Genomic DNA, 68,463 nt, shown 5'->3' on the forward strand with positions numbered 1-68,463 from the left:
ATGTATATATAAATCCTATAAAGCTACATTATGATGGTTTTGGGTATACCTATTTGAGTATTTATCTATGTTAGTTCAGATTTTAATTTCCCCATAATTGAGTTATGAGTCATATATTACATTTTACAAAGAAATGACATGTCAGGTCGTGTCCCAGGAGGGGACATGACAGATTTTTGATTACAAATAGAGCTCGATTGAAGTAGTTCCAATAAGATTTTTATTCTTGAACCAAAATCCATTTTTTGATTTATTTCATGACCAGAACATGGACACAATTGTGACGACTTCGAGGGGGAAATAGGTTATTGGGGGGGGGGGGGGCAAGATTGGTTGGGCAGCCTTAGGCCATATAGGGGGTTGATACACAATAGACCACAATTTTATGGAAGAATGTGTGTCGATAACTCAACATTGATTCCCATTGTTCCTTCTTAGATATTAATTTTGAAGCCAATGAAGTTGGATCTCGTTTCCATCAACCAATAGGATACGAATGAAGGTCATCAATATATATGAATAACGACTCTTTTGATGGCGATCGATCATCTTGCCCACGTATCAATAAGAAAATTAATTAGCAAATGGAGTCCAAAACATCTTGATTTTGTTACGTGTGTGGCAGAAGCTGATTTTCGAGTGGGGGAGGAGATGCACGTGGGAATTGTTCATCCACTAGTTGTTAATCAGACGGCTGAGATTGAAGGGTAAGTCAACTGTGATGAGGAGAATCAGTCCAAATCAGCGATTTTAGAGAAAACCAATTCAAGTTTGAATTGGCAGATGGTAGCTCACATATAAAGAAAAAAGAAAAAAACTTTCTTCGGCTTACGTGGCAACTCTACTTGGAAAGAACCAAATCGGTTGTTGAGTTGGGTCCAAAAGAAAAAAAAAAAGCTAGAAACAGGATGAGAAAATAGTGAGAAGTTTTAGGTTGGAACATGGTTTTAAAACTCGTTCGGGACCTAGACGAATTGCCCGAGTTAACTCGGTATCAAAGCTGAACGAGATCAACTCACAAGTCAATTTTTTTTACTAAGATTTGATACCTCACGTTCAATTTTTTGAACGAGACGACTTAAACGTATTGAAAAACTCGTCCAAGACGACTTTGTATCGGGTCTGGACTAGACGAGACACAAAACCGAGTTTTAAAACCATGGGTTGGAAGGAAAAGTCCAAGATGTTATTTTTCTTTCCTCATTTTAAAATATAAAAAAATGAGGGATCATTGATAATAATAATAATAATAAACCAAGGTTTCACCAAAAGAATTTGAGGATTTTGTTTCTCATATCAAGAGAATAATTATATTGATAAGATAACACGTTCAATCCACATTAGATTCTAGATCTCGATTCAAATCTTAAGTATCATATTTGATTTCGAGATAATGATCCATTGGTATATTAAGTTATTAAGATGAAAGCTAATAGGTGAGAGAGATCATGATTTTATGGTTATGTAATTAGGTTTGTCATGTTTAAAAAAAATTAATGTTTAATTTATTAATATTAAATAATAGAATAATGACGAATGCATGTGATTTTGGTACACGTAACTACGTGCATTCATCACGATTCTAAACAATATGTCAAGAAGAAGAGGGTTTGTGTGCAGATTTGAATACAAAAGGCTTCGTCACGCAAGTAGAGTGTGACAACATCATTAGTTGTGACGTAGCACTATAGTCTTCTACACCGACGGATACAATTTCACCATCGCTAAATCCCATTGGTATAAATCAATTTTCCTGTAGTGAGCCTTTTCTTGGTCAAGGCCATAGACAGATCAGATGACTCCCGCTCAAAGATTGACAAGCGTGCTTTGATTCTGATTGGCTTGTGTGCTCAAGGATCGTGCTTTTTGACTTATCCCAAGAAGCCAGTCCCTTAGTCTCTTCCCATTCTTCTTACTTAGGAATGAGTATGTGATTCTGATCTTCTTTTTTGCTTAATCAACAATTGGCTACAACTTAACATTGATTCTTACTTTAACACTTTGTCAGCGTCGGCGATTTGTGACTGTTGCCTACCTGAATCTATTGTAGAGGGATCATAGCTATTGAGCGTGTGACTTCAACTCGTAGCGCAACCTTGTCAGTTGCATCCTAATCTTATAACAATACCTTCTCTCCTTTTTTATTTTTTGGTTTAAATCCTTATCAATTGCATCTTTATCTCTTTTGTCGTACCCATCTAGACAAATGAAAAAGAAAACACCCCCCCCCCCCTCCCCCCCTCCTCTATTCTCTTGACGTGGGATGTGCATAGAACCATAAATCTTTCCTTGAGAAATATAATTGCACATCCCCATAAATATATGTAGTTGTATTTGTGGAAAAAAATCTATGATTCTGTGCACACGTCATGTCATGAGAGAAGAGGGGGAATTAAAAAAAAAAAAATCAAAATTCATTCTAAGGTAGGAGTATAATTTTATTTATTTATTTATAATTTTTTAGTGCAATCAAATCAATGTCATGGAATATGAGAGTTTTTTTCTCTTTTTTAAGTAATGGAGTACAAATACCACTAAGTGATCTGCCGCTATTTAGGCCCATAATTGTTGTTCAACCTTATAATCTTTTCTATTATAACCGTTATCAAGTAACCCTAATAGGTATCACTAGAAAATTGTAATGTCCAACATTTCACATTGTGTGTCAAACATGAAATTAGAAGATATAAAATCCGACTGGATTTTTAAATATTCCTCTATCAAAACCAGATCATTTAAACTACTTTTCTTGTTTGTTTTTGTAGAGTCGTGATAGTATAAATCGCCAAGTGGCATATTCTAATGACTCCATGACGTAACAAGCTTGGATATAATATATACATATATACCTTAGGATACACACGATTGCACTTCCTCATAAAAAAGTGTATCCAGAGAGAATCATGTATCCCACGACGTATAGATCTATGGTTCCAAACTTGTCCAAATCATGGAGTCATTTGAATATGCCATTTGGTGAGTCATATTATCAGGACTCTTTATGTAATAAGGGTTCAAATATTCATGGAAATACTTTTCTTACCTGAAATCAAATTTGACTCTCCAGGATGTTAGGAAAAACACATAGATAAGTTCAAAATAATTACTTTAAGCAAATTCTATAGAAAACCCCTTTATCTTATCCTCAATCTTAGCCGTTGGTTTAATTGAAAGCCTCAAACATTGTGGGCTGATAGTGGGTGTCACATGGCACTTTTAAGTTATGGGTCATAGTCTTTTTTTCTAGAATAAAAATTTATTTGTTTTTCTAGAAAATCCCATTCTTTCTGACACGGTTGGTGGAGGGTTGGTGAGTAAGGTAGGCTTAATATGGTGTGCTATTTTTCTCTCTAAGTGATGATAATTTATTGTCGATTTGTTTTCTTTTTTTGCCTTTTTTTTTTTTTTTTTTTTTTTATACCTTCCAATAATGATAAATAGAGTGTTTGAAAGTCATTGTTGATCAAAGTCGTTCGTCTTTATAGGTTGCGCATCTTGTCCTCCCTATCTTTTCAAAGTTGGTAAGATAAGTTGGAATTTTTTTCCGGGTAAATTACACTTTCACCCGCTATTGTTTGGAATAATTCTAAGTTGACCCTCTAATGTTATCACAATTGCACTTACCTCCTTTATTGTTGTGGTAATCTGACACCTTCATCACATAACCATAGATCATTTGTTGAAGGATGCATAAGAAAAATTTTATGATTCTACATATCTTGAGACAAATGATATATGATTCTTTGATGCCGACGTATGTCAAGGGGGGGGGGGCATTATTCGTAATCTAATGAATTCAATCGATCCCTTTTCATCTACTTCCCATCAACCAAATAATTAAAATTTGATTTTTTTTTTTCCTTTTATAAAGATCGTTTTACCCTTTTTAAAATGTTATTTTTTTTCCTTTTTATAAACAAAAATACTCTTGTGAATAAATAAGTCTTCTTGTAAATACTTATTCAATGACATTTTTATAATTTTAAAATTTATTTATTATAAAGTAAGATAAAATGAGAGGGTAAACTAGTAAAATAATATATGAACTTTAACATCATCTGTAGAAGGGGAGGTAAGTGTAATTATCAAAATATTAGGGATTAACATGAAATTATGCCAAATTATAAGGGGAGAAAGTGTAATTAACCCCTTTTTTAGATGAAATTTTGTATCTATAGGTTTGACTCAACGAAAATCATAACCTTCGAAAGCGAAGGGGATCGCCTTTTCTTCTCTCTATCTTTCAAAGTAGGTGAGATAGGGACCTTTTTTATTTTTCTTTGGTGGGGAAGAGTTTGATCTTTAAGTAGAACCCACAAAACTTCTCAATTTTGTATACTTTGGAACATCTTCCCCTCATCTTATTTGGTAGTTTGGTCGTGTAATACAGCACATTAGGAGAAATCAACACTAGCTGCTATCTTTTGATTTCTAGTTAAAATTGGAGGAGCATGAGATCAGCATGTGAGGGTCATCCATGTGTTATGGAGCTCATCCATACTAATTAAGATTAGTATCTGACTTGGGAGATCTTTGGACTCATCATATAATATATATTTATTTTATATTAATGTAAGAAATTAAATCAACGAAGGAGATTTACATAATAAAATACAACGGTTGGACCCATTTGTGGGGGATAGACATCATATCCAATTACAATGACTCATTTTATTATTTTCCTCATCCCTATTTAATTATATTATTTTTACTCTTCTTACCCAATTTTTTTTAATAATACCCCTTTTACTTTACTATATTTCTTCTTTTAATCTTTCAATTTTGAAGATTTTTTAATAATATTCTTTTAATTTTATTATTTTCCTCTTTTAGTCACTTAAACCCTAAAGAGCCTGTCTGTACGACCTCTAGTAATGCGATATGATGTAAGGTGTGCATCAAATAGTTCAAAAGATTGAGGAAGATGATTATCTAATTCTCCGATTTTGACCTAAGAACACAAAGATCCTCCGTTGGTCAATTTGATAAATTGTATATTAGAGTTGGTAGCATATCATTTTGAAAATGACAAGTCAACTTTCATGAATTATCATTGCTTAAAGTATAATAGAAGAAACTTAACACAAATATCTTCAATTATATCGATTAATATTAAATAATAGGTTATTGTTTGTACAATGCTTCTTTTACAATATATTTTGCCTATCCCAAGGCTGAAATAAATAGATTAATTAGATGAGGTTGACAGTCCGTGAATAAATTAACTATATAATCATCTCTTAATATGAATCTTGAGTCTTTTTAGGCTTGAGCGAAATAAAAGATTGATATAAAAAAGACAACAAAGTTACTCTAGAAGAGAGTCTACCGACCCACTAATATTGACTCATGTTTGAGACATGCATTTGGGGGTGGGGGTTGTAGTACCTGATGAAAAAACCCATGATCCTGACAATGTAAACATGTAATCAATCCGGTTGTTGGATTTTGGGAGCGGATCCTCTATAGTGCAAATTTCCTATAACTCCCTATAGCGTTGTTTCGACGTTTTGAAAGAGCTGCATCAATAAAACGGTGAAGTCCCACTATTAAAAAATTGGGGGGGTTCAATGATAGTTCATTTTTAATGACTTGGATTAGGCCATTTAAAAAAGGAAAAATCAAATCTAAATCATGAGCTCAACAAGGTTGAGAAGTTATTATTTTATAATATGTCTCTCTTTCATATGTGGTGAGAGCACTACATGGACTTATTGTCAAGATAAATATTAACATTAATGTGTATTGTCAAGATACTTGTTATTCTCCATTATTGAATTTCGTGTTTAAATGATTGGGATTACGTACACTTTTTAGTGAGATCTTTTTACTAATTACCATATCCCAACCAATACTTTATACGAGAGAGAGAGAGAGAAAGTAAATGATACTCAAAGATAAAGTGCTTGAATCTAAAATCATTAAGAAAAAAAAAAAATTCTTGTAAGGAAATTAAAGTGAAACTCAAAATGTGAAAACCATGATGATGTAAGATGAATTAGTCAAATATAATAAAATAATATAGCAGAAGAGATAATCCTAAGGGATTGGCTTAATAGCAATTTTGGACCGATAAACGATTAATGCCTATAGGTTGTGAGTTCGATATCCAGTATGAGCATTAATTCCTCAAGGGCTACCCTGCGAGAGTGCACCCTTATTTATCTGATGTGTGTGATTTGTGGGCGTTGCACATGCCCTGAGAGTAATCTTTGGACAAGACCATGATCTATGGACTGACTGGACAAAGTCCAAATCCCTGTCTATAGGACATAAGAGAAAGAGTCGTGATTAATGTACATGATCTTGATACGTGATTTTAGTATGCGGCTGACATGGCAAGGGTAAGGAATCATAGATTGTTTCATTGGGATGCCTTTGCCATGTCAGCCACGTGTGTACCATTGGGTACCAAGACGGTGTGCATTCATCATTATTCTAAGAGAAATGATTTATTACATGTCATGGCAATTTAATAGAAATGAATAAACTCATAAAGATATATAATGTAAAAAATGAAGTAAATTAAGTGATGGATAAGTGAAGAAATATAAATTCCCGTCATCTTACAAAATTGAAATAATCTTTTTTTAATAAAATCTCTTTCCATTAATAAATGGAAGTATGGATCTCTATAATAAGAGTTGAGAAATTATAAACTGCAAAGGTCAGTGAAAGTCATAAACTGCACCCATTATTTACCCTTATTGTTATAATTTATATGCATGAAGGCCACCCACGTGCCCATTAAGAAAGTCCAACATAAAATTTGTTCAGTCAACACAATCAAGCTGATTTTAGACTCATAGATCATCAAAAAGAAAAAGGTCCAAAATTCACTTGTGGGTCCCAATGAGTTTGCCATGTGTTGAAAATTCTTGTGTATGGGTAACGTCATTAAAATGCCGTGAAGTAGGGGATCAACCCTCTATTCACAAATTTTTTTTTCAAAAATATTTAGATAAAAGCAAAAATTTATCTATTTACATAAATAAAGTACTTATGTAAATTGAATCGACATCAATGTAATTTTATCTTTATATATATCCTTAAAAGAAAAAGAAAAATATAATTTAAAAAAATATATTAATCTAGATAAAAATATCAAAATACCCTTTTCTAAAGGCTTGTGCGTAATTCATTCCTCGTCTCATTGTTCATTTATTTTAATAAAATAAAAAATTATAAAAATATTTTTAAAATTAGAAAATATTAATGTTCAAGACTTTATGAAGACGTTAGCATTATTTAATACTATTTTTTTCTTCAATAATACCTCTATTTCTTTTATTATTTAGTGAAAAAGATAAAGAGTATATTAATTTTTTATATATAATTAATATTTATTTATATAATTAATATTTATATTTTTTATAATAAATATTAAAAATATTTAAAAAAATATAATATTAGAAAATGTTAATGTCTTTATAAAGTCTTTAACGTTAATATTTTTCTTTAAAATTTAAAATTATTTTATTTGTACTCACCATTTATGTTCGCACCCACTGACCTCTGTACATCCCATTCCAATTCCCATGATGCTTTTAAAGTGGGTGCAGTGAGCACAAATGATGAGTGCAATCTATTTCATTAAATTATTAAAATTAAAATAAACAATTTTACCTTTTAGATAAATATATTAAAAGCTTAGTTCATAACATTTTATATATTTAAATAAGACTTTTATCCTGTTTAAATCAAATCGATTATAGCAGACACTTGAGATCCCAACCACCACACTTTGTTTCTAAGAAAGTGTGGTGGTGGGGGTCCACTTGGCTGGGTGGGTGAGCAAACCTCTTTATATACACATTATTCTAACCCACACCCACTACATTACTCCATCTCCAAACCTTCTCCTCCAAAATCTCTCTGAAAACACTTCCAACACACCAAAATCACCCATCAACAACATGGGTTCAACCCAAAACCAAACCAAAACCCTCACCCATGAAGAAGAAGAAGAAGCATGTAGTTACGCCATGCAATTAGCGAGTGCTTCAGTCCTTCCCATGGTCTTGAAATCAGCTGTTGAACTCGATATCCTCGAGATCATCGCTAAAGCGGGCCCGGGTGCGCACATCACCACTTCTGAAATAGTTTCTCATCTACACACCAATAACCCTGATGCGCCTGTTATGCTTGACCGTATCCTACGCCTCCTTGCTAGCTACAAAGTACTAACTTGCACTCTGCGCACGTTAGACGATGGCAAGGTTGAGAGACTATATGGTCTTGCACCAGTTTGTAAATTCTTGGTTAAGAATGAAGATGGTGTGTCTATAGCTCCTTTGGTGCTTATGAATCAAGACAAGGTGCTCATGGAAAGCTGGTAAGAATTTTAAATTAAGAAATTTGATTCTGTACTTCTCCATTCTTCTTTGATCTTTCCAGAAGCACGTGGTATGAACTCTTTCAGGTCCATTGGCTTAGATCAACTTGATTGGTGATTTCTAACCATTTAATTTGGTCAGTTTTCATTCACTACGGTTAGAGATCATTGATAAAGCCCATGGGGTTAGTGCACCTAACCAACTCCCTGGAGTACCTGATCAGCAACTTTACTCTCTCTTTCAAAAAGATAGTGCTTCTTATATATATATAAACAAACATTTAGTTTGAAAAGAAATGGTGTGTTGTAAGTAAAATTTGGTGTGCCAATAGAATCTGTATCCATAAATTTGTTTGAAAAGAGAGAACCTAGACAGGATAATTCCTGTAGTTTTGATATCCACCGTCAATTTTTAACATGATGAAAAGTAATTGTTGTGGGACCACACATTCTGTGATCACACAATATAGTCAATCAACCGCTTAGAGAGTCAAATAAATATCCTAAAATTCTGCCAAACTTCTGTGAGGTAAGGTTGGTAAAAGTCAAATTTAGTGGCTATGCTTCATTAATGGTTTGGGGACATAGCAAAGCTAGGCTATGATGAAGACGTCTTTATAAAAATATTTATAAAGATATCGTAGCGCTACGTGTCACAATCTCTCCTACCACCAAGTTCAAAATTATTTTAAGGTGCAGTGTTCATAAACACTGACTTTTTTCCCTTTTTTTTTTTTTTCCCACTCTATCCTTGTTTACTATATCATAATTTTTTTGTTTTTTAAGATTTAAAATTGATAATTTATAAAGATTTAAGGTAAATTTATATCAACTAATTAGACTCATACTCATATATGGTTTGGTAGCATTTTCTCATATTAATCATATTATCATTATTATTATTTATAATAATAAATATTTAACGTATATTTAAGAATTAAAATAGAATTTCTTCTACTTTGAAGATTGCTGATATATTTTGCAATTGTACCAACATTTTAGTTTATTTGATATTGCATTATTGTACTCTAATTGAAGTAAGCATCAATATCGCATTAAAAAAAAAACTTATTTAAGAAAGAAAAATAACTTAATATAAGTGATTTTCCAACATTTTGGGAGGGGATTCCATTATTTTGGGAGTAGAGATTGAAGAAAGATTGGGATTCGAACCCGATCTATTGACGGCCCTACGATCCAATTTCTTTGGTGGTTGATGTGTTTATGTTCACTTCAATGTAGGTACCACTTGAAAGATGCAATTCTTGAAGGTGGGGTTCCATTTAACAAAGCCTATGGAATGACCGCGTTCGAGTACCATGGAACTGATGCTCGATTCAATAAGGTTTTCAATAGGGGAATGTCTGGTCACTCTACCATAACCATGAAGAAGATTCTCGAGACATACAAAGGGTTCGAGGGCTTGAAATCAGTCGTCGATGTTGGTGGTGGAACTGGAGCCACGGTTAACATGATCATTTCTAAGTACCCTAACATTAAGGGCATTAATTTTGATTTGCCTCATGTGATCGAAGATGCAACATCCTATCCTGGTAAAGTCTAACCTCTAGTCCCAGTTTTCGGTTTCTTGGAACAATCAATTTTAGATTGCATGATCCATCGTGTTATTGGTTCAAATTTTTTTTTTTTAAAATACTTAATTGGTTTTGATGCAGGTGTCGAGCACGTTGGGGGAGACATGTTTGTGAGTGTTCCAAAAGGAGATGCAATTTTCATGAAGGTACATTTGATTTCTCTAAAACTATTATTAGGTTGGCAGTGCGATGAGAAGATATTTATAGGGATTCCCAAGAAATGAATCCCTAAGTAATCAGTATATATCTCTAGGAAACCTTTATTTATATCCTTGATCCCCAAACGTCACGGACCATTTCAATTGAGTGGTCACATGGATTCCAACAACAGGGATTGCGATGATATTGCCACCGCAATCCATTGTGAATTGTTGACACACACGTGTGTGTGTGTGTGTGTGTGTGTGTATATAATCTTGGTTTGTTGGATCCAAGGTTTTGGTACCCATGACGGGACCTATTGTTATTTGTGTTCTTCGTTGGTTAGTATACCAATCCAAAATGCATTAGCTTGGAATTTAATGATTCTGATCAATCAACTTGCAGTGGATTCTTCACGATTGGAGCGATGAACATAGTTTGAAATTTTTAAAGAATTGCTATGAAGCATTGCCAAGCAATGGAAAGGTGATCATAGCGGAATCAATTCTTCCTGAATTCCCCGAGACTAATGTTGCTGCCCATGGTGTCTTCCAACTCGACAACATCATGCTGGCTCATAACCCCGGTGGTAAAGAGAGGACCGAAAAAGACTTCGAGGGGTTGGCAAAGGGAGCTGGATTTGCTGGTTTTCGAGTTATTTGTTGTGCTTATGGCACTTGGATCATGGAGTTTTGTAAATAGATTTGAGTTCTGGTTTGGATTCTCAGTGGTTATGCTTGTGGTTTTGAAATCATTATGATTGTATCTTACTATCAAATAAAAGTTGTTGAGGGGTCACCTTATGTAAGATTTCTTTGAAACAAAGTTTTTCTTTAATATATATATATATGTATACGTCCTTCAATTTGAAAGACAGATCTGATGGAGTTTTCATAGACTTTCAAGGGTTCAATTTGTTGAGATTAGTGAACATAGGATGTGAATTAATTGGAATTGGTTCAAGCCCAAATGGGTTTGGATCAAGTATGATTTGGACCTTTAATGGGCTAAATCGTACTAATTGGGCTTCAAAATCTTTTCCAAACCCAGCACGTCTAATGGCCGGGTTTGGGAAGGGCCCATTAAAATACAAACTTATTTTATCACACCATTATATTATGAATAAACATGATAAGTGATTTTATTAAAAATGTTACGACTGGTGTTTTAAAAATCGGTTTGGACCGGCTGGTCCGATCAGGCTGGACTAAACCCATTTGTTTCTAGGGGTCGAGTTAACCAAAAAAATCCACTTTTGAAAAAATCAATTGACCCATCTGATTCAATCGAATAAATTGGTTTGACTAATGACCTGATCGGGTTTGTAAAAGGACTGGTCCAATTTTTGGTTGATTTTTCACATACCCCTCTACAATTTGTTGAATATTTGAGACACCTCACGTGTTTTAAAATTCATGACATGCCCCCCTTGACCTTAGGTATTCTCATACAAACTAATGGAAAATGATCAAATTTAGTAAGATTTTTATTGTTAGGTTCACATGCTTAGTAAGATAACCACTAAAATTCATGTCTAGACTAGATTTAAAATAAATAAAATTATTATTTTCAGGCCTTATCCATGCTTTGAAAATGAACATCTATATATTCTTAAATTTAAATTTCAGATCACATCCAAGTTCAAATCTACGGAAAAAATTTATTTATTTATTATCTTTTTTTTGTAAAAGTTCTTTTAATTTTTTTATTATAAAAGTTCTTAAAACCTTATAAACTACATCATGTGACAATGGATCATGTTTTTGAAGTAAAAGTTACCTAATTTTAGGAAGAAACTTAAATATTCATTGAATATTTCATATTTGGGTCCAACCAGTTAGACCCACTAATCGGACCGCTTTGGACCGACCCATTTAGTCATCCGGGTCAATGATTGGTTTGATTTTTAAAACATTGATTATGACTTTGTAATAAAATCATTTATGATGTTTATTCATAATAGAATAGTGTGATAGTATCACAAACCTTTATTAATCTTTCCTTAAAGAGTAATCTCTGATTATTTGGTTTTCAGTTGCCATAATTACACTACGTGAAAATTAGAAAATTCGACATAATATTTTGATGGGCCAAGGCCCACGAATTTTAGAAACTCAATTTTGACAGTCTAGGACTATCAAAATTCTTGATGCTCCTAGGTTTGACGGCTTAGAGCTGTCGAATTTCTCTCATCCTTCATTAATTTGACACTTTTGACTCATTGAAAAAAAAAAATTTGACACCAATTTGACGGTCTTTTGGTCCGTCGAATTTTATGAAATTTGACAGCCCAAAGCCATCAAATTTGAGCTTTTTTCACATTGTATTAAATTGATTTACAATAAGAATAATATAAAAAGGCAACTCTTACTAATTAATATCTTCACAACAGTGCCCACATTAACTAATTTTATTAAAGGGTTGGGATCTGGTTTCAATCCAATTGACGACTACTTGTTCTATAAGGTTAGAAGTTTTTTTTTTTTTTTAATTAAATTTTGTGTGTGTGTGTGTGTGTGTGTGTGTGCAAAGATGATAGCTATGGCGAGGAGATCATTCTCACAAAAAATCAACCCATTTTGAAACTTCTAATCCTATCAAAAGTGGTTTACAAGTTGAATAATCATTGATCATCAATTTTTATTATTAACTTATTTTTTATGAGGTTAAACTTTTTAGAATGTATTGATTTTTTTAAGAGGATGATCATAAAAAATCAGCCCATTCGAAAACTTCTAACCCATATAACACAAATGGCCGGATGTCAACTGGATTGTCAAACAAGAATTGTCACAAAATCCCACCCTTTATTAAATTTAATTTTTATATAAATTTTCTTTATATTTAAAAAAAAAATATTTGAGACAACTAATTAACAATGATACATTCAAAAGTGATGCAAGTATGCTCTCTGCTAATTTATTTTTAATGAACTTGCTTTTTTTATTTTTTGTTTTTGTTGTATAATCTTACTTTGTATTGGATTATACACCAATGATCCCCAAGGGCGTGCAATTTCATCTTTGTTTAGACTATAAATTCTTAGTTAAGATTTTCACGAACGGTTTTCAATTGTTTTTAAAGGAAGTAAAATTAAGAGCACCCTGGCTTTCAAGAAAATTGTGATCTTGCTCAAATACAAAAATTTTGCGCCATGTGTTCTTTCTACTTTGATTTGAAATTTATTTTTATTGTTATATATATATATATATATATATATATATATATATATTTTTTTTTTTTTTAATTGTAAATTTAGGGTTATAGAATGTTGCCCACTAGGGGTATGCCTAAGTAGTAAGACCAACAACTAGAGTTTGCTCCTCTAGGTTGTGAGTTTGAAACTAAGTATCATTTCTTGATTAAAATGCCACATGTGTTGTGTGGGTCGATGCAAGTGGTTATGGATTAATCTTGTCGGGTATGGCTGAGATACCTGGGTTGGGCCTGTATTATGGAATACCTGATGGACTAGGTCATGGTCCTCTACAAACAGAGTTATCATGTTTCTAAAAGAAAATGTTCAATAAAAATTGATGGTCAAGAAATATGGAGTTTGACCACTTCTATTAGCACCCATTTTACACGTAATGAGAGATTGAGGAAGATTTACATATAAATTTGAAATGGGGGTTGCTTCTAAAGTGCCAGGTAACAGTCAAATACTAATCAAATTGAAAAAAAATAAAACATTTAAGGTGATAGCAAGACTACCTTAGTTATTGATACGGATGCATGGAAATACTAGGAAAGGAAAAAAAAAAACATAGCAAGCATTTGAAAATGTAAGAGTAATTTAAATAGATGATAAATTAGGAGGAAGTTGATTAAGATGGTTTGGACATATTCAATATAGGTTGTTTACGATCTTAATTAAAATAAACATTCAAGTTAAAGATCTCAACAAAACAAGAGGAGAACTTATACTAATGTGGATGGAGATAGTAAGAGAAAATATGAATTCATGCCTTTCAATAACAAACTACTTGACTCTGTAGAATGGAATGGGGGAGCAAATTTTGTTTAACCAATCTTAAATCTTAGGGATAAGGCCTTATTGTTCTTGTACAAAAATCCATAATTTGGGAAGGATGGCTTGATCATGTCCATGCTCTTCTTCTTTCTGTTGATCATATTGTGATATTTAATGAAATGTGATAAAAAGAAATGATATTTTAACAGTTACTTCGACATAACTCTTTGGATTTTTCTAACCTCAAACAACTTCTGATGTTTGTCCCTCCATCATGTATAGAGCTGAAATGTAAGAAATTATATAAAATTCCTAGAGATTAGTGCAATTAATTTAGGGATTAGTAAATTTTTTAAAAGCTAGACCCATTATCTGAGGAAGAGTTAGTGTTGTCCTAGCATTTCCTTTATTATTATTCTGTACACCACACAGTACATGCAGGCATATAAATAATTTAATAAAACGAGGCATCTCGTGATATCAAGTTGTTGTCGATACAGCCTCTTATTACTCGATCCAAGTGATACATTATTAGTAAAACCAGGCACTTAATATTAGATATATTAGAGATACTCTTGTATTTTGAATTTTTGATAACAAGTCTCCCTCGAGCTTAGTTTTCTAATAGACTAATGCCCTTGTCTTGTCTTCAACTTCTAGTGAAAAATCCAAATACTCTTGTCTTCAACTTCTAGGGAAAAATACAAATGCCCTTGTCTTGTCTTCAACTTCTAGTGAAAAATCCTTGATTTTTCTTTCCAGAATCAATCATCTTTCCTGGATTTATTATCCAATAATTTAATAAAATGTAGTACAAGCCATGCTTAAAGATATAATAATTTAGTGGATGATACGATTTGACAAATATTAGAGACACTCTTGTATTTTGAAATTGATAAGAAATCTCCCTTGAGCTCAGTTTTCTTGATAGACTAATTGAAAAAGATCCAAATGCCCTTGTCTTCAACTTCTAGTAGAAATCCTTGATTTTTCTTCCCAGAATCAATCATCTTCAACATCCATAGCATATAATCTACGGATCCCGTTCAGCAACAAACATTTTGACAAAACATTTTTCAAAACATGGGTTAGAGGTTTTGGAATGGGCTGATTTTTGGTGAGGATGATCTCTACGGTGAGGAAATCATCTTCATCAAAAATCAGCCCATTCCAAAACTTCTAGCCCCAGTTTACAAGTTGAAAAATCGTGGACCATCCACTTTTTGTAAACCATTTTTGATGGGGTTAGAAGTTTTGGAATGGGCTGATTTTTGGTGATGATGATCTGCTCACCGTAGAGATCATCCTCACCAAAAATCAGCCCATTCCAAAACCTCTAACCCATGTTTTGAAAAATGTTTTGCCAAAATATATGTTTGTTGCTACATTTCCCATAATCTACTCAATCTTATCTTCAATCCAATTAATTGGTTCAAGCCCAAATGGGTTTGGATCAAGTATGATTTGGACCTTTAATGGGCTAAATCGTACTAATTGGGCTTCAAAATCTTTTTCCAAACCCAGCATGTCTAATGGCCGGGTTTGGGAAGGGCCAATTAAAATACAAACTTGTATTATCACACCATTATATTATGAATAAACACGATAAGTGATTTTATTAAAAATGTTACGACTGGTGTTTTAAAAATCAGTTTGGACCGGCTAGTCCGATTAGGCTGGACTAAATCCATTTGTTTCTAGGGGTTGAGTTAACCAAAAAAATCCACTTTTGAAAAAATCAATTGACCCATCCGATTCAATCGATTAAATCGATTTGAATAATGACCTGATCGGGTTTGTAAAAGGATTGGTCCAATTTTTGGTTGATTTTTCACATACCCCTCTACAATTTGTTGAATATTTGAGACACCTCACGTGTTTTAAAATTGATGACATGCCCCCTTGACCTTAGGTATTCTCTTGCAAACTAATGGAAAATGATCAAATTTAGTAAGATTTTAATTGTTAGGTTCACATGCTTAGTAAGATAACCCCTAAAATTCATGTCTAGACTAGATTTAAAATAAATAAAATTATTATTTTCAGGTTTTATCCATGCTTTGAAAATGAACATCTATATATTCTTAAATTTAAATTTCAGATCACATCCAAGTTCAAATCTACGGAAAAAATTTATTTATTTATTATCTTTTTTTTTTTGTAAAAGTTCTTTTAATTTTTTTTATTATAACATCATGTGACAATGGATCATGTTTTTGAAGTAAAAGTTACCTAATTTTAGGAAGAAACCTAAATATTCATTGAATATTTCATATTTGGGTTACCGGATCTCAAAGCTTGAATCACTTCTCGAATTCGAAGAAGATGTACTCGAGTAATTTTGATTGTAACTTGTTTCGCTCATCACTTGGAATAAGAACATATGCCTTGCATCCAAACACCCTCAATGTAGAGTAGTTCACTTCCTTTTCCGTCCATGGTGGTCGATTAACCAAATAACAAGCATGGTTAATCGATTCCGCGCAAAATGATTCGGGCAAGTCCGTATGTAGTCTCATACATTTCTTCCTCTCCATAAGAGTTCTATTCATCCTCTCGACTGTGCCATTTTGTTGAGGATTTTTTTCATGGTGAAATACCTTGTGATGCTTTCTTTTTTACAAAACTTCAAGAACTTATCATCTTTGTACTTACCCCCATTGTCGTTTCTCAAGTATTTGACTTTTTTTCTATTTGATTTTCTACCTTGGTCTATCATTCCACAAACTTAGCAAAGACATCAAATTTCTCCTTCATAAAGTAGATTTAGACATTTTTTTAAAATTCATCAATGAAAGTGACAAAGTAGCGAGTTCCACCTTTTGATTTAGTAAGTGTGCCCCCCCATACATTAGAATGAATATAATCTAGCATCCATTACTCTTGATTCATTTGTTTTCAACCTTGAAAGACATTTTACTTTGCTTTCCCATCACACAAAATTTGCAAAATTATAGCTTGTATGCTTTAACACCATTTAACAATTGTCGTTGGTGTAACTCTTGCATTGCTTTTTTACTCATATAACCAAGTCTTAAGTGCCAAAGTTGAGTTTCATCCTTGCTAGAATTTTCTTCCGTGGATATTGCAACTCCATATAGAATTGTGTTCCCTGAAAGCTTGTAGAAGTTATTTATAAGCTTCACACCTCTTATTATTACTATGACTCCTTAGACACCTTGAGTGTTCTATTATTTGTCAAGAATGAATACCCATTTGAGTAGAGTGTGCCCAAGGATATCAAATTCTTTTTGAGTGCCGACACGTGCCCCACACTATCCAAGATTCTAACAATCCCATAAAATATTTTTATTTTTACAGTACCCATTCTAATAACTTTGCATGTTGCATTATTACCCAATAGAATATTTCCACCATCATGAGGTTCATAGGAGTCAAAATAATCATAATTGGAACACATATGAAAAGTACACCCAAAATCTAAAATTCAAGAGTTGGAGGTGAGATTATCCGAAGATGTCGCTAAAGGCTCCCCTATTACCTTATGATGCAATGCTTGATATGGAGTTTGACTCGGCTTTCTTCCATTCTTTTATCTCCGCTTTATACTTTCTACAATATCTTTTGTAATATCCCTTTTTCCTACAATAGTAGCACTCGACTTCTTTTTTTATTCTAGATTGGGATCTATAATTTTTTCCTTTTGATTTTCATTTCTTTTTTGTTCGGCCTCATTATTTGAATAATTTGCAATGAGTCATTCCCCTTAAGCATCCTTCTCACTTGACTTGTTCATGGTCATCTGAGAGATTAGGTCTTCAACCACCTTCTCAAACTTGAGGGTTTCTTTGCCAAACATGAGAGTAGTCTAAAAATATTTGAAGGAATTAGAAAGTGATCTTAACAAAAATAATATTTTATCTTTTTCTTCTTCAAACTTTACTTCTTCCTTCAACAAATCACTAAAACATTGATTGATTGTGTTCAAGTACTCCATGATATCTTATCCCTCATCCATCCTCAGGCTCTAGAGTTAGTTCTTAAGGAATAATTTGTTGGACAAAGTCTTTCCTATGTAAAGCTTTTCAAGCTTATCCCATGTTCTCTGTATGGTCTTTTCTTCCATGACATTGTACATGACTTCATTAGAAACATGCAACTCAATGAAACTAATAACCTTCAAATTTAACTCCTCCCATGTCTCCTTGGACATGTTCTCCGACTTTGCTTTAATGCCTCGAATACAATTATGAATGATTTTACCTCAAACTTCACCTCGCTGGAACTTTTGATCATCGTTGTACCCTTTTTCATTATCGCAAACACCATAGATAACTTAGGTTCTGATACCATTTGTTGTGTATGTAAACTCCTTTGCGAAGCTTACTTAGTAATTTGATCAAACACTTATTGTGTATTTCACCAAACACCTTGTATGCCACACCTTCCAAAACTTTATTTAATAATGGCAATGAAGGACAAACCTAACTAATAGTAGCAAATGTAAAGAAGATAAACAACTTGAAAAAGAAAAGAGTAAGAACACAATATCTACAATACGAGATCTTACGTGGTTCACCTGAAGGTTATGTCCACAAGGTATGAGCGTTGGAGCTTGATTTCATTATGAAGAAAATATGACAAATTGATACAAGGAGTCACCTCTATCACTTAACTTTATCTTCTTCTAGATCTTAATTTTTCCAAACCTCTCAAACTCTCCTCTATTGGGTTTCTTTCTTTCTCTACTTCTCTTTTCTAGAAAAGATTTAGACTTGAAGCTAGACTTCTTACAACAAAAAAATAAAATAAACTCCCTTTTAAAACACTACATAAGTGGGTTACTTACATAATTTACAAGTCCAACCCAAATTACCTTGACCAATCTAAAAACACACACTTGAACCGAGCCCAATATGTCTTGAGCCATAATTCAACACTTTTAATGGGATTAAAAGTTTCAAAATGAGCTGATTTGTTGTGATGATGATTTCCTTACCATAAAGATCATTCTCACAAAAACTTGGTCCATTCCAAAAGCTTTAATCCATATAAGACAAATGCTTGTCCACTGGATTGTCACTTGATCCGAACCCTTTATTAAATAAAACATTTTATATGAATTTTCTATATATTTTGAAAAAATATATCTAAGATGACTAATCAACAATAATACATCCAAAAGTGCTGCTTTTATGCTACTTGCTCATTTATTTTTAATGAATTTACTTTAAAAAAAAAAAAAAAAAACTCTAACAGTGTATAGTCCTACTAGCTTTCATTTCTAATGTCAAAAAGGGATTGCAAATCAAGTATTGGACCATACACCAACTAACAGATTCAACTCTTGGGTGATTTTAAACCAATTTCATACCTTTTTTCCCAAGGGCAATTTCATTTTTGTGCAGGTTATAAATTATCAGTTAAGATTTTTACTAACGATTTTCAATTGTTTTAGAGGAAGTAAGATTAATAATAGGTAATAGCGCCCTCATCCGTGGACATAGACAATCTTGCCCAAATACATAAATTTTGTGCCATGTGCTCTTTTTATTTTGATTTGAAATTTATTTTTATTATTATCATCACTTCTCGATTATATATTTTTACATAGAGTGTAAATTTAGGGTTGTACAATATTCAATAAAAATTGATGGTTTAGAAATATGGAATTTGACCACTTCTACTATCACCCATCTTACGTATAAGGAGAGATTGAGGAAGATTTACATATAAATTTGAGGTGGAATGGTTTAGGTGGGGTTTGCTTCGAAAGTGCTATATAACAAATGCATATGCTTTATTCGACTGAATGCTATAGAGAACGAAGAAGCATTACATTAATAAATTTAGTGTAATAGAGATTAGGTTGTTGATATGGATATGTGGAAAGACAGGAAAAAGAAAGAAAAAACATGCATAAAAAGCATTAAAAAAATATGAGTAATTTTAATAGATGATAAATTAGGAGAAAGTTGATTAAGATGATTTGGACATATTCAATAAAAGGAGACTACGACCCTAATTAGAATAACAAAAATTCCACAATTTGGGAAGGATGACTTGATCACGGCCATGTTCTTCTTCTTTTTGAAAAAATTGTATTTGCGTTACATAAATACAAATTTTGTAACGCACATACCATCATATTGTGATATTTAATAAAATAAAATGTGATAAAAAGAAATGATATTTTAACGGTTACTTTGACGTAACTCTTTGGATTTTTCTAACCTCAACACAACTTTTGATGTTTGCCCTCCCATCGTATATAGAGCTGAAAATGTAGGAAATTATATAAAATTCCTAGAGATTAGTGCTATGATATTAGTAAAATTTTTAAAAGCTGGATCCATTATCCGAGGAAGAGTTGGTGTTGTCCTAGCTCTTTCCTTTATTATCTGTACACCACGCAGTACATGCAGCATATAAATATTTTAATAAAACTGGCATCTCGTCATGTCAAGTTGTTGTCGATACAGTCTCTTATTATTACTCGATCTAAGTGATACATTATTAATAAAACCTGGCACAAACCATGCTTAATATTAGATATATTAGAGATACTCTTGTATTTTGGAATTTTTGATAACAAGCCTCCCTCGAGCTTAGTTTTCAAATAGATTAATGGAAAAATATCCAAATGCCCTTGTCTGCAATTTCTAGTGAAAAATCTTTGATTTTTCTTTTCAGAATCAATCATTTTTCCTGAATTTATTATCCAATAATTTAATAAAACATAGTACAAGCCGTGCTTAATAATGTAATAATGTATTGGATGATACGATTTGACGAATATTAGAGACACTCTTGTATTTTGAAATTGATAAGAAGTCTCCCTTGAGCTCAGTTTTCTTAATAGACTAATCGAAAAAGATTCAAATGCTCTCGTCTTCAACTTCCAGTAAAAATCCTTGATTTTTCTTCTCAAAATCAATCATCTTCAACATTTATAGTATATAATCTACTCAATCCTATCTTCAATCCAAAATTAACTCTTTACAAGAAACCCTAGAGTTGTCTATCCAAAATCCCATTGTTTTGTACTTCCTCAAAAAACCTATTTTTGTTTTTCTTTCCAAAACCTACTATCTTCAATTTTTCAATTCCAATGTACCTTTATTAATCTATCCAGTTTTATCTTCAATTCATTTTTTTTTTCTTTTTTTTGTATACTTTGTATTATGCATAGAATGCCTTAGATTTTTCTATCCAAATTTCTTCTATTTTATACTTATTCAAAAGTCTTATCTTACCTTGAGGTTTAAAGGTTGAAGACTTGAAGAAGATAGAAGCTTGAGTTTGAAGATGAAGGTTAAGATTTTTATCCAAAGAGGTTAAAGATGACGGATTTTGAAATGAAATTAAAATCAAAGATTTCTTGGAAGACGTTGAAGATGATGTAATTTAGGTCTTTTTCTATTAGTCAATTAAGAAGATTGAGATTAAGACAGGTGTGTCATGAGTTTCAAAACACAAGAGTATCTCTAATTTTAATCAAAAGAGAGTGGTGGGGAATGCTCTTTTTTTCTTTTGATGGGTAGGTAGGGCATGTGTAATTCATCCTAATTTATTACATATATAATATTCATCCATCTTTTTTTTAATGAGTGTCCAACCTCGTGGTAATTATCCAAAAAGTGAAAAACTAATCTACACTTGCATGAATTTCTTCTTGAAATTCTATATAATCTCTAACAATAACTTATTTTCTTCTTAAATACCTTAATACTTTGCACCATCAAACTAAGCCATGCCAAATCAAACCAAAATGAGTTCAAAAAAAAATCAACTCAAAGCCATTGATGAAGAAGAAGATTGTATGTTTGCCATGGAATTGGCTAGGGCTTCAGTCCTGCCCATGGTCATGCAAACAGCTATTGAGCTCGACGTGTTAGAGATCATAGCAAGAGCTGGTCCATCAGCACAAATCTCTCCCACACACATAGCCTCTCAGCTTCCGAATCAGAATCCAGAGGCACCCATCATGCTTGATCGTATCCTACGCCTTCTCGCTAGCTACTCCGTGCTAACGTGCTCCATTGTCACACATGAGAGTGGCCACATGGAATGGCTCTACGGTTTGGCACCTGTGTGTAAATACTTCGTTCGAAACGAAGATGGAGTCTCCGTTTCTCCTCTGATGAACTTGATCCAAGACAAAGCCTACATGACTAGCTGGTCAGTAAAAACTTGTCTATGTTACTAGAATATTTATTCCATATTAGATATGGTGCTCGATATGGAGACTATTTTAATGTACATTTTCATGTTCTTCGGATCATGGTGATATCCAATTCCCTATGACATCCCTCTGTTCTTTCTAACATCACTACTATTTTTTCATGTTAATGTCCAAATAATTATAGGTACCACCTGAAAGATTCAATTCTTGATGGAGGGATTCCATTTAACAAGGCACATGGGGTGCATACGTTCGAGTACACTGGCATAGACCCAAGGTTCAACAATGTCTTAAATAGAGCAATGTTCAATCACACCACCATAATCATGAAGAAAATTCTTGAGATATACAAAGGGTTTGAGGACCTCGATGAAGTGGTCGACGTGGGTGGTGGGCTCGGAACTACCATTAGCATCATCACATTGAAGTATCCTACAATTAAGGGCATTAACTTTGATTTACCTCATGTAATAGAGCACGCGTCATCCTATCCTGGTATGATTCAAACACTCTTCAAACAAAGATCAACATTTTAATTTTTCATTTATTTATTTATGTATTTCACAATTGGGAAACTGAAACTCGAAATCAACTGAACAACATGAATTGCCAGATTATCCGCATTAAGGGAGACCAACTAGGGCTTAAAATGGGTTGGGTTCAGGCTGGATCTGAGTCTAGATCAAAAATTTTATTCAGATTTGTACCCTTATCTGAATCCGACTCGGATCCTATAAACTGAAACAACATCCAAACTATCTGACCCAACCGAATTACTTGATTCAGGTCGGATAATTTTGGACCATTCAACATGGTTTTTTGCTATATTTATTTTTTAATTGCTATACTATTCTATTTTACTATTATAATTCTTTTATTCTGTAATAATTTATGTTATGTTTAAGTAGTAAAAAAAAGATATTTTGAAAAACATAAAAATATAAATATATCATTCAGATTTAGGCAAATATAGGTTTGGATCCGTATTTGATCTGGATCCGACTCATATCAAGGGACATCAACCCATATTTGACCCATTTTTCTGCCCTATAAGCCCAACACTATGATTCAATCAATGTTTCTTCTTTCATGTAGTTTGAGTATATGTTTTAAGAAAAAAATAGCATGCTTGTAGGTGTGGAACATGTTGGAGGAGATATGTTTGTGAGTGTTCCAAAAGGAGAAGCCATTTTCATGAAGGTGAGTTCAGATTTATTGACATAACTAGATATTCAAACAGTCATCTTGTTAGTGTTTTTTGACTACTAATGACTTTATAAATTAAACTTGTAGTGGATACTTCATGATTGGAGCGACGAAGACTGCTTGACGTTATTGAAGAATTGTTATAAATCGGTACCTGATAATGGAAAGGTGATTGTTGTGGAGGGGATTCATCCCGTGGCCCCTGAGACCAACGCTGCTGCAAAAGGCCTATGTCAACTTGATCTTATCATGCTCGCACAAACCCCCGGAGGAAAGGAAAGGACGGAGAAAGAGTTCGAGGCCTTGGCAACGGGAGCTGGGTTTGCCAGTATCAAGAAAGTGTGTTGCGTTTTTAATTATTGGGTCATGGAGTTCTATAAAACGATCTGAAACTCAGAGGTCATGATCAGCATAAGTTTGTAGAGGCTAATTAAGTATTTGAGTAAAATGCATTGCAAAAGTGAGATTTCGTGATCGTGGTCACCATGTTGGTGAGAAATATTTGAAAATTCTTCTCTAGTGGGAAACAATTATGAAAGTGAGGGTGGAAAATTCTCTGAATTATGAAAATTCTTTGAAATTTTTAAGAAATTATTAAAATTCTTCAAATAAGGGATTAAACAATTAAATCAACGAATCAACAAATTAATTGACGATCTATCAATTAACTGCGGAATATGATCACATTTCTACCCTTCATCCTCAAAATTTTATTTTCTAAACATTCATATGTCTAGAACAAAATGCATGGGACTTTTAGGAAGGTTGAAGGTAATGGGTGTTTATAAGAAACACAAATATATCATACGTATATTTCCTGAAAATTTTTCTATTTTTCACAAATCCTTTCAAATTTATCCTTAGTAACTGAATTGAATCCCCACCGAATAATTGCCGAATTTGAATTTGGTTATGTACCCCTTGTTAAATTTTAAAGTTCATTTTTTAGAAGTCTTATTTTATTTTAAGGGTTGTAGTGAGGGTATTTATATAATTTTGTATGGGCCCCACTTCACATGTGTGGTTGACACATGTCACTTTCTCTCTCTTCTCTGTCTCATCACCTTTGCATTTCCCATGTAACCATTATTACTTTTCTCATGTATTATTTTAGAATCTCTATTTTCATTGATGAACCCTATTACCATCAATTATTATCTCTATTTTTTCATGCAACCAACCTTAAGTCTACTGCATTTTCGTTTTTCATGTTGAACTCTCTAGAAATCCTCTTGAAACTTCTTGAACAAGCATTCTAACATGTTAGAAATTTCTTCTACCACCTATATAACATGTAGGGAGTTTCATTCACAACCAAATCCTTGAAATAACCATTGAGAAGAGAGAAAATGAGTAAGATACCATCAACACTCCAAATTCCATATCTTGAATAAGTGGAGGTCTCATTTTCAACTAGCAAATTTTTTTCCGAATAAAATTAGTATTTCTCTTTTCATTATTTTAATTGTTGTTGTTCTTGTTCTTGGTTATGAGTCTTGGGCTAGTGTATTTTTACACTATTTGAGAAGTTGAGTTTCAAAAATTTGGATTCTGTCTGTCTCCACAGCCATCTCTCATCCTTGGGTATGAAGTAGTTTAGGTGGTAAATTAGTCATTGTTTCCATTTCAAACTTCAAATTATCCCATTCCTAACTTATTGTAACCACATCTAACATTAATTAATAGAATTGAACTTCATTAATTTTCAAGAGAAACAAAAGTAGCTCTTGAAATCAGCCTTTAAGGATAGTATAGCTCATGAAATTGCTTCAAAATAAAAATGTAGTACGTAACTACTCTTTCTTATAATCCTAAAACCACAACAAATTCAAACATCAATTCTTACATAGCTCCAAACAATGTTCTTGGTCCAAAGTCCTGCTCCAAATTTTTTTGTAGTATTTGGGATACGTAAAACTCTTGTATATGGCCGGAGATCCATCATCTGTTGCAGGGTTGATCATCGTGTCGTTACCAGGACAGAGTAAAAAAGCCACCGAGATCCTTTCCATATCGAATTGACAATCGCTCGATGCCAAACACTTTTGTACCTCCTGTTACTTAGTGCATGCGATCACAACACATTCTCGATTTCAATCTCTCCTTAAATTATTGATATAATGATACTATAATCCTTAAATTTTATTTGAGGAAAAAAATTGATTTATCGGATATTATCATCTTTCCATGAAGATTGGGATTATCCTTATTTAGATTTAGAGAAAGATCAAAGTTAGATTTTGTAAATTTTCATAACAACTTGATATGATGGACATTTGGGAAAAATGACAAAAAGAAAGTACTTTAATTATTGTAATTGTAGGAACAAAAAGTATCCCCTTTCTAGGGATTAGCAAAATTACTAAATCAAAGCAATTAGATCCGTTCTAATCTAATCCAACCCGTAATCCGATTTGAAGACAGATCGATCTCTTTAGCCGATCCCCACTCTATTGTTTTCTTTAAGTGGTTCGACCACCATGGACGAAGTCTCATCATGATTCATCTAGGTGGTTTGGCCCCATGGCCGACCTTTCACAGTGGTACATCTAAGTAGTTCGGTCTCCCCCTAGGGAGTCGACACTTGTCTCAAAAACTTAAAGTGATTCGACCAAATTCTGTGACCAGCAAGAGCTACTACTGTTTCTTCTTCTTCTTCTTCTTCTCCTACTCCTACTCCTACTCAATAGTGGATGCTACTATTACTTCTTCTTCTCTTGCTCTTGTTCAGTAGTTGATGCTACTGCTTATTCTTCTTCTCCTGCTTAGTAGTTGATGCTAATGCTTCTTGTCCATCTCCTACTCATGTTCAAAAGTTGATGTTATTGTTGTTTCTCTTTTTCCCGCTCCTACTTAGTAGCTGATGCTATTGTTGCTGCTCTTTCTCCTGTTCTTAGTCAATAATTGATACTACTACTATTATTAATCCTCGTCCTCTTCACTTTTGGGAATTACTCTATGGAGGTTGATATACTAAGGGAATTTTTTGAATCTATCTGAGTGGCAACATAACAAAATACTATAACTAATTACCATAAAGCTACCAAAGTAGAAAAAGTCATTACAACATGTTCTACCACCAAGGTAAAATACACATAGTGCTCAAAAGAGCATTGGATTATACACAAACTAACAAATTCATCACCTAGTTAACTGGATTGTCAAATAAGGATTGAAAAAACTCTAATGGTGTATAGTCTTACTCTGTTATTTCTAATATCAAAAGGGATTGCAAATCAAGTATTAGATTATACACCAACTAACAGATCCATCACTTAGTTGATTTTAAACCAATTTCATACCTTTTTTTCCCACAACATGAAAAAAGCCTATGTTTGGTGATGAGTGGGTTTTATACCTGCGAATTAACCACTTTTAAATATAATATTTTGTTAATTTTAGAGTCTTTTAGTTGTTTTTATTTAAATTTAGTTTGTTTTATACTTTTTATATGATTCTATGTTTTTATTTGGTTTTTATGCTTATTTTGCAGTTTAGGAACAGTATGGAATATTAGGATATTTGTCGACATTTAGGAAATTTTTGACTCAAATTGGTTCACTCTTGGAAGAAAAAAAGTTAAGCATACAAGCTAAAAAGTCTTCAAGCCGCAGCTTGATAGAAAACGAGGCCGCGACGGAATTCAAGAATTGCATAATAGAAATATAAAAATACAAGCCGCGGCATGACATGTTTTGATGCCATGGCCTGTTTACGTTTCCAACATTACACGTTAGTTTTTGGGGCCGAATTAGAGACAGATTTTGGTACTCTTAAACCCTAATGACGCCATACTTATAAATAGAAACGATTAAACATTATTTTGGGAGAGAAGTTCTAGGTTTTTCTTGGAGGCACAAGATCGAGAAGGAGGACGAGAGCTGGAGATTCGACTTTTTAGTTTTATTTTCCTGAACTTTATCACTTCTCTTGTTCTTTGTAATTTCTAAGAATGGTTGAATACTTTGGTGATTTTGTTTTCTTTTCAATGATGAACTAATTTCTATTCTAGGGTTATAATGGAACCCATTCATGATATTTGATTAGTTTTTTTTTTTCTATGATTCCATATGTGATTGTTTATTCTATCCAATGGTTAATACGATTTAATTAATTGGCCATTGATTGAATTGAATTAGTGAATCTTAATAATATCGACATAGTTATTTTGTATTCATGACCTAGATAGAATAACATATGCTAATTTGAGATAGATATATACTCACGTTGCTGTGCGTCCGTTATGAGAGCTTATTCTTAATGAATTCTTCTTGATTTAATTCTCATAGACATATAGGGAGTTAGTTTAGAAGGGTATGTTTACATGACCATCGACAGAGGCTTGTAGAGAATTTAGTGCTCTTGGGTGACAATCACAGTGAATTAATTTATCATAGAAAAGGAAGGAGAATTTAATCAAGTGGATTATTTGAGGGAAATTATAAACCTAGGTTTTATCACTCATTGATTTTAAATTGCAAATTTATTCTCTGCAATATTTTTCTTGTTTATTTTTTAAATCCTATTTTTACTTTTGTTTGGATAAAGTTAGACTGAGATAAATTAGTAATTAGCAATAGATTGATATTCAGTCTCCGTGGGAACGATACTTTCTTATCACTTTATTACTTGTTTCGATACGTATACTTGCGTGCGCAAATTTAGACAACATTTGGTAGCCCAAGTTTGTCAAATTTCATAAAATTCGACGGACCAAAGTGTCGAATATTTCATTGTCAATTTTTTTTTCGCAGATCGAAACCATCAAATTAAAGGAGGATGAGAGAAATATAATGGCTCCAAGCCATCGAATTGGGGAACATAAAATTTTGACGACCCGTAGCCATCAAAATTCGATTTCTAAAATTTGTGTGCTTTGGCCCATCGAATTTTCTTGTCCAAATTTTCAGTTTTCATGTGATGCCCAAGGGCAATTTCATCTTTGTATAGACAATAAATTCTTAGTTAATATTTTTACGAATGGGTTTTAATAATTCGTAGAAGAAGTAAGATTAAGAGTACCCTAGTTTTGAACAAAATTGTGAAAGGTTATAGACAATCTTGCCCAAATATATAAGTTTTGTGCCATGTGCTCTTTCTATTTTGATTTGAAATTTATTTTTATTGTTATCATCACTTCTTGAATATATTTTTTATAAATAAAAAAAATGTAAATTTAGGGTTGTAGAATGTTCAATAAAATATTGATTGTCTAGAAATAAGGAGTTTGACCACTTCTATCATCACCCATCTTACCCATAAGGAGAGATTGAGGAAGATCTACATATAAATTTGAAGTAGAATTGTTTAGGTGGGGGTTGCTTCTAAAGGGCTATAGAACAGAACATACCAATCAAATTGAAAAAATAAATAATTTAAGCTGATAGAAAGACCACCTATCCTTTTATTCGACTAAATGTTATAGAGAACGAAGGAGCATTACATTAGTAAATTTAATGTAATAGAGATTAGGTTGCTGATATGGATACATGGAAAGACAAGAAAAGGGTAAAAAATATACATAAAAAGCATTTGAAAATGTAAGAATAACTCCAATACATGATAAATTAGGAAGAAATCGATTAAGATGGTTTGGACATATTCAACGAAGGTCGACTTTGACACTAATTAAAATAAACATTTAAGTTAAAAGTCAATTAAGATTATTTGAATGTTTTTAATGAAGGTGACTACTGCTTTAATTAAAATAAACGTTCAAGTTGGAAATCGATTAGAGTCGTGGTAATCTAAGTTACCCACATGGCATACTCAATCGATACCCCTAATGTGACATGTTCGGGAATCGTAGATTTGTGCTCCTCGGGATACAAAATTGCACCTTTTTATGGGGAAGTGCAGTTTTGTATGTCAAGGAGTACAAATCTATTGTTCCCGAACATGTCACATCAAGGGTATCGATTGAGTATGCCATGTGGGTAAGTCAGATTATCATGATTCAATCAATTAAGATGGTTTTGATATATTCAATGAAGACTGATGATTACTATCTTAATTAGAATAAACATTTAAGTTAGAAATAGATTAAGATGGTTTGAATAAAAATTGTGAATGGAGATAGTAAGCGAAAATATGAATTTATGCCTTTCAATAACAAAATAGTACTTGACTTGTAGAATGGATTTGAGGAGCAAATTTCATTTAACAATCTTAAATCTTAGGGATAAGGCTTTGTTGTCGTACAAAAATTCCACAATTTGGGAGGGGATGACTTAATCACACCCATGCCCATGTCCTTTCTCTTGATTGTAGTAGTGAAAAGTTTGTATTCATCTTATATAAATACAAATTTTGTAACTCACAATCTCACATAGAACCGTATTGTGATATTTAATAAAATGTGATTAAGAAAAAAGAGAGATTTTAATTGTTACTTTGACATACCTCTTAGGATTTTTCAAACAATTTTTGAAGTTTGTTTCTCCAGCAGATATCGAGCTGAAATGTAAGAAATTATATACAATTCCTAGAGATTAGTGCTATTCTAATTTAGGAATTAGTACAATTTTTAAAAGCTATATCCGTTATCTAGGAGGAGTTGACTGATGTATGCTTATGTTGTCCTAACTTCTAACTCCTTCCTTTATTATTATAAGACAACTTGTGTTGTCTTAATTATTATTATTATTCTGTACTCCACGCTGTACAGCATATAAATAGTTTAAAGAGTCGTGATAACCTGACTACACTCAATCGAATCTCCTGACGTGACAAGTTTGAGAATCGTACATCTACATGCCTCGGGATACTCATTTTTATGAGAAATGCAGTTTTATATCTCGAGATGGACAGATTTACGATTCTCAAACTTGTCACAACAAGAGAGTCGATTGAGTGTGTCTCACGGGATAGTCAGATTATAACTAATCTAATTTAAAACATGGCATCTAGATATCAGGTTGTTGTCAATACAGTCTCTCATTACTCTAAAGTGCTACATTATTATTACTATTATTGAAGGAATTTATTATCAAATAATTTAATAATACATGGCATAAGCTGTGCTTAATAATGTAATAATTTATTGGATGATTGGATTTGGTGAATATTAGAGATACTCTTGTATTTTAAAATTGATAGCAAGCCTCCCTCGAGCTTAATTTTCTTAATAGACTAATGGAAAAAAGATCCAAATGCATTTAGTCTTCAACTTCTAGTAAAAAGATTCTCATTTTTTTTCTCAGAATCAATCATCTTCAACAGTTAGAGCATAATTTTTTAATCTATTCCATCTTATCTTCAATTCATTGTTTTTAATCCAAAATTAATTATTTACCGAAAATCTAGAATTTTCTGTCTTAAATCTCATTGTTTTGTACTTCCTTAGAAAATCTATTTGGTTTTTCTTCCCGAAACCTACCATCTTCAAGTTTAATATATTTAACCTTAGTGTCAATCCAATTTTTTCACCTTGCGTTCTGTATAAAAATCCTTAGAATTTTCTATCCATTATTTTATCGTTTTATAATTTCTCAAAAATCATATATTTGAGGTTTTAAGGTTGAAGATTTGAAGTAGATAGAATCTTAAGATTGAAGATAAAGGTTAAGATTTTTATCTAACAAGATTGAAGATGAGTGATTTTAACCAAAAGAGGAGGTGGGGCATATTTTTCTTTTTAAATTTTTTATGGGTAGGTAGTATAAGGGAAGATCACACAAATCAAGCAAAGGACAATAAATCAGACAAATAGTTGAAAATCATGCTTGTACAGCTAATAAATCACAGCACATTAATTCTCTGAAACAGTCAACTTTGTACAACCTTACTCTTAGCTAGTTTCCTAGAATAGAGTTGAGCACATTAATTCTTTGAAACAGTCAACTTTGTACAACCTTACTCTTAGCTAGTTTCCTAGAATAGAGTTGAGCACATTAATTCTTTGAAACAGTCAACTTTGTATAGCCTTACTCTTAGCTAGTTTCCTAGAATAGAGTTTGTAATTCCTGTATTTAAATGCACATGATTACCATGTAAAAGTAAATAAGAAGAGTTTTGTCATTTTACTCTAGAACAAAGATATTGTTCTTATTCAATTCTCATTAGGTAGGACGTGTATAACTCATCCTAATTTATTACATAAAGAAAATTTCTCTCTATAAAATAAAAAGTCGGGCTGGAGATTTGATAAAAAGCATCTATGATTTCCATACGCTTTCATATCAAGAAGTGCCGCATGAGGTTCCAGCGTGAGGTCAGTCCAGCATTTTTCTAAAATAAATGTACATTTCTCTAAGTCATCCAACTGTTTTTTTTAAATTAGTGTCCAACCTCGTGGTGCTATAGAAAAAGCGGTCTACACTAATGAATTTCTTCTTGAAATCCTTTATAATCTCATTAATTGTAGCGTAATTTTTTCTACCTTAATACTTTGCTCCATCAAACAAATGGATTCAAACGAAAATCAACTCAAAGCCATAGATGAAGAAGAAGATTGCATGTTTGCCATGCAATTGGCTAGCGCTTCAGTCCTGCCCATGGTCATGCAAGCAGCTATTGAGCTCGATGTGTTAGAAATCATAGCAAGAGCTGGTCCATCAGCACAAATCTCTCCCACACAGATAGCCTCTCAGCTTCCCACTCAGAATCCAGAGGCACCTATCATGCTTGATCGTATCCTACGCCTTCTCGCTAGCTACTCCGTGCTAACGTGCTCCATTGTCACACATGAGAGTGGCCATGTTGAAAGGCTATACGGGTTGGCACCTGTGTGTAAATACTTTGTTCGAAACGAAGATGGAGTCTCCATTTCTACTCTGATGAACTTGATCCAAGACAAAGCCTACTTGACTAGCTGGTCGGTAAAAACTTAATTATATTACTAGAATATTTATTCCATATTAGATATGGTGCTCGACATGGAGACTCTATTTTAATGTACATTTTCATGATCTTTTGATCATGGTGGTATCCAATTCCATAAGACAACACTCTCTTCTTTCTAACATCACCGACTATTTCTTCATTTTAATGTCCAATTAATTATAGGTACCACCTGAAAGATTCAATTCTTGATGGAGGGATTCCATTTAACAAGGCACATGGGGTGCATACGTTCGAGTACCCTGGCATAGACCCAAGGTTCAACGATGTCTTCAATAGAGCAATGTTCGATCACACCACCATAATCATGAAGAAAATTCTTGAGATATACAAAGGGTTTGAGGACCTCGATGAAGTGGTCGACGTGGGCGGTGGGGTCGGAACCACAATTAGCATCATCACATCGAAGTATCCTACAATTAAGGGCATTAACTTTGATTTGCCTCATGTAATAGAGCACGCGTCATCATATCTTGGTATGATTCAAACACTATTCATGCAAAGATCAATTTTTTTTTTAATTTATGTATTTCAAAATTGGGAAACCTAAACTCGAAATCAACCAAACTCGAGCTGGATCTGAGTATATCCATATCTACATCCATTTTTTATTTAGATCTGTATCCGAATCCAATTCAGATCCTATAAATTGAAACCATATTTGAACCTTTCTACCCAACCAAATTACTTGATCCGAGTCAGTTGGGTCAGATAATTTCAGACCATTCAACATTTTTTTACTATATTTCTTTTTTTATTGATATATTATTCTATTTTACTATTATAATTCTTTTATTTTTTAAGTATTCATGTTATATTAAGGTAGTAGAAAAAAATATATTGAAAAGCATAATTAAAATTATAATTTTCAAAGCAATATATCTTTCAGATCTAGCAAAATTAAATATAGGGATCGATCCGTATCCGATCCGGATACAACTCCGATCAAAGGACATCAACCCATATTCGACCCATATTTTTTATCTGGTCTACTCCAAGGGTCCAAACCTATTAAATTCGAATTCAGATCACTTGGATTTAGCATAAATCCGACCCATTTTATGCATTATGCCCAACACAATGATTCAATCTATTAATCTATTTACTTCTTTTGTGTAGTTTGAGTATATGTTTGAAGAATAAAAATACATGTTACTTGCAGGCGTGGAACATGTCAGAGGAGATATGTTTGCAAGTGTTCCAAAAGGAGAAGCCATTTTCATGAAGGTGAGTTAGGATATTTATCAATATCACTAGATATTCAAACAATCATTTTGTTAGTTTTTTCTTGACTACTAATGACTTTATAAATTAAACTTGTAGTGTATACTTCATGATTGGAGCGACGAACACTGCTTGACGTTGTTGAAGAATTGTTATAAAGCGGTACCTGATAATGGAAAGGTGATTGTCGTGGAGGGGATACATCCTGTGGCCCCCGAGACCAACGCTGCTGCAAAAGGCCTATGTCAAATGGATCTTATCATGCTCGCACAAACCCCCGGAGGAAAGGAAAGGACGGAGAAAGAGTTTGAGGCCTTGGCAAAGGGAGCTGGATTTGTCGGTATCAAGAAAGTTTGTTGTGTTTTTAACTATTGGGTCATGGAGTTCTATAAAACGATATGAAACTAATTGCTCGTGGGGTTCGACTCAAATCTGAATAAATGATCAAATTGTATTACTTTACTTTTCCTTAATGATAATCAAAAGAATGACTCCTACATGGACTCTATGGGATGCCATGTGTCAAAGTTTCACTTCCAATCTCAAATGTTAATCAGACTTAATTTGATGGGTTGTAGTTTGATCCCATAACCTATTAAGGTACTACGATTCAATGTTCGTTGGTAGGCAAATATGAAGCAATGACATTAAAAGCATAGTTCGTCCTACTGTTGTCTTATAAAGGAAATTTTGCCAAAAATGGATCAATGATCTTTATACCAATGGAAACAAGACCCAAAAAAGGCAATTGCAAATCATGAGGCATCTACATCAAGAGGCATGTCAATCACTGCTCAAAACATTAGTAACAGGAATCGTGATAGTCTGACACTCTTTTTTGCATTTTCCCTTCACAGAGCCGTAAATTAATTGCCTTCGGGATACAAAAAACGTATATTTTTGGTTTTGTATGGTTCTGTGAAGGGAGCGTACAAAAAAAGAACGTCAGATTATCACGAGTCCAAATACACATACACACATAGAGTCGGGATCCGATGACTCGTAAAAAATGACCAACTGTTAAAACACAATCAGTACTATTGGGATAGATATTGATCATTGGATTTCGTGTTCTTCTAAGAATCAATGAAGGACCACCTATCTTTATGGACCACATGTCCATGAGGGACCAAAAAACCTTATTGGGTGACACATGGATCTCGAGCACAAAATTTTAAGAATTCAGAAAAAACGAATAATTTTTTTTTCTCCATTGATTTGGATTTTAAATTTTAGATTTGGAAATTCACTGACATTTCATTTTCAATGACTTTGATTAGGTGAAGAAAAATTTATTTTCTTTTGAATTTTTTGTTTTAAAAAAGCAGAAATTACTTAAAAAACCTTGATAGAGGGATTTCTTTCTAATTAATCTCGGAGTTTTGTGCAATAGCTTAATAGGTCATTTAGTAAACTCTTTCTTTCTTAATGACCCCTCATTATTGGTGAACTCATTGGTTTTTTATTTATTATTGAGTTCACCACTTTTTATTTATTATAGAACTCTACGCTTGGAGAGTCCTTTTCTTGGTATGTCTACCAATCATATATATATATATATATATATATAGTACAATAGAATGCACATGTGACAGGCATGTTGTCTCCTAAAGACTTTCTTAATAATGAGTTGTTTAAAATATAAATTTTTTATTTCTTAATAATGAGACCTTTTTTTAAAATATAAATAATAAAAAATTTATTGAAAATAATATATAAAATAAATATTTTATTCTTGTATATATAATAATTGGAATGAAAAATCTGTTTGCTAATGGTGATTTACAATTTTTGGTAAATATTTGAGATACCCATATTTCCAAATAGATGATACTCCTTGACCTAGGTTTACTCCAAAAATAAGTGTCTCGTATTCAACCTCTAACAAGAGCCTTTGACTTTTCTCCCTCGGAACCCATCATCTTCAATATTTACGGTATATTTAGAGTTTCATCTCCAATCTTCAAATTATGAGAGCAAGATTGGATTTTTGAGAAGTAAAAGACAGTAGAATTTTGGGTGTACAAAAATAATGATTTTTCTAAAAGAAATTGATGACAAAGTTGAAGATAATGAATTGAAAAAGAGATTGAATAAATTAATTAAAATAATTTACTAATGGCGGATTGAAGTTGAGATTGAATAATTTAAAATAATTTATCCAATAAATTAAAAAACTTAAGATGACTCACTTTTGGGTGAAAATGATCAGAACTTCCGACTCGAGGTTGAAGACGAGGTCATTTAGGTTATCAAAGGAATTTAAGTCTGGCACATAATGAGTTTGAAACAAAAGATTATCTCAAATGCTCATCAAACCAATCACCCTTTTCTAAAGATATTATTAGAAATTTTTAATTTTTAATTTTTTGAAAAATAAATAGAATGAATATCATTGTAAGATATGGACCTCTTACCACTCCATAAAAAAAAAAAAAAAAAAGAGCTATCATTCTCTTGAAATGACAAGTCCACATTGAAAAAGCACAGCCCTTGACGTCCCCTTAACATATTATTCTCAATTGGCTAATGATGTTATTTCTAGGATTTTTCTAACCTCAAGTTAGGTTTGAACCACCACTAAAGAAGAGTGATTCCTGACGATGTATATTTTGTTAATCAAACAAATATCTTTCGACAAATTTGGAGGCTCAAAATCAATTGGCAATGAGTGAGAGGCCCAAAAGCTTATAAGGAGAATAATCATGATTATTTGACTGTCCCACGTCATAAACTCAATAGACTAATCTGACATGATAAGTTTGGGAAACGTAGATCTGCACTACTTAGAATACACAGCTACACTTCCCCATAAAAAGTGTATCTCAAGGGAACTGTATATCCCAAGGAGCACAGATTTATAATCCCCGAACTTGTCACATCAGGTGGTCAATTGAGTACGTCACGTGGGATAGTCAGATTATCACGACTTTAAGAGAAAAGAGACTAGGCAATAAGTGTCCGATGTGGATCAAACTCAACATCTTCCACTCCTAATTTTTATTAAAAATTAGTATATTTGAAAGAAGATTTTTTTTTATAAAAAAAAGAGAAGACACTTGAAATGATAGTCTTTCCTATTATAATGAGAGAAGGAGAAGTAGGGGATTAGTAACGCCAAAATTTTCTTTCAAAAATGTTCTTATATTACATTTAAATTTACTAATTATTATGGTCCTTTGATTAAAATAATAGAATTGCATATCAACAACTGCCATACCTTGTTATATAATTTTGCTAAATTTACAAAAATACTCTATTATGAGGTCAGGGTTTGATGCAAAACTAATTTACTAAAATTAAAAAAAAAAAATCCTTTTAATCTTTAATATTATAATGAGATAAAAGATAGATGTAAATTCAAAATCGGCTTAAAATTATCTTGTATATTTAAAAATGTTAATATTACATAAATCTTAAGTTTTTGTTATTTATATAAGAAAATAAAATAGTGAATCCTACTCGAATTATAGTTGTAGGGTATAAATGTGTCATTTGAGCTACAATGGAATGGGTTCACACTATCCCACTTGAACTTTAGAATAATGATAAATGCACATGGTTTTTGGTATGAGATTGAGGCTTGGCACAGAATCACGAATCTTTTTCTTCGGGATAGAAAAAGATATATGGTTCTATGCCCTTGCCACGTCAGCCGCGTATCTATTACTTACCAAAAACTGTGTGTATTCATTATGACTCTAAATTTTATTGTCTTTCATCTCTCCCCATCCACTAATTTTTAATAATATCCTTAGAATTTTACTCTCTGTTACTCTTTTTTCAATAATACTCTTATAATTTTACTATTTTTCTTTTTTTAATTCTAAATAAATAAATTCTAATTCATAAAATGATAATAAAACATACCCATTTTGATATAAATAAAAATCAAAATGATTATATTACAATTTTTTTTATAAACATAGAAATTTTGGCAAAGTGCCTATTTTTTCTTTATTTTTTATTAGATGATATTTGATTAATAATAAAATGACGCACTAAATCCTACGTAGTGGTTGAGATGGCAGTGCACAGAACCATAGATCTACACTAAAAAAAAGATCTACGGTTCTGTACACTTCTACGCCCAATCAATCGTGTACAAATTGTGTAAGATTTATGACGTCATTTTACACAATTTACGGTATTTTGGTCAAAGGCATCCGTACATGTAACTTTTTCCATTAAATCGGGGACAACTGTTCTGCCCCATGTGGGGTCATATTAAAATTATCAACTTAATTAAATGGTCACCGCTCCCAAACACACATATCTGCATAAGCCTACCCATTTATTTTTCCCATCACATTCTACAGGAGTGATTGGTGGATTGGTTACTTCCATTCCATGTGCAGACCACTAGTAGTCCACACAAAATGTTTCGATGACCCGAAGAAGTTGATCATCAACCATATGTTGATTTTGGTCCAATGAAATTGTAGCAAAGTGATCTTTATCTTAAAATAATATATTAAAAAAGGGAACATATTAATGGTGATTTACCAAAATGGTCATATACTCATTTTGGTATTTTTACCAACATGGGAGTATTCTATATCGACATTAAATTAAATTTTCCATCATATTTCCTTTTTCAACATGAGGTTCCAGCCTGAGGTCAGTCCAGCATTATTCTAAAATAAATGTACATTTCTCTAACTCATCCCACTGTTTTTTTTTGTAATCTCATTAACTGTAGCTTAATTTTTTCTACCTTAATACTTTGCTCCATCAAACCAAATGGATTCAAACGAAAATCAACTCAAAGCCATAGATGAAGAAGAAGATTGCATGTTTGCCATGCAATTGGCTAGCGCTTCAGTCCTGCCCATGGTCATGCAAGCAGCTATTGAGCTCGATGTGTTAGAAATCATAGCAAGAGCTGGTCCATCAGCACAAATCTCTCCCACACAAATAGCCTCTCAGCTTCCCACTCAGAATCCAGAGGCACCTATCATGCTCGATCGTATCCTACGCCTTCTCGCCAGCTACTCCGTGCTAACGTGCTCCATTGCCACACGTGAGAGTGGCCATGTTGAAAGGCTATACAGGTTGGCACCTGTGTGTAAATACTTCGTTCGAAACGAAGATGGAGTCTCCATTTCTACTCTGATGAACTTGATCCAAGACAAAGCCTACTTGACTAGTTGGTCGGTAAAAACTTAATTATATTACTAGAATATTAATTCCATATTAGACATGGTGCTCGATATGGAGACTCTATTTTAATGTACATTTTCATGATCTTTTGATCATGGTGGTATCCAATTCCATATGACATCACTCTCTTCTTTCTAACATCACCTACGATTTTTTCACTTTAATGTCCAATTAATTATAGGTACCACCTCAAAGATTCAATTCTTGACACAAGGCACATGGGGTGCATACGTTTGAGTACCCTGGCATAGACCCGAGGTTCAACGATGTCTTCAATAGAGCAATGTTCGATCACACCACCATAATCATGAAGAAAATTCTTGAGATATACAAAGGGTTTGAGGACCTCGATGAAGTGGTCGACGTGGGCGGTGGGCTTGGAACCACAATTAGCATCATCACATCGAAGTATCCTACAATTAAGGGCATTAACTTTGATTTGCCTCATGTAATAGAGCATGCGTCATCATATCCTGGTATGGTTCAAACAGTATTCATGCAAAGATCAAATTTTTTTTTTTAATTTATGTATTTCAAAATTGGGAAACCTAAACTCGAAATCAACCAAACTCGAGCTGGATCCGAGTATATCCATGTCTACATCCATTTTTTATTTAGATATGTATCCGAATCAAACTCAGATCCTATAAATTGAAACCATATTTGAACCTTCCTACCCAACCAAATTACTTTATCCAAGTCAATCGGTTCAGATAATTTCAGACCATTCAACATTTTTTTGCTATATTTCTTTTCTAATTGGTATATTATTCTATTTTACTATTATAATTCTTTTATTTTTTAAGAATTCATGTTATATTAAGGCAGTAGAAAAAAAATATTTTAAAAAGCATAATTAAAATTAAAAATTTCTGGGCAATATATCATTCGGATCAAGCAAAATTAAATATAGGGATCGATCATTATCCGATCCTGATCCAACTCTGATCAAAGGACATCAACCCATATTCGACCCATATTTTTTATTTGGTCTACTCCAAGGGTCCAAACCTATTAAATTCGGATTCAGATCACTTGGATTTAAGATAAATCCGACCCATTTTATGCATTATGCCCAACACTATGATTCAATCTATTATTCTATTTTCTTCTTTTGTGTAGTTTGAGTATTTGTTTGAAGAATAAAAATACATGTTACTTGCAGGCGTGGAACATGTCGGAGGAGATATGTTTGCAAGTGTTCCAAAAGGAGAAGCCATTTTCATGAAGGCGAGTTAGGATATTTATCAACATTACTAGATATTCAAACAATCATTCTTGACTACTAAAGACTTTATAAATTAATCTTGTAGTGGCTACTTCATGATTGGAGCGACGAACACTGCTTGATGTTGTTGAAGAATTGTTATAAAGCAGTACCTGATAATGGAAAGGTGATTGTCGTGGAGGGGATACATCCCGTGGCCCCTGAGACAAATGCTGCTACAAAAGGCCTATGTCAAATTGATCTTATCATGCTAGCACAAACCCCCGGAGGAAAGGAAAGGACGGAGAAAGAGTTTGAGGCCTTGGCAAAGGGAGCTGGATTTGTCAGTATCAGGAAGGTTTGTTGTGTTTTTAACTATTGGGTCATGGAGTTCTATAAAACGATATGAAACTAATTGCTCATGGGTTCGACCCAAATATGAATAAATGATCAAATTGTATTACTTTTCCCTAATGGTAATCAAAAGGATGACTCCTAAATGGATTCTATGGGATGCCATGTGTCAAAGTTTCACTTCCAATCTCAAATGTTAATCAGACTTAATTTGATGGGTAGTAGTTTGATCCCATAACCCATTAAGGTTCTACGAACGTTGAATCGTTGGTAGGTAAATATGAAGCAAGGACATTAAAAGCATAGTTGGTCTACTGTTGTCTTATAAAGGAAATTTTGCCAAAAAATGGAAACAAGATTCAATCAAATTTCAGTTTGGTCAGTTAATTTGTTAATGTAAATACAATAAATCTCTGTTAAGTTGGAGACATTTCAAGCTTTGAGTAAAATTGGGTCAATTTCCTATGAATCATGAGGTGGTGGACATGTGAAGATAGACAGCTATGTATGGTGGTGCACGATTGAATCTGTGATGGATAATTTAAGACCCAAAAGAGGCAAATGAGAATCGTGAGTCATCTTCATCAAGTGGCAAGTCGATCACTGCTCAAAACATTAATAACAGGAAACGTGATAGTCTGACGCTCTTTTTTGTATTTTCCCTTCATAGAGCCATAGATCATTGCTTTCAGGATACAAAAGAACATATATTTTTGGTTTTGTATGATTCTGTGAAGGGAGCGTACAAAAAAAGAACGTCAGATTATCACGAGTCCAAATATACATACACACATAGAGTCGGGATCCGGTGACTTGTAAAAAATGACCTACTGTTATAACACAATCAGTACTATTGGGATAAAACACATACATCATGTATCCCTAGCACTACGTCATATTGTGGTTTTGGCGACGCCACAACTGCGCTAAAAACGACTGCTAAAGGCAGTCGTTAATGACGACAGTTTTAAGCCGTCGTTTAACCGTTGTTTCAACTGGAAATAAGTAAAAGTTGGGGTGCCAATAGCCACTCGAAAAAAAAAAAGAAGAAAACAGAACCTTCGTTTACAGAACTCTTCTTCACCACTGTATAACTTCTACTCTCACTCTCACTCGACTGATCACTGTATAGTAGAATATATTCAGCTATTTTCGACTGACCAGTCGCTCTCTCGCTATCTCTCGATTCCGTCGCTCTTCTCACTCTCATTCTTTTTTTTTTTTTATAGAAATCAATCGATAGAAATTTTTTTTTTTAGAAACAAATCGATCGGAATTTGATCGAAAAATCTTCGCTCGACCTCTCACTCAAAGAATATGTTATTTTGAAGACGAAATCAGATTTGATTTACAAGTTTTAGGGCAGAATCGATCGGCGTTTGATCGAAAGTTTTAGGGCTTTGTTCGATCTCCCTCCTTTTGCTTCGTTTGTGATCGAATCTTTAGGTATGTTAAAGTTTTTTATTGAATCTTAGATTTTCCATAATGAATTTAGGGTTTCAAATTTATTTTTCATTGTTAAAGCAGATTTAGGATTTTGTTTGATCCCTCCTTCCCTAATCATTTTGAATTACCTTCTATTGCAGAGGAAATCCATATAAGATCGTTTTTCAGCAGCTAAGTTTCGATTTCTGTCGGATTTGACGCAAGTTTTTGCTAGGTTTTTTATCTAATCTTAAGGTATGTTAAGGCTTTTGATCCAAACTCAGATTGTTATCAATTATTTTAGGGTTTCAGATTCTAATTTTAATTTTATTTATCAAAATGCTATATATTCTTAGATGTTAGTTGTTTAATTGATTTAATTATAAAATCTTCATTTAATTTAGTTTTGTGAAGAAATCTTAATCTGAAGCTTTTTTCTTTGTTGGGTGCCCAACTATGAATCTATTTTAGTTTTGTGTAGTGACTCTTTGTTAGGGATTGTAATGAGTAGTTTTTCAGTCATTTTAGTCGAATGAGTTTCTTTCTTCATACCCTCTCCTTTTGATTTGAAGATTTGTTGCAGCTGTGAAGTGTTAACCATTTGTATAGTAGAGAATGAAACACTTTGGGGGTGAAGGTGGAAACAGATCCCAAAGTTATAATCCTTTGTTCATTTTTATTTGGTAGAAAAGGTGCAAAAACCTTTAGATACAAAGTGGAGGAATACCCCCTCTTGTACCTTAATTTATATATGATCTCTGTATTTTGGTTAGGGTAGATGATGATTACAAGCTGTCTGTAAATTCATACTGTCCCTTCGCCGAGCTTTCATTGATTAATAGAAAGTCCTTCATGAATGTCAAAACATGGTTCATGTTGTCATAATCCCAAATTTTTTTTGGAGTGAGTTATAGCTAATGATGAACTATGCTTAAATTTGGTCTTGAATTGATACTGAATAGAGAGTACATGTGGCATGCCTAGTGTTTGCAAATGAAATTGCTTGCTTTAATAGGTTTCATCTTTGAATCTCTTGGGGTTCAGTTACTTTATAATGTGTGCTCATATGGCATATATCTATTAAATTACTTGTGCCTTCGTTCCAGCATTTTCTACATATAAGCAACAATGGTTATTGTCCATCGAATCTATATTTTGTACTCCTCTCTACAACCACTGCCCACTCCCCCACCTAATACTTCTTTTTGTCTCCAAAAAGAATCGAATCTTAATTTTCCTCTCTAGTTTTACTGTCTTGGGTGGGACCGAGTTTGGTTGGAATCTTTGTTGACCTTAGAGTCCTTGGACACAAATATATGCAAACAGTCCACCAAAAGCATTCACAATGAAGTAACAGTCCACCAAAAGATCCATGGACACAAATATATGCAAACAGTCTTCTCAAGCCTTCATACATATAATAATAAAAATCTTACAAATCACAACACCATAACAACAACAACAACAACTTTGCTTTCTTTCAACCAGAAGGTCACCTCCAAATCTAGTTGGGAAGACAAAGCAACATTCAGTCTTATAAATATATAAATATAATTATAATAGATTGGTGGTAGAATGGCCTTGCAGCCTCCATTACTAGTCAATCAATCATATTAGCGGAGCCAGGTAACTTGCAAGAGAGTTTATTGGCTTACAAGTATCAATATTTTCGATTCTCCGGTGCCTCGCCTTGATCCTTACCAAGTATTCAACAGGGATCCATGCAAAGCTAAGCATTGCTGGTGCTCTATCTTCACCTGGTCCTTTTTCTTGTTTATGGGTTTATATACTTTTCTTGATAAATATTTAAAAAAAGACATGCCTATTTTGGTAAAATACCCTAGATTCTTTCTATTTGATAAAAGAATACTATCTACCAGTCAACTGTAGTTTTAATAATTAATCCTTAAGTTTTTAAGTCATTTTTCAATTAGTATCATGGCCATGGCACATAGACAACTACGCCCATGTCATGTGTCAAGGTAATGCTCATTTGTTCTAGTTTTTGTTCCTTTTTTTCCTCTTTAGTAAATCTAATACTATTGACGATTTGAAAGTGAGTTGATACATTACTTGGAAACAAGTAGAGTGAAAATATGAAGTCAAGAATATATCAAAGGTAAGCCTGAATAGAAACCTTAATGAGGGGAGCTACTATGCTAGCTTGATGCTGTTAAACCTTATAATCAACATAATTAAAAGGGATATTTATGAATAAAGGAGAGAGTAGGGTCTACAATTGTGTTTTATTATATAGATGTTTTAACTGTTTTTTCCCATTTTGTATTTTGGAGAGATATTTAATGCTTTCATTCATCAAGTTTACATTGATTTCACATATTCAGTTTGATGAGTTCATGCTGTAGGCGTCATTGATTTATCCTTCTTTTGGGTTTAACCTGCCCGCCCAAAAAAAGATATATTAACATTATACTTTATATCAAAGGTCCTAAAAAGATTTGGGCATGTTTATCGCATAAGAGGCAATATATTGGTAATAGAAATGGGTCTTCCCATCTTGGAGGCAGAAAATATGCAAAACAGTGAAAAATATTTTTGTGAATGCAATTTATTAATGTCGTGTTTCATAGGAATTTAATAGTATCTGGATCTTGAATCAAAGGATTTCCTGATGTTGTTGCTAGCCCTTCTTCTTCCAGTATTTGTATGTTCTGGATATTGAACATTTGAATTACTACACAGGCTTGCCATGTGGTGCTAGGAGTTTTATAGAATTGGGTATGGAATCTTAGCTACCGTTGATTTGGTCTTATCTTCCTTAACTTAAATATAAATACATCAGTATCATCATTAACATTCTAAGGGAATTCTATTGTCATTTTCTTAATAGTGTATTTTTGTATCATTTCTATTTCTGTATTTGAGTAATCTATGTCGAGGTCGGGGGGGTGAGCACTGACATCATGATTTTAGTAACACCTTTGAAGACCACCAATGAGAATGCTTAATTACTTATTCATAAGCAGTAGCATGAGAAATTTTTTTTCCCTGAAATACAAATCTTTTATTACATATACAGACGGTTTGTTGGAAATTGAATTAAGAGTTAAAACTAATCACAAAATATCATAAATCAAATTTTTTTAAAAAAACCAAATTACAATAATGTTTTGGTTCTAAGATTATAGCATCTCCAATGTATAATTTGAGATTATTTTTTGTCGATTAGGAAGAGCAGAAACACCTACTCCCCTAGTTATTTCATTTTCATAAGTCATTATTGCTTACCTCTCTCTCTCTCTCTCCCTAATTTAATGATTCTGTATCATAATAAAAGACTGTAACAGTCTCTTTCTCTCTCTAAAATAATTGATTCCCACTTCAACTTTTTCTTCTTGGATTGAATCATATCTTCTTCTGTCTGAGATTTTGTTGCTTAAAATCCAGTTAAGAAAATCTCAGATTAGTTTCTTGATGAAACAGTTGATACCCACTCCTTTTATTTAGTGTTGGGTTACATCTATTTCTTTTATTAGAGGTATTGAAGCCTATTTTAGCCTCTCTGTATTTTTGGGTTCTTCTTTGGTTTCACTCCATCATCTCAGCATTCTTTCTAGAGATTCAAGTTGGGTGTTTCTCCTTTAAATTTATGGTCAGGTAAGGTTTAATGACTAATATCCTTTCCTTTACACTTCAAATCTCATCAATTTAGTTTGTTGGTTCTCTTGTTTATTTCTATTCCACTTGTTTTAGATGGGATTTTGTGCTCAGCAGTCTTATTGTGCACTAAGCTTCCTATCTTTTTTGTTTCTAGTTCTTTTTTTTTTTTTTCTTTTTTAAAGTTGTTTTAATGTTGAAGGAAGCTATAGTTGGATTCTCTCAGGTTTTGAGAATTTTAAGGACGGGAAAGATGCTAAGAGTTAATTGTCATACACCTTCTTCATCATGTCTTTCTACTCCCTCCTCACACATGAATTTGCCAATGTAAGTTGGCAGATTCTCCATTATAACATTAATACTTGAAATAAGATTTGGGACTTAAGAGTCATTTTGCAGGATATGGTTCAAAATTACTGAGAGAATTGAAGTTTGTTTGTAGTAATGTTTACTTGTTTTAATCATAGAAAGATCAAATGGTAACCAACTTGTAAGTCTGACATTTAGAATTATGTTAGAACGACTCAACACATTTTTCTTCCAAAAAAAGTTTAATTTCTCAGGTGTGGGGGAAGGGTGTTCTTTACTGTTTTAAAGAAGCTTGCCTCAAGGTTGTAGTCTTTGAAAAATGTGGATGGTTCACACTTTTATGCATTATGAATGCTTTGTATCAGAGGCATGCAGCTTACATGCATATGTTGTTGGTGGTAGGTTGTAGTTTTTGTATCCCCACCACACAAACACACATATATCAACGTACGGTGCACACCACTTACACAAGGCATTAGAAATGGTATAGAAGGTGTTACGCATCCCCCTTGGTTAAAGCCTCACACACAGACACATAAGGTGTAGAGTGCTTTGTGGAAGCCCATCCTCATGGCATGAGCTGCAAACACCTTTGGGATTTTGAATCTCTAGTTTTTTTAAAGTCCAGGGTTTATTATGGCCTAATTATATCTTTGCTTTCTTCTTAAAGGTGATCGCTGACAATGTTGGTGATAATGTTGGGGATATTGCTGGGATGGGATCTGATCTTTTTGGCTCTTATGCTGAGTCCTCATGTGCTGCTCTCGTTGTTGCCTCCATCTCCTCATTTGGGATCAACCTTGAGTTTACTGCAATGTGTTATCCCTTGCTCATCAGCTCCATGGGCATCCTTGTTTGCTTAATCACCACTCTATTTGCAACTGATTTCTTTGAAATCAAGGTTGTCAAGGAAATTGAGCCTGCCTTGAAGAAGCAACTCATTATCTCCACTGCTCTTATGACTGTTGGAATTGCTCTTGTTAGTTGGGTTGCCCTCCCACCGTCCTTCACAATCTTCAATTTTGGAGTCCAGAAGGTTGTGAAGAACTGGTATGCTCCATAACTGTTCTTCATGCTTTTTCTAGATATTTGCAATTTTTTTTACATATATTTTAGTTGTTTCAAAATAATAAAATATGTTGACAGAGACTCCAATTGCAGGGAACTGTTCTTCTGTGTTGCCATTGGCCTATGGGCTAGATTGGTTATTGGATTTGTAACCGAGTATTACACTAGCAATGCATACAGGTAACTAATCTTAGTAAACCTTCCGTTCCTCTTCAATTCTGTCGCATAATAATTTATATCTTAACAAAAATCTGTCTTTCATTTTACTGCCATGTACAAGATGTTGCTGATTCATGCAAAATTGGAGCTGCTACCAACGTTATCTTTGGTCTTGCTTTGGGATACAAATCCGTGATTATTCCGATTTTTGTCAGTTTCAGCTTGGCTGTTATGTACGGCATTGCCGTAGCTGCTCTTGGAATGCTGAGCACCATTGCTACCGAATTGGCCACTGATGCTTATGGACCCATTAGTGACATTGATGTTTTGAGTATTTCATTTGGATTTTGGTGGTAGATTTGGATTTGGATTTTGGCAGATTTTGTATTTCATAAAAATAATTAAAAATGACCCATTTTTTTTCATTTATAAATTTAGGAAAAAATGTAATTTTTTAATATTACAAATCAAGAAAAAACGACTGTCTGTGACAGTCGTTTTTACCGACTGTCAAAGACTGTCATTTTTTCCGACTATTATTGTCGTTTTTACTGACTGTCAAAGACCGTCGTTTTTTCCGACTATCGAGGACAGTCATTTTTTTCGACTGTTTTAGACTGTCGTGATTTAAAAACCACTCCTTTTAAAACGACCCCTATTCCTACTGTAGGGGCAGTCGATTTTTTCAAAAACAACTGTCATGGACAGTCGTTTTTAGCGCATTATGACGTAGTGTAGGATAGATCTTGATCATTGGATTTCATATTCTTCCAAGAATCAATGAAGGACCACCAATCTTTATGGACCACATGTCCATGAGAGACCAAAAAACATTATTGGGTGGCACATGGATCTCGAGCACAAAATTTTAAGAATTCAAAAAAATATATAAAATAAATAATTTTTTTTTCATCGATTTGGATTTTAAATTTTAGATTTGGAAATTCATTGACATTTTATTTTCAATGTCTTTGATTAGGTGAAGAAAATTTTATTTTCTTTTGAATTTTTTGTTTTAAAATAGGGGAAATTACTTAAAAGACCTTGATGGAGGGATTTTTTTCTAATTAATCCCCGAGTTTTGCAAGGTAGCTTGATAGGACATTTAGTAAACTCTTTCTTTCTTAATGGCCCCTCATTATTGGTGAACTCACTGGTTTTCTATTTATTGTTGAGTTCACCACTTTTTATTTATTATCAAACTTGATGTTTATTTATTTATTGTCGAACTCGATGCTTTTGATTTATTGTTGAACTCAACACTAGTTAAATCCACTCATTTTCAAATTTTTCGAGTTTTTTAAATTATTAAAATACATGAAAAGTATTAGAATAGTTCCATATCGCCTGGATACTATTGGGATGTGTAATGTATAAAGCGGGGGCAATCCTTTCCTTGCAAGTCGGTTTTCAAGGTTGAGTTAGGCCCAAAGCTTTAACTTTAACATGGTAGCAAAGTGGACGTGCCTTAGGAATGGGTTGGGTTAGTATCTCCAGCCCTATGTGGAGAGGGAGAGTCGAGTGTCTATAGTCTAGAAGGGGGGGTGTTAAAATAGTGCCACATCGCCTAGGTACTATTGGGATGTAGAATGTATAAAGCGGGGGCAACACTTTCCTTACAAGCCGATTTTCAAGGTTGACTTAAGCACATGGGATTTAATAGAAAGATCGACAAAAACTTGAGATAACAATTTGTTTAGATGATTTCAACTCAAAAGAATAATTCTTGATTGGTTTTCATCCAAAAACTAAGAAAAAAAGTTAAAAAAATCCTAGTTTTTTACATAGATCTTCAAAATGTTTGGAAACTCCCTTGAAAATGACTTCTTCTTCCTTATTAAATCCTTTGCGATGGAATGAAGTTTTCAAAACTTGATTGAGATGCCAACAATCCAATTTTTATGGATGAAAATGATGAGTTCGAAAGGTTAAGGCATTCAATCGTGAGAAATGTGGGAGATGAGGTTAGGGACCATTAAGAAAAAAGAAGTTACTAAGTGGACTATTAAGAGACCGCCCAAAATTTATGGATTCTTTAGAAAGAAGTCTTTCTACAAGAGTTTTTTAAGTAATTTTCCCATTAAAAAATGAAAATCTAATGTAGACCATGAACTTTAAGAGGTTTGATAAGTCATTTGACCAACATGTAGTCCATTTGGCCCAAATGAGGACCTTGCTCCACGTTTGAAATCAACACAGTTTCATTTCTCAAATCTTTCTCTCTCTTTCTCAAGGGGCCTAGTAAAAAAATTCTCTAATTTACAAAAAAAAAAAAAATAGTAAAATTCGTCAAATTAGCCAATTAAATCAACAAATAAACTAATTAATTGAAGATCTGTAAATTATCTACAAAATATGATCACATTTTACTCTTCATCCTCAAATTTTATTTTTCTTCAACATTCGTATTTCAAGAACGAGAAAGGACTTGTAGGAAGGTTGAAGGTATTGGATTTTCGTAAGAATCCCAAATAAATCATTTCTATATTCTCTGAAATGTTTTTGATTTTTTATATGTGTTAGACTAAATCCTATGATCCGAAGTATAAATCAAACAAGAATACAAGAATCTCACACGACACAAGATATACGTGGTTTGGTCAAAAAATCGACCTATGTTCATAGGCAAAAACGACGATTTTACTATATTAACCAAAAAAAAAAAAAACTAGGTTACAATTTCTCTCTGTCTCTCATGTATGTCTCACACTCCTCTCGGATTTTATCTCTTACCTTTTATATACTTAGGGTTACAAAGTGACTAAACGGGTCGGATCCAAAATCAAATCAAACGGGTCATGCGGGTCGTTAACGGATCATCAAAAGATCCGGTTTGAATCCACGACAATCCCATATACAAAAATAGAAGACATAACCTAACAATATGAAAATTTCCCAATTTTATTATCCTAATTAATCGAATTGAACCCCCCACGGAATAATTATCCAATCTAAACTTTATTACTATGCTCAGAGCTACACCCCTCTCTCATCCTTGGGTACCAATTGGTTTAGGTGTTAATATTTCAATTTCAAACTTCAAATAATCCAATTGTTGCAAAATATAAATATAGTACATTACTATATATTTCTATTCCTAAAACCCACAATAGATTAAAACCTCAATTCTTAAATAGCTCCAAACAATGTTCTTGGTCCAAATTCCTACTCCAAAATTTTTTGTAGTATTTTGGATACGTAAAACTCTTGTATATGGCCGGAGATCCATCTTCCGTTACAAGGTGGATCACCGCATCGTTACCAAGACAGAGGAAAGAAGCCACCGAGACCCTTTCCATATCAGAATTGACAATCGCTTGATGCCACACACTACTTCCCGTTACTTAGTACCTGCAATACTCACAACACATTCTCGATTCCGATCTCTCCTTATATCATTGATCATAACGATACTATGATCCTTAATTTAATTTGAGGAAAAAAAAATATAGATTTATCGGATATAATCATCTTTCCATGAAGCTTGGGATTATCCTTATTTAGATTTTGGGAAAGATCAAAGTTAGATTTTGTGAATTTTCGTAACAACTTGAAATGGTAGACATTTGGGAAAAATGACAAAAAGCGAGTGCTTTAATTATTGTCATTAAGTGATGGTATTTCCATAAATAAGTTTTCAAATCTTTGTGAAATTTACAAAAATGCCATTGCACAATGATAATAAAACCCTTACTTTTTTTTCTTTTTTATTACGTAAATAAAAATAATTATTTCTATGGACTTTTAATATTCCCCTACTCTAGTAATAGTTTATCAAGTTCTTTTGAATAAATGTACCTGTAATTGATCGCCTATGTTTATAACGAACGCATTTGGGTGGGGAATTACAGCTATCCATTGCCTGTCTTCCATCAACACTTGCAGACCTGCGACATCTTGACCTTGAAGAAGGATGGTGATGGTGTTTGGGTCTGTGTGACCTGGTAGTCCATAGGTCATCTCTGGTTCGGGACATGGCAGATGGTAATTTACTGTCATATGTTGTCCTTGGTCACCCAAAATCTTCTCCATATAATCTTTTTCTAAGCCTAAGCTCTCTGATATAGCTTCAAGTAATCTGAACCCAAGTTGGCGAACTTCTTGACAATATTTACCAATGACGTCTCTACAAGAAAAAAATGCATTATTGAGAAAAGCGAAAAATCAATCTTAACATCGCGATCAATTTAGCATGCTTTGTAAGACCGTGACCGTTATTTGGCCCAACCAAATTGAGAAATCTCTTTAAAAGACTCTCATTGAAGGCATTTAAGGAGATTTAAACAGAGTAAATAAGGTTTCATCATGAATCAATTACTGAGAACTTGTTCCGCTGAGAATCTCCTCGAAACATCCTTACAGAAAATCCTCTGCAAAAGATCTTTCGCCGACGAAGACACAGAATGAAATATCGGAGTTGGAAACCGAAGATTTGCACGGAGAACAGCCTCAAATATCTTTCCCTCAGATTCGCCTCAAATATCTCTCCCGCGTATCCGTTTGGAGATGCGATCGTAGAGATTGGACGACTTACAAAGCTCGATAACCATATGGAGATAATCCTCGTCTTCGTAAACGTTAATGATCTGAACAACGTTAGGGTTTCCACTTATGAGATTCATAGTAAGACTCCATTAATTTGAGAACGAGAGAGCGAGAGACAGAGAGTGTGATCAAGAGATTTGAGAGCGAGAGACGAAGATGAGTGCGAGAGAGCAAGAGAGAGATACAGATCGAGCGTGAGAGAGAGAGAGAGAGAGAGATTTGATTCGGTGTTGTTGATATAACTTAATAAAGTAGAAACAACCAATAACTGACCGCTAAAAACTGTCGCAATTAACGATAGTCTTTAGCAGTCGTTTTTAACGCAATTGTACAGTCGCTAAACCTGCAATATGACGTAGTGCAGCAGCCAAACTATCAAAATATCAGCCCATTTAAACACGTTTCGATTGAGTCGAAGGGGTCCAATAGTCCTGATGCTCTCCAAGTCCATTCCGACTCTCCTGAGCCAAATTGGACTTAGACGAGTTTTTAAAAGAAGTCCATATGGCATGGGGTCGGTCTGGGATCAATCTGATAAGAATTAGATTGGACCCAGAAACAATCTAATGAGAGTCGGATCGGACCCTCATCAAATTGGGTATCATATATATAGAAAATAATTTACATATCTGATAGGGACTTGGTTGATTCAGAACCAATCCTATATGTTATACAATCGGCTCCTCATTAGATCGGACATTAAAATCCAAATCCTTGATCTAGATCTAAAGTTATTTTATTAAAATGGATCAGATTTCGTGTTTAATTTGATCCATTGAAGGCCATGTTAGACCACTCCTTAATTAAGTTATGTGGGCCCCAAGGAGATTATTAATTAAATTTGGAACCATGCAAGGTAAATTTGGACACAATTTGATGACACCACCCTGCTTCACGTACAAACCAATAGCTTTATAAAAAGCAAGGTTTAAAATGAGACTCCCCACACATACGCTCCCAGTGTTCTCAAAACCCAACCCACTTAAAAAAAAAAAACCAAATAAGCCCATTCGGCCACCTTATACAGAATGTCAGAATTCATTCAGAGCCAATCCATAACAGATTGCTGATTGAGGTGTGCCTAACAATGATGCTTGTAAGTGTTAAGTAAAACTATGGTTGCCAATTTAAAAATAAATAAAAAATAAAAATAAAAATAGAACTAGGGCTTTCAATGGATTGGATCCAACCATTTCAAACTTGTAACTTGAGCAAGGATTTGGGGATACCATTTGATAACTGTTCGGATCGGTTTTAAATCAACCATGCATATCTTCATGTGATATTGGGTTTAAGAATATGTAGGTGACATTAATTTATATAATATAATAGTTTACTTAGATATAGATGTATGTTATATTTATGAGTCGGATTAATCTGTACTCCTCCCTCTAACATACTTCCCTACACCCTCATGATAGAACCGTAGATTATTTACCTCGGGATATACAAGAAAAGATTTATGATTTTCTGTATCCCAAGGCAAATGATCTACAGTTCTGTAATGGGGGTGTATGTCAGAGGGGGTCATCAGAAAATTATTATTCTATATTGTGATGGTGGATGTAATAATTCATCATGTGTTCTCATGGATGGACAAAATTAAGACACATACGTGTATCCAACTTGGAGAGTCCTTTTCTTGGTATGTCTGCCTATCATATGTATATATTACAATAGAATGCACATGTGACGGGTATGTTGTCTCCTAAAGACTTTCTTAATAATGAGTTTTTTAAAATATAAATTTTTTTATTTCTTAATAATGAGACCTTTTTTTTAAATATAAATAATAAAAACTTTATTGAAAATAATATAAAAAATAAATATTTTATTCTTGTATATATAATAATTGGAATGAAAAATCTGTTTGCTAATGGTGATTTACAATTTTTGGTAAATATTTGAGATACCCATATTTCCAAATAGACGACGTACTCCTTGACCTAGGTTTACTCCAAAAATAAGTGTCTTGTATTCAACCTCTAACAAGAGCCTTTGATTTTTCTCCCTTGGAACCCATCATCTTTAATATTTTGGGTATATTTAGATTTTCATCTCCTCCAACCTTCAAACTACAAGAGCAAGATTGGATTTTTAAGAAGTAAAAGACGGTAGAATTTTGGGTGTACAAAAATAATGACTTTTCTGAAAGAGATTGAAGATCAAATTGAAGATAATGGATTGGAAAATAGATTGAATAAATTAATTAAAAAAATTTATTATTGGATTGAAGTTGAGATTGAATAATTTAAAATAATTTATCCAATAGATTAAGGAACTTGAAGATGACTCACTTTTGGGTGAAGATAATCAGAAATTCCAACTTGAGGTTGAAGACGAGGTCATTTAGATTATCAAAGGAATTTAAGTTTGGCACGTAATGAGTTTAAAACAAAAGGTTATCTCAAATGCTCATCAAACCAATCACCCTTTTCTAAAGATATTTTTAGAAATATTTAATTTTTTTTTTTGAAAAATAAATATCATTGTAAGACATGGACCTCTTACCACTCCATAAAAAAAAAAAATAAATAAATAAAAGAAAAAGAGCTATCATTCTCTTGAAATAACAAGTCCACATTGGAAAAGCACAGCCCTTGACGTCCACTTTGCCTCATATTCTCAATTGGCTAATGATGTTATTTCTAGGATTTTTCTAACCTCAAGTTAGGTTTGAAGCACTCCTAAAGATGAGTGATTCCTGACGATCTATATCTTGTAAATCTAACAAATATCTTTCGATAAATTTAGAGGTTCAAACTCAAAATCAATTGGCAATGAGTGAGAGGCCCAAGAACTTATAAGGAGAAGAATCGTGATTATCATACTGTCGCACATGATAAATTCAATGGACTACTTTGGCGTGATAAGTTTGGGAAACGTAGATCTGTGCTACTCAAAATACATGGCTGCACTTCCCCATAAAAAGTGTATCTCAAGCGAACTGTGTATCCCAAGGAGCACCGATTTACAATTTCCTAACTCATCCGACTATTTTTTTAGTAAGTGTCCAACCTCGTGCTACTATAGAAAAAGTGGTCTACACATGCAGGGGCGGAGCCACGATTTTCTTTTAGTGGGGGCAAACTATGATTAGTTGTACAGTTGAAGAACTTGAATGGAGGGAGATGAGGGTGTGGGGGCAAATGGGGAGAGAGGTGAGGGAGTGGGGATAAATGGGGCGTGTAATTAGTTGAAAATATAGGGGTGTCTCAAAGTTCTGTGGGGGCAATTGCCCCCACCAGCTCCTTACTAGCTCCGCCCCTGTACACTTGCATGAATTTCTTCTTGAAATTCTTTATAATCTCATTAATTGTAGCTTAATTTTTTCTACCTTAATACTTTGCTCCATCAAACCAAATGGATTCGAACGAAAATCAACTCAAAGCCATTGATGAAGAAGAAGATTGCATGTTTGCCATGCAATTGGCTAGCGCTTCGGTCCTGCCCATGGTCATGCAAGCAGCTATTGAGCTCGATGTGTTAGAAATCATAGCAAGAGCTGGTCCATCAGCACAAATCTCTCCCTCACAGATAGCCTCTCAGCTTCCCACTCAGAATCCAGAGGCACCTATCATGCTCGATCGTATCCTACGCCTTCTCACCAGCTACTCCGTGCTAACGTGCTCCATTGTCACAGAAGAGAGTGGCCATGTTGAAAGGCTGTACGGGTTGGCACCTGTGTGTAAATACTTCCTTCGAAACGAAGATGGAGTCTCCATTTCTACTCTGATGAACTTGATCCAAGACAAAGCCTACTTGACTAGCTGGTCAGTAAAAACTTAATTAGATTACTAGAATATTTATTCCATATTAGATATGGTGCTCGATATGGAGACTCTATTTTAATGTACATTTTCATGATCTTTTGATCATGGTGGTATCCAATTCCATATGACATCACTCTGTTCTTTCTAACATCACCTACTTTTTCTTCATTTTAATGTCCAATTAATTATAGGTACCACCTGAAAGATTCAATTCTTGATGGAGGGATTCCATTTAACAAGGCACATGGGGTGCATACGTTTGAGTACGCTGGCATAGACCCGAGGTTTGAGGACCTCCATGAAGTGGTCGACGTGGGTGGTGGGCTCGGAACCACAATTAGCATCATCACATCGAAGTATCCTTCAATTAAGGGCATTAACTTTGATTTGCCTCATGTAATAGAGCACGGGTCATCATATCCTGGTATGATTCAAACACTATTCATGCAAAGATTAATTTTTTTTTTTTTTTTCTAATTTATGTATTTCAAAATCGGGAAACCTAAACTCGAAATCAACCAAACTTGAGTTGGATCTGAGTATATCCATATCTACATCCATTTTTTATTTAGATCTGTATCCGAATCCAACTCAGATCCTATAAATTGAAACCATATTTGAATCTTCCTACCCAACCAAATTACTTGATCCGAGTCTATCGGTTCAGATAATCTCAGACCATTCAACATTATTTTGGTATATTTCTTTTCTAATTGGTATATTATTCTATTTTACTATTAATTCTTTTATTTTTTTAAGAATTCATGTTATATTAAGGTAGTAGAAAAAAAATATTTTGAAAAGCATAATTACGATTATAATTTTCAAAGAAATATATCATTCGGATCTAGCAAAATTAAATATAGGGATCGATTCTTATCTGATCCGGATCCAACTCCGATCAAAAGACATCAACCCATATTCGATCCATATTTTTTATCTGGTCTACAAACCCGTTAAATTTGGATTCAGATCACTTGGATTAGGATAAATCCGACCCATTTTATGCATCTATTGTGTAGTTGGAGTGTAGGTTTGAAGAATAAAAATACATGTTGCTTGCAGGCGTGGAACATGTCGGAGGAGATATGTTTGCAAGTGTTCCAAAAGGAGAAGCCATTTTCATGGAGGTGAGTTAGGATATTTATCAACATTACTAGATATTCAAACAATCATTTTGTTAGTTTTTTCTTGACTACTAATGACTTTATAAATTAATCTTGTAGTGGATACTTCATGATTGGAGCGAGGAACACTGCTTGACGTTGTTGAAGAATTGTTATAAAGCGGTACCTGATAATGGAAAGGTGATTGTCGTGGAGGGGATACATCCCGTGGCCCCCGAGACCAATGCTGCTGCAAAAGTCCTATGTCAACTTGATCTTATCTTGCTCGCACAAACCCCTGGAGGAAAGGAAAGGACGGAGAAAGAGTTCGATGCCTTGGCAAAGGGAGCTGGATTTGTCGCTATCAAGAAAGTTTGTTGTGTTTTTAACTATTGGGTCATGGAGTTCTATAAAACGATATGAAACTAATTGCTCGTGGAGTTCGACTCAAATCTGAATAAATGATCAAATTGTATTACTTTACTTTTCCTTAATGATAATCAAAAGGATGATTCCTAAATGGACTCTATGGGATGCCATATGTCAAAGTTTCACTTCCAATCTCAAATGTTAATCAGATCGACTTAATTTGATGGGTTGTAGTTTGATCCCATAACCCATTAAGGTACTACGATTCAATGTTCGTTGGTAGGCAAATATGAAGCAATGACATTAAAAGTATAGTTGGTCCTAATGTTGTCTTATAAAGGAAATTTTGCCAAAAAATGGATCATTGATCTTTATACGAATGGAAACAAGACCCAAAAGAGGCAATTGCGAATCATGAGTCATCTTCATCAAGAGGCAAGTCAATCACTGCTCAAAACATTATCGTGATAGTCTGACGCTCTTTTTTGTACTTTCCCTTCACAGAGCTGTAGATCCATTGCCTTCGGGATATAAAAGAACGTATATTTATGGTTTGGTGAAGGGAGGGTACAAAAAAAGAACGTCACATTATCACATCTCTAAATACATATACACACAGAGTCAGGATCCGATGACTCGTCAAAAATGACCAACTGTTAAAACACAATCAGTACCATTGGGATAAAACACATACATCATGTATCCCTAGGATAGATCTTGATCATTGGATTTCTTGTTCTTTCAAAAATCAATGAAGGACCACCTATCTTTATGAACCACATGTCCACGAGAGACCCAAAAACATTATTGGGTGACACATGGATCTTGAGCACAAAATTTTAAGAATTCAAAAAAATAAAATAAAAGCAAATACATTTTTTTTTCACCACCATTGATTTGGATTTTAAATTTTAGATTTGGAAATTCACTGACATTTCATTTTCAATGTCTTTGATTAGGTGAAGAAAAATATATTTTCTTTTGAATTTTTTGATTTAAAATAGGGGAAATTACTTTAAAAAGACCTTGATGGAGGGATTTCTTTCTAATTAATCCCCGAGTTTTGCGCCGTAGCTAGATAGGACATTTAGCAAACTCTTTATTTCTTAATAGCCACTCATTATTGGTGAGCTCACTGGTTTTTTATTTATTGTTGAGTTCACCACTTTTTATTTATTATCGAACTTGACGTTTTTTTATTTATTGTCGAACTTGACGCTTTTGATTTATTGTTGAACTCAACACTAGTAAAATCCACTCATTTTCCATTTTTTCGAGTTTTTAATATTATTAAAATACATGAAAAGTGTTAGAATAGTCTTACATTGCCTGGATACTATTGGGATGTGCAATGTATAAAGTGGGGGGAATCATCTGCTTGCGAGCCGATTTTCAAAGTCGAGTTAGGCCTAAAGTTTTAACATGGTAGCAGAGCAAATGTGCCTTAGGAATGAGTTAGTATCTCCAATCCTATGTGGAGTGGGAGAGACGAGTGTCTCTAGTCAAGCGTGGGGGGCAGGTTAGAATAGTCCCACATCGCCTAGGTACTATTGGGATGTGGAATTTATAAAGCAAGGGGTAACACTCTCCTTGCAAGCCGATTTTCAAGGTTAACTTAGGCACATGGGATTTAACGAAAGATCGACTAAAAACTTGAGATAACGATTTGTTTAGATAATTTCAACTTAATCAACTTAAAAGAATCGTTCTTAGTCAATTTTCATCCAAAAACTACGAAAAAAGTGAAAAAAAATCTTAATTTTTTAGATAGATCTTTAAAATATTTGAAAACTCCCTTGAAAATGACTTCTTCCTTCTTAAATCCTTTGCGATGGAATGAAATTTCCAAAACTCAATTGAGATGTCAATAATCCAATTTTTATGGATGAAAACAATGAGTTCGAAAGGTTAGGGCATTCAATCATGAGAAATGTGAAAGATGAGGTCAGGGACCATTAAGAAAAAAGAAGTTTATTAAGTGGGCTATTGAGAGACCGCCCAAAACTTAGGGATTATTTAGAAAGAAGTCCTTCTACAAGAGTTTTTTAAGTAATTTTTCCTTTAAAAAATGAAAATCTAATATAGACCATGAACTTTAAGAGGTTTGATAAGTCATTTAATGTAGTCCATTTGGCCCAAATGAGGACCTTGCTCCACGTTTGAAATCAACAGAGTTTCATTTCTCAAATCTCTCTCTCTCTCTCTCTCAAGAGGTATAGTAAAAAAAATATCTAATTTAAAAAAAAAAATTAGTAAAATTCTCCAAATTAGCCAATTAAATCAACAAATAAACTAATTAATTGAAGATCTGTAAATTATCTACAAAATATGATCACATTTTACTCTTCATCCACAAATTTTATTTTCTTCAACATTCGTATATCAAGAACGAGAAAGGACTTGAAGGAAGGTTGAAGGTACTGGATTTTCATAAGAATCCCAAATAAATCATTTGTATATTCTCTTAAATGTTTTTGATTTTTTTATATGAAAATTTCCCAATTTTATTATCCTAATTAATCGAATTGATCCCCCCCCGGGAATAATTATCCAATCTAAACTTTATTACCATGCCCAGAGCTACACCCCTATCTCATCCTTGGGTACCAAGTGGTTTAGGTGTCAAATAATCCAATTGTCACAAAATATAAATATAATACTGTAGACATCAAAATTGAAATGAGTCTTCATCGTTTTCCAAATTAACGAAAATCCCTTAAATTAAAATTGGGCCCATAAATTTAAATTGAGTCCATTAAATGGAAAATGCCTCTTACAGGCCACATATGGTTTGGATTTGGGCTTTCGCAGATAAAGCCCATGATCTAAATAAAAATCAAGTGATCCACACATTAAATATTGAGCTTTATACCTAAATAAATGAGTTTGGCCCAATAATAATCCATAAAATCCTTAAATGGGATTTGGACAAATTTAGCCTCTTAAACAAATCAATTAAACTTCTTTAAGTTGGGGGTATAATTGGAAAGCTAAATTACCTTTAAGTCTATAAATACAAGAGCCTCTCTCATTGAGAGGGGATCTGTATCACTTTCTCTCAGAAGACAGAAGCTCTCCCTCTAGAGAAGAAGAAGCTCTCAAGCCCTCCTCCAGAGACAAAAACAAGGTTCTTCAGAGATCCGAACTCCAACTAAAGAGAAGATCAAGCATAAAGCCATTCTCCGGAATCCAAGCAACCTTCTCAGCCGATAAAGCGCGAAGCCCGGAGAGAAGAAGATCTACAGAAACCTCTACAGAAGATCAAGCACAAAGCAAAGACAACATAAAAGCATCTTTCTCAGCCGATAAAGCGCGAAGCACGGAGATAAGAAAAGCTACATACGTCATCACTATTTTGTATTTGACTGTTAATCAGAGGAAACACTGAGATCTGTATCCACTTTTCATCAAAAATCAATAAAATCATTTGTGATTATATTTCATGAATCTCGAGGTAGATTCGTTGAAATTTATTGTCGACAAATACATAATTATATATTTATATTCCTAATGGTCGAATGGTCTTTTTTATATAAAAGACCTTAATTTTGAATTAAATAAATACCTTCCATATACATGAGAAATTGCATTAGTAATTATAGTGCCACTATCAACTAATTATTTTATAGTGGCTCATTTATCTTTTTTAACATATACTTCCCAGTTCCCACACCACGTAGACTTCTTTGATATGGGTTACTAATGAATCTACTAGATTTATTTATGGGGTCGATACATTTTAATTAATGACTAAACAAATAAAAAGAATTATATAATATCAGCAATTCTATAATAGTAAGCAACTTTTTATCTCATAAAATATCAAATTTCGACAACAGATGGGAATATGACATTAGCATTTTGACTTCAGATTTTAACATATAATTGCACAAAACAAAATGATAAATTATGCCAAAAAAAAACTATGAAACTACCATTATTTCAAGACAAAAGGAATGATTACAATCTACTCCCCTTAAACGCATTTGGAGGATAATATTAACTATATAATTTAATAGACTTTGGATGAAAATATTACAATGACTCTCATCTTGGTAACTCGGGATTAGTGTGTGGCGGTTTTATTAATAGAAATGAGAATGGGAAAGGGAATGGGCTGCAGAGTCTATTATTTGGTTTAGAAGGGTTTATCACATGACTAAACTCGGAATCAATAGGAACTAAGATGAGACAAAATCCCAAGTCTTAAAATATTAAATCCCCACACACACCCTCCCAGTGTTCTCAAAACCCAACCCACTTAAAATAATAAAAAAATGAAAAAAAAAAAAAAGAGTCCATTCGACCACTTTATACAGAATTCATTCAGAGCCAATCCATAACAGATTGCTGATTGAGGTGTGCCTAACAATGATGCTTGTAAATGTCAAGTAAAATAATGGTTGCCAATTTCAAAAAATTATAAATAAATAAAAAATAAAAAATAAAAAAAACTAGGGCTGTCAATTGATTGGATCCAACCATGTCAATCTTTTAACTCTGAGTCTTGAACAAGAATGCACATGTGACAGGCATGTTGTCTCCCTCCTAAAGACTTTCTTAATAATGAGATTTTAAAATATAAATTTTTTTATTTCTTAATAATGAGACCTTTTTTTTAAATATAAATAATAAAAACTTTATTGAAGATAATATAAAAAATAAATATTTTATTCTTGTATATATAATAATTGGAATGAAAAATCTCTTTGCTAACGGTGATTTACAATTTTTGGTAAATATTTGAGATACCCATGTTTCCAAATAGATGACATACTCCTTGACCTAGGTTTACTCCAAAAATAAGTGTCTCGTATTCAACCTCTAACAAGAGCCTATCATTTTTCTCCCTTGGAACCCATCATCTTAAATATTTTGGGTGTATTTAGATTTTCATCTCCTTCAACCTTCAAACTACAAGAGCAAGATTGAATTTTTAAGAAGTAAAAGACGATAGAATTTTGGGTGTATAAAAATAATGACTTTTCTGAAAGAGGTTGAAGACCAAATTGAAGATAATGGATTGAAAAATAGATTGAATAAATTAATTAAAATAATTTATTATTGGATTGAAGTTGAGATTGAATAATTTAAAATAATTTATCCAATAGATTAAGGAACTTGAAGATGACTCACTTTTGGGTGAAGATAATCAGAAGTTCCGACTTGAGGTTGAAGACAAGGTCATTTAGATTATCAAAGGAATTTAAGTTTGGCACGTAATGAGTTTAAAACAAACGGTTATCTCAAATGCTCATCAAACCAATCACCCTTTTCTAAAGATATTATTAGAAATTTTTAATTTTTTTTTTTTTTTTGAAAATAAATAGAATGGATATCATTGTAAGATATGGACCTCTTACCACTCCATAAAAAAATAAAAAAAAAAATAAAAAGAGCTATCATTCTCTTGAAATGACAAGTCCACGTTGAAAAATCACAGCCCTTGACGTCTACTTAGCCTAATATTCTCAATTGGCTAAAGATGTAATTTCTAGGATTTTTCTAACCTCAAGTTAGGTTTGAAGCACTACTAAAGATGAGTGATTCCTGACGATCTATATCTTGTTAATCTAACAAATATCTTTTGATAAATTTGGAGGTTCAAACTATAAATCAATTGGCAATGAGTGAGAGGCCCAAGAGCTTATAAGGAGAAGAATCGTGATAATCTAACTGTCCCACGTGATAAACTCAATTGACAACGTGATAAGTTTGGGAAACGTAGATTTGCGCTAATCAGGATACACGACTGCACTTCCCCATAAAAAGTGTATCTCAAGGGAACTGTGTATCCCAAGAAACACAGATTACAGTCTCCGAACTTGGCACATCAAGTGGTCGATTGAGTATGTCACATGGAGTAGTCAAATTATCACGACTTTAAGGGAAAAGAGACTAGGCAATGAGTGTCCGATGTGGATTAAACTCGACATCTGTCACTCCTTATTTTTATTAAAAATTAGAATATTTGAAGGAAGATTTTTTTTTAAAGAGAAGACACTTGAAATGATAGTCTTTCCTATTATAATGAGAGGAGGAGTAGGGGATTAGTAACACCAAAATTTTCTTTAAAAAATGTTCTCATATTACATTTAAATTTACTAATTATTATGATCCCTTGATTAAAATAATAGAATTATATAATTTTGCTAAATGTACAAAAATACTCTATTATGAGGTCAGGGTTTGATACAAAACTAATTTACTAAAATTAAAAAAATAAAAAAATAAATAAAATAAAATAAAATATAATGAGATAAAAGATATTTGTAAATTCAAAATCCACTTAAAATTATCTTGTATATTTAAAAATGTTAATATTACATAAATCCTAAGTTTTTGTTATTTATATAAGAAAATAAAATAGTGGATCCTACTACAATAATAGTTGTGGGGGTATAAACGTGTCACTTGAGCTACAATAGAATGGGTTCACACCACCCCACTTGAACTTTAGAATGATGATAAATGCACATGATTTTTGGTACGAGATTGATGCTTGGCACAGCACCATAGATACTCTTCTAATTTTACTATCTTTCTTCTTTTAATCCCAAATAAATAAACTCTAGTTTATAAAACAATAGCAAAACAACCTGTAGACACCCCATTTTTGCATCTGCCTAATTCGACAATTCGTCATCCGGTTACTGTGAATTCCTAATGATGATCACGAAGAACTCAAAAGCTTGTGAGTACTGTCCCTGATTCCCTCCGTTTCCACTCTTTTCATCTCCCCTACTCGTTACGACTCGACATAGAATTTTACGCACGCCTAGGATCGCTACACCTTACATTCGATTTAGCAAGCACGTACGCTTAGGTTCGCTATGCAGTTCGATAACCTAGAGACCTCGCTACGCTAGGAAAACATGACCTTAAAACTTAGAAATAATCATGTCGGAATTGAAAGAAACCTCACGTTAAAATTCGTAAAAATCGGCAAAAATCGACAAAATAACGAAAATACCCTCGTAAATTTCGGGCCCCCGAATGACTTCGAAAGTACCTCTATTGCACTCAAAACATGATTTCGAGTCTAACGAGACCCAAACTGACGAAAAAAAAAAGAAATTTAGGAAAAGTCATAAAAATGATCGAAATGCCCCTCGACCTCCAAACTCAACTTAGAGATCTCGATCCTTAGGAAAATGTAACAAGAATCAAACCTAATTAAAAATCCAATTTAAACTAAAAAAATAAAATTCAAATAAAAAAACTAAACAATTCAAATAAAACAATTCAAACTCAAACTTAAAATTAAACAATTAAAACTTAAAATTTAATTCAAAATTAAACAATTAAAACTTAATTCAAAATTAAACAATTAAAATCTAATTCAAAACCCAAACAATCGAATAATTAAAAATCAAACAATCCAACAATTAAACAGTTAAAATTAAACCATTAAACAAATAAAACTTAAATTAAAAATTAAACAACTAAACATTTCAAATTAAAATTGAACAACTAAAATCAAAACACAACCAACAAATCGGATGAAAGTTGCATCAACCAATTAAATTAACACATTAACCGATAAAAAAATTTCAAACAAAAAAAATTGATCCATAAGACTCAAATCAAAACAATCAAAATTAACCAATCACAACCCGGTGGCGGATGATTATCGTAATGCGAGTAGCGGGAGATCAACCCACCTCCATTCTCTTAAAAGAAGGAAAGTGAAAAACGTGTAAAAGAGAAAAAAGAAAGAGAAAAAATTAGAAAGAAAAAAAATTAGAAACTTGATTGCTATTAAAGAAGAAGACGTCTTCTTCTTGGGGGGAGGGGGGCTTCTTGCTAAACGTGGTACTTGTTGATCTACAATTTGGTAAGCATGGTATTGTGAATTGTTTTCTTATTATTTCATAAATTTCTAAATTGGTGATCCTTGTTAAATCCACATTTTTTTTAATTCGAAAATTCCCATTCATAATTTCGTTTTGAAAATTGATATTTGGAATTTTTTGATATGGAAATTATATAATTTTCTACTTAAGGAAAGAATATATTTATAAATTTCTATTTTAGGAATTTCACATTTTAACAATTTCTAATTTAGATGATTTTGCAATTTCCTATTTAAAAAGTTCATGGATTTAGAAGTTTCTAATTCAAAACTATGTTATATTTGGAAAACTTCTATTTTGGGAGAGTTTCATTTTCAAAAATTCTAATTTGGGAATTCAACATATATTTTTGGATATTAATTTGGGGAACTTCGGATTTCCAATTTGGAAATATTATCAGTCCTAATTTGGCAGGTTTCTATTTGTAATCTTCCCATTCAGAACGTTCTCATGATTTTTTATCTTGGACAGTTTGAGGAATATTTGCAGGTGGAGTTTCTTAATTGGTTTCAGATCATGGAGCTGATTAGGGCTTTTTCAAACCCTCCCATACTTTGTGGAATTCAAAGAAAAATCATGTGATAATTGGGATAAATTTTAGCCATGGGATTTGGTTGGAAAATCCAACATGAATTGATGATGATGACTAGACTGTGACCTTGACTGTAATCTTTGTATGTTGATCATAGGATGATTTTGGATTATAGTAGAGACCGATCAACTTGATCGGGCGGATTCGGTTCCTAACACCTTCCGATACCCATAATCTGACCCCTTACCCATATCTTTGATCCGTGGACCGACCCATATCCATTTGGAGTTATTTGTGGTTCCTAGACCTAAACTAGGTGGCGACTCCCATTTCTCAAAAGTCCCCCATTTATAAATCGGACCCTTATCCACTATTTAGTGAAAACGGGTCGAGGCGATTTCAGTGACGACTCCACTGGGGATTTTAGAGTCAAACTTGACCCGATCCAAGACTATCCTTAGGTTGACCTTTTGCTCGAGTCAACCCAGTTGACTCAATGAGACTCTTAGATTAGGTTAGATTTTGTCCTTTCTTTTATTGGGTTGTGATTGGATGTAATCAATTATTGTACTTGCTGTGATTGGTTTGATGATGGGATGAATGTGGTTTGTATGGATGTATATTCACGAAAACGCCCCGGGCGCACTCTGTCCCTTTGCACACACTCACGAGCATGCATATATATGTTTGCATCACGACATATCCCTCTAAACCACGTAGCCGGATCCAAGCTAACCCTGTCCTTCGGGACACGGGGGATAACAGTAAACGTTACAACTTCAATACAGTACCTTCGGGTATATTAAACTGAAGCACCACGTACTGTTTGACCAAGTGAAACTAGGATAGTAAATCGGTGTTCCGGGCTAAAGTGACCTAAGCTTTGTCCTAACCTAGCCTCAATCATATAGTGAGTTTAGAACCTTGAACTTAAGTGCGGTCCCACTAGGTCACGACTCGAATCGATCAATAGTGCTCCCGGGTTGTTTTACTTAATTTAACCAAAAGGTAAGAGGGTGGACCGGTCCACACCGCTCAAATTGAGCCCGCAATACCGGTCCAACCCAATAAATATAATTGATGAGACATACCGATCAATATCAAGTTAAACTAGTTAGCCAAATTGGTAAACGAATCTTATGGATCAAGACGTGGACCGGTTGGACTAATTGGCTTAAAAATAATACATGAAATGATTCAAGTAGAATATTCAGATCCATTGGGTCGAACCAGCCCAAACTCAAATGGGTATATAGTCCCAATCATTTTTATTGGCCAATTTAATTCAATGGACTGAATATTTTATAATCAACAAGATCGAGATTAGTAAAGTCATTTTAAGGGATGTATCGATTGGTACAATTTGGATCTTGCTTTTTGAAGGTCGTGCAATCCTTAATTATGATTCAAAATTTTCTAAGATTCTTGATCAATCAGCAAATCATCTTCATGAAATCTCTTGCTCGGAATGTTTCATCGGTTAGAGACTTTGAATCTAAGGGGTTAATCCAATAAATGCTATCAAGAGGGACCTTTATTTCTAATTGTTAAAACCTACCCTTGGGTCTTCATCAAATAATCCACTATTGATGGGGTTTCAAGATATCATTGCTCCTAAGATTAAGCGTCTACCACCTAGTTGGAGTCGAGAGTCGAGTCGGTTAAAGCGAACATCAGCACCAAGTGAACCATCAGAAATGGCCTCTGAATCTGAACTTATAGAAATTCGTAAGATCTTGACCGTCTTTGCAATGGATATAAACAACATCAAAAATAAGGTAGTAGTGCTAGAACAGATATCTAAATCAACAAGAAATCCCCCTAAGGATCAAAGGGGCAAAGAACCGGAAGGAAGCATGGCTAGAAATCTGGAAGATGTTTATGAGCTCGACGGAAATGAAGAACACTTAAACGAAAATCTGGTGCTAGCTAATAGAATGACTCAGTTGGAAGCAACTTTAAAAAGCATAAAAGGGATTGATGAAATCACAGCAGGCATTGAGGCCCTAAATCAAATCCCTAGAATCCGTTTGCCTGAAAAGTTCGTAATGCCAGAAATGGAAAAATTCAATGGGGTAGGTTGTGCAAGAACACACCTCAAAGTATATGTCACTAACATGCGCACTCTGGGCTTAAGTGATGAACATATGACATTACTATTCCAACGTACCCTATCGGGATCAGCGTTACGATGGTTGATGTCTCAAGATCCGTCTGCAATCAGGACATGGGAGGATATGTCAAAGCTTTTTTGGCACCAGTACAAGTATAGTACCGAGGTCGAAACATCTCGAAGGGATTTAGAGTCAACTAAGCAAAAGAACGGAGAAATATTTACTGACTTTATCAGCCGTTGGAGATCTAAGGTTGCACAAATGTGGGATAGACCATCAGAGAAAGAACAAGTGGCGATCATATTGAAAAATCTTTCACAAGGGTATGCTTAGCATTTAGTCGCCCAATACCTCTCCACATTTGAGTCCCTGTTACAAGCCGGTAGCCAAATCGAGGATGCCTTCGCTTCCGGGATCCTTTCCAACCCTTCAGACAATAAGCTCAAAAAGCCCTTCTCCAGTTCCAAGCCTACTACTAATCATGCCTATGTAGCCAATACATCTGCTACACCCATCCATTCTATTATCTCACCTATTAACCAGGCTAATTCTAGTCAACCTCGGCTGCGCAGGAAATTCACTAATCTTGGGATGTCTCTCAACGTTGTTTTTCAGAAACTATTAAGTAAAGGGCTCATTACACCTCTCCAACCTCGACTTCTACCAAGTCCACTCCCAGCTTCTCATAATCCCAACTCATTTTGTGAGTTTTACCAAAATCCTGGTCATCTTATTGATTATTGTGTTGCCCTTCGTCATACCGTTCAAGACCTCATCGTCCCTACCCCTGCGCAACCAAATGTTACCACCAATCCTTTACCTACGTATCAACCTCCTCAGACCTTGAACATAGTGTCCAATACCCATCTCGCATTTGACCCAGTCATCCTCATCCACCCAGTCAATCCTAAATCACCTAGCCCTCCGCTTATTGGAATGATAGTCCCCAAGGAAGTTCTCACCATTGGCTGTGAACCATTCAACTTAACTACAGATGGAATATATTGCTTGTCTCCACCTCATTATGATAGTTCTACTCTCATCACTCAAATGGACTTAGAAGAATCTAGCTTCTTAAAAGATGAAAATCCTTACTTATTGGACCAAGAATACGAACCTTTCTCCCTCTATTGCAATAAACATGAATATGTGACTCAGGAAGAAAGAACTTTCAAAATATTTGAACTCGATGCGACCTTGGCCAAGAGAGAAAAATCAAGTCTGAATAAGAAAATGTCGGAAAAGGACAAAGAATCTGAAGAAAAAGTTCAAGACTGGCAAATTACCACAGAGTCTCTCAACATTGCCCAGTTGTTCCTTGAAGATTACCATGTTTCAATCCTACCGGTTGAAAGCGATGTCCTGAGTCCTCAGTCTGTAATCAAACCTATCTTTAATTTTTCA

At 33.6% G+C, this 68,463-nt stretch overlaps 5 protein-coding genes and 1 pseudogene across 8 annotated transcripts; all 6 read left to right on the forward strand.

Annotated features, from left to right (window-relative positions):
• Positions 1 to 7,817: 7,817 nt before the first annotated feature.
• LOC147390776 (caffeic acid 3-O-methyltransferase 1-like) lies at positions 7,818 to 10,912 on the forward strand. Its single transcript, XM_086459380.1, has 4 exons — positions 7,818 to 8,335; positions 9,578 to 9,888; positions 10,012 to 10,076; positions 10,477 to 10,912. Exons 1-4 carry the CDS (start codon positions 7,917 to 7,919, stop codon positions 10,771 to 10,773), a joined length of 1,092 nt encoding a protein of 363 aa, XP_086315506.1. The 5' UTR covers positions 7,818 to 7,916; the 3' UTR covers positions 10,774 to 10,912.
• Positions 10,913 to 21,428: 10,516 nt separating this feature from the next.
• LOC147390777 (caffeic acid 3-O-methyltransferase-like) lies at positions 21,429 to 23,933 on the forward strand. The gene is made up of 4 exons (XM_086458841.1): positions 21,429 to 22,186; positions 22,375 to 22,685; positions 23,326 to 23,390; positions 23,484 to 23,933. Exons 1-4 carry the CDS (start codon positions 21,759 to 21,761, stop codon positions 23,784 to 23,786), a joined length of 1,107 nt encoding a protein of 368 aa, XP_086314967.1. The 5' UTR covers positions 21,429 to 21,758; the 3' UTR covers positions 23,787 to 23,933.
• Positions 23,934 to 31,451: 7,518 nt separating this feature from the next.
• Positions 31,452 to 34,001, forward strand: LOC147390778 (caffeic acid 3-O-methyltransferase-like). The gene is made up of 4 exons (XM_086458620.1): positions 31,452 to 32,211; positions 32,403 to 32,713; positions 33,400 to 33,464; positions 33,561 to 34,001. Exons 1-4 carry the CDS (start codon positions 31,802 to 31,804, stop codon positions 33,861 to 33,863), a joined length of 1,089 nt encoding a protein of 362 aa, XP_086314746.1. The 5' UTR covers positions 31,452 to 31,801; the 3' UTR covers positions 33,864 to 34,001.
• Positions 34,002 to 38,161: 4,160 nt separating this feature from the next.
• Positions 38,162 to 40,467, forward strand: LOC147390779 (caffeic acid 3-O-methyltransferase-like; annotated as a pseudogene). The gene is made up of 4 exons (XR_015182912.1): positions 38,162 to 38,614; positions 38,806 to 39,100; positions 39,790 to 39,854; positions 39,938 to 40,467. The product of XR_015182912.1 is annotated as a caffeic acid 3-O-methyltransferase-like (transcript).
• Positions 40,468 to 45,062: 4,595 nt separating this feature from the next.
• Positions 45,063 to 46,854, forward strand: LOC147390780 (pyrophosphate-energized vacuolar membrane proton pump 1-like). The gene is made up of 4 exons (XM_086457313.1): positions 45,063 to 45,228; positions 45,455 to 45,555; positions 46,208 to 46,587; positions 46,699 to 46,854. Exons 2-4 carry the CDS (start codon positions 45,517 to 45,519, stop codon positions 46,787 to 46,789), a joined length of 510 nt encoding a protein of 169 aa, XP_086313439.1. The 5' UTR covers positions 45,063 to 45,228; positions 45,455 to 45,516; the 3' UTR covers positions 46,790 to 46,854.
• A 7,164-nt stretch (positions 46,855 to 54,018) lies between these two features.
• LOC147390781 (caffeic acid 3-O-methyltransferase-like) lies at positions 54,019 to 56,708 on the forward strand. Of its 3 annotated transcripts, none has more exons than XM_086417072.1 (5): positions 54,019 to 54,730; positions 54,820 to 55,082; positions 55,274 to 55,506; positions 56,148 to 56,212; positions 56,309 to 56,708. In XM_086417072.1, the coding sequence occupies exons 1-5, from the start codon at positions 54,707 to 54,709 to the stop codon at positions 56,609 to 56,611; spliced, it is 888 nt and encodes a 295-aa protein (XP_086273198.1). In that variant the 5' UTR covers positions 54,019 to 54,706; the 3' UTR covers positions 56,612 to 56,708. The 3 variants fall into 3 exon arrangements, with proteins under 3 accessions (XP_086273198.1, XP_086273197.1, XP_086273196.1); XM_086417071.1 differs by having other exon boundaries at positions 54,024 to 55,082; positions 55,274 to 55,416; positions 55,447 to 55,506; XM_086417070.1 differs by having other exon boundaries at positions 54,024 to 55,082.
• Positions 56,709 to 68,463: the final 11,755 nt, after the last annotated feature.

The sequence above is a fragment of the Akebia trifoliata genome, chromosome 11, assembly GCF_017979445.1.
Source record: "Akebia trifoliata isolate Shusen 1 chromosome 11, ASM1797944v1, whole genome shotgun sequence".
NCBI classification, from domain to species: domain Eukaryota; kingdom Viridiplantae; phylum Streptophyta; class Magnoliopsida; order Ranunculales; family Lardizabalaceae; genus Akebia; species Akebia trifoliata.

Excerpts from the sequence above, each read along its gene's own strand:
- LOC147390776 (XM_086459380.1), top strand. The coding sequence starts at position 7,917 with ATGGGTTCAACCCAAAACCAAACCAAAACCCTCACCCATGAAGAAGAA. Across the intron at positions 8,336-9,577 it reads AAGGTGCTCATGGAAAGCTG|GTACCACTTGAAAGATGCAA; the intron begins GTAAGAATTTTA and ends ACTTCAATGTAG. Across the intron at positions 10,077-10,476 it reads GAGATGCAATTTTCATGAAG|TGGATTCTTCACGATTGGAG; the intron begins GTACATTTGATT and ends ATCAACTTGCAG.
- LOC147390777 (XM_086458841.1), top strand. The coding sequence starts at position 21,759 with ATGCCAAATCAAACCAAAATGAGTTCAAAAAAAAATCAACTCAAAGCC. Across the intron at positions 22,686-23,325 it reads GCACGCGTCATCCTATCCTG|GTGTGGAACATGTTGGAGGA; the intron begins GTATGATTCAAA and ends GCATGCTTGTAG. Across the intron at positions 23,391-23,483 it reads GAGAAGCCATTTTCATGAAG|TGGATACTTCATGATTGGAG; the intron begins GTGAGTTCAGAT and ends TTAAACTTGTAG.
- LOC147390778 (XM_086458620.1), top strand. The coding sequence starts at position 31,802 with ATGGATTCAAACGAAAATCAACTCAAAGCCATAGATGAAGAAGAAGAT. Across the intron at positions 32,714-33,399 it reads GCACGCGTCATCATATCTTG|GCGTGGAACATGTCAGAGGA; the intron begins GTATGATTCAAA and ends TGTTACTTGCAG. Across the intron at positions 33,465-33,560 it reads GAGAAGCCATTTTCATGAAG|TGTATACTTCATGATTGGAG; the intron begins GTGAGTTAGGAT and ends TTAAACTTGTAG.
- LOC147390780 (XM_086457313.1), top strand. The coding sequence starts at position 45,517 with ATGTCTTTCTACTCCCTCCTCACACATGAATTTGCCAAT. Across the intron at positions 45,556-46,207 it reads TCACACATGAATTTGCCAAT|GTGATCGCTGACAATGTTGG; the intron begins GTAAGTTGGCAG and ends TTCTTCTTAAAG. Across the intron at positions 46,588-46,698 it reads CAGAAGGTTGTGAAGAACTG|GGAACTGTTCTTCTGTGTTG; the intron begins GTATGCTCCATA and ends CTCCAATTGCAG.
- LOC147390781 (XM_086417070.1), top strand. The coding sequence starts at position 54,673 with ATGGATTCGAACGAAAATCAACTCAAAGCCATTGATGAAGAAGAAGAT. Across the intron at positions 55,083-55,273 it reads AAAGCCTACTTGACTAGCTG|GTACCACCTGAAAGATTCAA; the intron begins GTCAGTAAAAAC and ends AATTAATTATAG. Across the intron at positions 55,507-56,147 it reads GCACGGGTCATCATATCCTG|GCGTGGAACATGTCGGAGGA; the intron begins GTATGATTCAAA and ends TGTTGCTTGCAG.